The following is a 72,089-nucleotide window of genomic DNA, read 5'->3' as shown; positions in this document are numbered from 1 at the left end:
GTCACGTATGTTAGTGGTTTTCTTACTGCAGTAACCAACTGAGATGCAGCCTGAAAACTGTAAGCATGACACTCGTGTCCCTGCTTAGTTTTAATATAAACCTTCTGCCCTTTACATTGGCAGGTGAGGGCACATGTGCATGTGGCCACAGGTGCATTCCACAATAATTTTGGGTAATAATCAATCTCTGGTGTCCACCCAGTTATTCTTTTCCCTTGTTTGACTTTTACTTACATTTCCCATGAACTTGATTACATAGGAACTGTTAAGAAAAATATTTGTTCAGATAATAAAGGCTGTTTTGTTTTTTTTTTAACCCAAACCCCAAAAATCTGCTGAGTCTCTTGACCAGCAAGAAGACAGTAGTGGTAACCTTCTCTCCCCCTCTGAAAAGCATTGCATTGCCTGGGTTATTTATTTAAAGCGACACTGTGACGTCAAACTGGGACCTAAAGATAGTAACTGTAAACAGTTTTTTTTTTTTAACAAACCGAAGACTTGGGGAGATATTTCTATGTTTATCATTTCCAGTGGATACAGGGGATTTTGGTATATCTTTATTACAAATAAACATCTTCCACTTGGCCAATGCATCCCAGACAACTCAGCTTTATGCTTGTGTGTGGGAGTCAGGGAGAGAAAATTATGAGAAATTCATTACTTAAACTTGAAACGAATCAACCCATTTTTCTTGTCCAAGTTGGGAGAATGAGGAAATACAGAGAGGCAGTTAAATACTTGAAAAATGTTTATAAAGTCTCAAAAAATAAAGGTGGGAGGGTTAAGCACCCTAGTTAAAAACAGAGATGGAAGAACATTTGTCCTCAGGTGTGCCAGGTCTTTGCTATTGCGAGTTAAACAGAGTGGGGAAGGGCCTTTTACATCAATTTTTATTTCCTTGATTTCAACACAGAGGTCTGCTTGCATATGTGGACGCATAAAGATGCATCTTCTTCACATACGTGTGTAGAGAGGAACCAGAGGGCTTTGCGCACACAGAGCTGCAGTCTCCATCCGGGCACATTTCACGAGCAAGCTGGCATTATTCACCTTTGGGTGCTCACTTTGAGACATCCTGGAAGAATCTGCTTTTTGGGAGCACGCAGTCTGTGCTGTCTTGAGGTCACCTAATTCAGACACCTGAAGTGATGAGCACTTTGTTTCCAGCCTTACAGCGACTTCTGTCAAGCCCAAAGACAGAACTCCTCTGGGACATGCAAAACTGGACACGGGAACTCCCCGGGTGAGGGGTGAAGCCAGGAGAGGGAGGTGAGGATGCTGAGGCTGCTCTGCTCTTGCCTTGACCTCTTGTTGACCCTGGGTAAATCTCTTCATTTTCTTTAGCAAGCAAGCAAAAAGGAGACACTTACCCACTGAGGAAGGGATGATTACTAGGTAGTGAATGAGCAAACTGTGGAATGGGTAAACAGCACAGCCATGCTAATTATTCTTAGCAGCTTTTAGCCCTCCTCTCCTTTTAAACATGTTTTTTCGCCCTGTGGCAACACTCAGCTGCCTTCCCCTGGTCCTGCAGTGTGGCACAGTGCTGAGATTTGACTTACCACCATCTGGAGGTGAGATGGATGCAATACAAAACTTCTTTTTTTTGCTAAATGAGCAAACACAAACAGCCTTCTTTGGCCCTTTCCCATCCCTCTCCACCCTGAAAAGACCAACCAGAAAACGGAATAGGATGCATATAAAATATCCTGAAACCTGTGAGCATCTCCCGGTAGGTGGTGTTCAAATGACTTTTGAATGTTTCAGCATATCTTTAGTTCTCTTTGATTCTTCTGAGGTTATATGGGTGGTTACTGGCAGAATTATACAAATACAGTCTTCACAGCTCAGCAATCCTTGGATCCAGATTTGGAGTTCAATGTGGGTGGCATAGGAGTAAATGCCAATAAGAAGGCTAGGACAGGGTTGTTACAGAAACTAAATGACTCAGTATAGAGCCTTTGCAAGCTGCAATTTAAGAGCCAGAAGAATATTTTGTAACTACTACAGTGTAAGGGGAAAACCTCATTTTTTTGTAATGCTGTTTTATTTTCTCTCTTTAATGAATGTTTTAATCTTGCTTTAAAGCATATTTTTGTTAATCAACGTCAATCAGAGACAATCGGTATCTTTCAAGTCTTTTGCTGCTACAGGCTGTGGTGGGTTGACCCTGGCTGAGGGCCAGGTGCCCACCAGAGCCGCTCTATCACTCCCCTCCTTCATTAGACAGGGGAGAAAAAGTACAACGAAAAAAAAACTTACGGGTCAAGATAAGGACAGGGAGAGATCATTCTCTAATTATCATCATGAGCAAAACAGACCGAACTTAGAGAGGGAATTCATCTTATTTATTACTAAGCAAAACAAAGTAGAGGAATGAGAAATAAAACCAAATCTTAAAACACCTCCCCCCACCCCTCCCATCTTCCCGGGCTCAACTTCACTCCCGGCTTCAAAACCTCCGTCCCCGCCAGCGGCACAGGGGGACGGGGAATGGGGGTTACGGTCAGTTCATCACACGGTGTTTCTGCCGCTTCTTCATCCTCAGGGGGAGGACTCCTCTCATCGTTCCCTTGCTCCAGCGTGGGGTCCCTCTCACGGGAGACAGTCCTTCACGACCTTCTCCAACGTCCTTCCCACAGGTGGGCTACAGTCCTTCACCAACTGCTCCAGTGTGGGTCTCTTCCACGGGGTGCAGACCTTCAGGAGCAAACTGCTCCAGCGTGGGTCCCCCACGGGGTCACAAGTCCTGCCAGCAAACCTGCTCTGGCGTGGGCTCCTCTCTCCACGGATCCACAGGTCCTGCCAGGAGCTTGCTCCAGCGTGGGCTTCCCACAGGCCACAGCCTCCTTCAGGTGTCTCCACCTGCTCCGGCGTGGGGTCCTCCACGGGCTGCAGGTGGAATCTCTACACCCCCTCATCCTTCCTCCATGGGCTGCAGGGGGACAGCCTGCTTCACCATGGTCTTCACCATGGGCTGCAGGGGGATCTCTGCTCCGCTCCGGCGCCTGGAGCACCTCCTCCCCCTCCTTCTGCACTGACCTTGGTGTCTGCAGATGTTCTTACATCTTCTCACTCCTCTCTCTGGCTGCAGAAGCGCTCTCTAACTGTTTTTCTCTTTCTTAAATATGTTATCACAGAGGCGCTGATTGGCTCGGCCTTGGCCAGCGGCGGGTCCGTCTTGGAGCCGGCTGGCATTGGCTCTGTCAGACACAGGGGAAGCTTCTAGCAGCTTCTCACAGAATCCACCCCTGTAGCCCCCCCCGCTCTTGCCACGCAAACCCAACACAAGGCATTGCAACTCTGCTGCGGGAACATCTTTCAGTTCATTTTAGGGTTAAGACTTCAAACCTCAATAACTGCAGGTTCCCTTTGTTGAGAGAGACTCTACAGTGTATAGAGAAGGATTTTACTAAATTTCCCATAGACTTTACATTGGTTTTGTATGGGTAACATCACACAATGATGAGGTATTGTCCAAAAAGTTTTTAATAAAAGCTGTCACCTTGACAAAGTGTGGATTAACACAAAGTTGTGCAAACCTCAGAGATGATATGAGCTATTGGCTAAAGCACTGAATTGTGACCCAGGAAAGTCTTAAGTTATTGTACCGTCTCCGCCACTGTCTCACTGAATGCTAGGTTTGCAGGATGTCTCCGTTTCTCAAGTTTCCCATCTGTTGAATGGAGATGTAGTACTCACGGGCAATCCTGATGTAGCTGAAGGCACATTTTGAAATACAAGCATGCAAAGCAATCGGTGAGTGTCGAGTACACATGCGCAGGGTACAGTTTATATTGTGGGAAGTACTGGGATGAGTTACCAGAAACAAAAAAAAAAGTCCCCATATAAAAAACCTTAAAAGAATCTGATTACAAAGTAAAACAGGGAAATACAGTTTTGGTACATTGCTTCAGACCACTACAATAACAAAACAGTTTTGTGTGCGTTCGTGCATGTGTGTGTGCGTATGGGCATACATACGTGTGCTTGGAGGGGCGTGTGGGTGTGTGTATATGTATATAGATTTATATAAAAACAGGTATACGCATATATATATGGACGCACTACTGGTGTGGCATATCAGTGGTGTATCTTGTACAACAGCACATGTATCATACAGACAATAGCTGAGCAGGAATCAAAAGCATTTGCTAACAGCAAGAAAAATGATTTGTGTTCTAGAATGAGAAAAGCAATTTTTGACTTTTACTCTTTTTTCTAATCAATCAGTAGTGTTAAATATTTCTAAACTGGCTGTTGACCAAACCTCAGTAATGTCAGTTTGGTCAGCCGAAGAGCTGAGCTCAGGATCAGACCGTAACATATACATATTTCATGGGATTCATACCTTCAGATTTCCCTGAGCTGTTTATGAAAAAAACCAAGAACCAAAAATTGCTATAAGCACTTCCACAGGGAAGGAGGAATGACTCCAAATTTGCACTGTGAACTGTCTTGCAATCATTGTCATGGCTGAGTTTTCAAGACGATCATCATATCCTGGTGGATTTCAGAGCATATTAAGTGCAGTCCTCCCGGGAAGGTTGAAAAGAAGGGGTATTATCTGAAGACCTGCTAGACCAACTGACTTCAGACCTGCATGGGTAATGTTGCCTCTGGCTCTGATGAGGTATAACAATTTTCAAAACATGTCGGAGATGCCTGTGGATTTTAGAGCACTTTGAAATCCAGGTCTTAAATGAGAAGTTTTGCTCCCAGGGCATAACTTTGAAAACAGAGTGCAGGAAGATAGTAAATGAGTCACAGCAAAACCGTCTGGAAGCTGTGAAGAGCACAATTTTGATATATGAAGCTGAACAACAGAAGGGGTACAATTCTTGTCCTTTTGAAGAATTTCTGAAGTATTGATCCCCTCCAGTATAGCTGATGGTATGCTTGTGCTCCTCCACGCATAAAAAATAAAAACTGATCCCTCGAACGCAGTAAGACTTGCCAGATATTAATGCTGGGACATTTTTTAAAGGGTGGGCTTCATTTTGGGTATCCATTTCTTAAACAATCTGATATTTGACATACAGACTGTAGCCTACACCTGGACAGGATTCTCCAATTTCTCAGCATGACGCAGCAAACGTTTGAATTTTAGAGTTCACAGAAAAATCAGCTGTCCTACAGAATGCTCTTTTCACCGTAAGCTCCAGAAGTACATCACTGCAAACACTCTGCTTTCAAGACTCATTGCCAAGGATTTTAAAGTAGACATTATATTTTCTACCCTATTAATTCATATAAATGTTATAATTTACATATGGTGGGAAAAAAAAAACAAAATAGGAGAATAAATGACGCTATGGTACTTTGTAGTTGCTATCTCTCATCAGTCTCCAACTTTTTTCTTGTGAAGAGATTGTGACCATCCTACTAACACATTAGACTGAAACAGTTAATAATTTTTTCCCTCCAGCTTGCTTTTGCAATTGAAGGGCTTTGTGCTTTCTATAGCACCTGGAGCTGCTACTGCTCCATAGCATACAAGAACAAAATATCATTCAACATCTCAGTGTAAAATCAAAGAAGTAAAAAACCAAATGCCACTTTCACAAATCAGTGAGGAGTTTGTGATCGCTAACTTACTTGTTTTTCAGTCTAAAAATTATTCCTGTGGCACCTTGTAAATAACTTTTGTTTTGGTTAGTGCAAAGCCATAATTCACAAAGCAAACAGCAATAAACTCATTATTAAAAACCATATTTCACAGATGTGATCATTTCAATACTAAGAAATGCAGGATGTCTTTTGATCCTGCCTTCAGGTGGTTTGGGAAGGGGGCAGAGGGAGGAATTGATGAACAGTGATAGCGCTGTTGGATGAAACGGGTTTAAGGAACCTCGAGTATTTATGTTAAAACTACCTTTTTTTCATGTGGTATCCTATAGTTCCATCCTGAATCTCAACCATTAATACGTGATGTTATATCAAGAAACCACAAAGGAAAATCCTGACTACTGAGAAATGTAACCCCAAATATTACCAGATCCAGTGAATAATAAACCCAGGACAAGTAACCATCCAGATACCCCCCCAGCGTGCAGTGTGGTGCTGAATTTCAGGGTAGGGAACACAACAAACAGACACAAACAGTTACAGAGCTACACAGATTTGGGTTGGATTTGTTTTCCTGATTGATTACAACGTCAGAAACTGGATAGAGACAAGAGACGCCTATCCAGCGCTTCACAACAAAGGTGATGCCAAGTGTTTTAATGCAAGGCCAGTTAAGTATTCCAGTACTTGGCCAGTATGTTAAATTGTCCTGGACAGACTGGATGCATTCAGAGGGCTATCAGAGGGCTAGGAAGAGCCTGAGATGGGAAATGTGCTTTGCCGATAGCGTATTGTTTATGTCAAAATGATGAATGACGTTGGATTACGTGTGCTTCATTTTAAAGAGCAGACAATGATCTGGATTTGTGAAATGCTAACAGTTTTATAGCAACGCTTTGAACCTGAAAACCCGTAGCCTCTGAGGAAGGTAAAAGGAGAAATCCAAACACCCTCAAACGATGACAAAATTCATGTTTGGCTTCAAATATTGCGTCTCAGCTCTGATTTCCACTCTGAAGCTTGCAGCACAGTCTGGGCGCTTGCAGCGGCACCTCCCATGACCAGTGCAGTCAACTGCTTTGTTTCTCTCCCAGTGGGACAGTATGGGCTCTCACACCAGTATGACCCATGGGGCTCATGCTTCACTCGTGGCATATAGTCTGTCATCTATATATCTTAAAAAAAACCCGAGAAGGGATTTCCAATTGATCTGCGACTGGTTTACTCAATGGAGGGAGGGAGAAAGAGAAAGCATGGTCTTCTTCCCAGTCCCCTTTGCCACAGTACTGCTGCCAAAACTGAAGCAGCCACACAGAGAGTTGAGGAAACTTTTAAAACTTAATTAGGGAAGAAAGCAAACAAAATAATACTATAGTGTGTTTACTTAGAGCTGCAATGCTGCCAGAGAAACCACATAGCTTGCATTTGTAAGCTATGCTTTTCATATAAAACATATTTAATTAAAACAGGAGACAGGACAACAAGCTTTCTTCTAACTTCGTTTAAACACATGTTTATGTTGTGTTTTAAATTCCCCTTAGGTTAATGTGAAGCTGGGCTAAAAGCTTAGAAGTGATGTAGCCTAGCTAGTTTTATTCCCTGAGTTTAGACCTTGGGGCCCGACGGCATGTCATCTGGAGCTCCCAGGATCCATGGACGCCGTTGTTCAGAAGGAGTTCACTTGTGCTCTCCTCCTGATGCTCCGCGGCTGAGCCATGGTTTTGCATTCACACACATATGGTCTTTTCTCCAGCTTTTCAAAATATTTATTTATTTGCTTTGGCCATCTTCTCCCTTGTTCTGTTAAAACCACCTCCCTCTTTTACAACCATCAACATAACAATTTCTGTGTTCTTTTTGTGTTCTTCTGGAAGGAATTTTAATGGATTTGTGGAAGCATCTTTGCATGGCTTTCAGTTTTACAATGACTTACTAAGTAGACCAGGAAAACAAAGCTTTACCCATGAATGGTGCACACTTTGTATTGTATTTGAAATAACAAAACATGCTCTTTCAAAATGTACTTATGTGAATTAACAGGAGAATATTGCATCTTTTATAGATTTTAAATGTGGTTGAACAGAACAGCACATGTGGCAGAGTAACCAAGTGGATTAGTAGTATGTTTACCAAAAAGATTGTTCATAAAAGGAGAAGACACACAGAGGTTCCAAATATTGACATTTTCAATTTGTGTTTGAATTTTCAAAAGTAGAAAAATTGTTTTGTAATATAGACAATCTTTTGGGTGTTTTCTTTGAATGGTGGAAACATTCAAGCCTAAGGACAAAAAAGATTTCTAGCTCACAGTCTGATTTGGCCTATAAGTTAAGGTTTAGGATTTTTCCCCTAAAAATGTCTTACCTGTCATTACAAAGTTTTGATGTTCTTGAATCATTCACTGAGTTGAACTCTTTTAGAGAGTTTCAGCAGAATAGTAGATGTTTCTGAAAATGAGATTAAACCCTCACAGGTTCTTTGCGATCCTTCTCTCTTTCTTTCACAACTGCTTACCTGAGAAGTGCTGGTGCCTCTGTGATTCAAAATCTGGCGCTGGACTAGGGAGAGGAGAGTTGCAGAGAGGAAGATGGGGAGATGGCGAGCAGGATGGTCCACGTACGAGCCTGGCACTCCTCTGGCATGAAGCTGCCTACATTTGGCTGGCTGCAAAGCTCTGCTCACACATGTTCAAGCAGAAACTTGATAGAGTTTGGCAGCTAAATTCTCTGAAGATTTCCAATACACTTGGCATCTTTCAAGTCTGCAGGAGGCAAGCAGAGCTTCCTCAGGAATTGCTTTTTTTGACTGTCAAAAAAATGTGTTTTGGATGATACAGATCATATGCTTCAGATGAAAGAACAAGAAATCCTGCAACGAATGAGCAGCTTAAGCATAAACTGAACCAAAGCAGAACTTCCTTTTAATGTCCAAAAACTGTCAACGCACCAAGCATGCAATTGACTGAAATCCAGAAACAGCTGGCTGTCTCTCCCTTCCAAAATCATCATGTACTTTATTTATTTCCTAAGAAATACTTTCTATGATTTGGTTTCATCCTACTGTGAGATGCATACAGTAGTACCTGAAGCCATCTTGATGACTTACACCAAACAGCATTTATTATGGCATCTTTTTTCCTCACTGAAACGGAGCTTTTAAATGAAAACCATCTGTCCTGCTCTCACTGCTGTGCCCGGCTGACCAGTCTGGGGCACGCCAAGCACAGCCTGTGTGGAGAATCCCGGTTTCCCCTGGGCCAGACATGGTCAGGCAGTTGTCTCTGCAGCCAACAGCAAGCATGGCCGGTAACTTCATAGCCTGCATTTCCTCAAGCCCTGGGGAAAGAGCTGGTCCATGTTTTAACAGCATCCATGTATAACAGTTTGCACGGCCGACTTTTTGCTAGGACTGATCTTGCTCCAGGGACAAAATACTACTCCACTTCGACAGAGGCAGAATCATCCTGTGGATCTCCCAAATACCTGTAGCTTTTTCTAAAAGTCGTTTATGAAACTTCATTTTGCAGTTGTTTTTCACAAAGAAGGGATAATTCTGCGTCTTTTTACTTTACGAGGCACACTGCAAGATGCCGCAGAATATTTAGCAGGCAATTTGTGCCGTCATAACAGATCTTTGGCTTGGCTTCTGAATCAGAAAAGTCTGCCTTGGTCTGAAATAGTATGCAAAAAGGAACTATCTTGAATCTACATGAATATGTAGAAAGTTTATTAAAATCTTCATCGTTCTGAAGACATGCAGTTGTGTTGTGATCTGCACAATGCAAAAATAGGAAACATGGGGCAGGACTACACAGTCTCTTCTTTTTTTAATAGGAGGAAATTAGACTGTACTTAAACATTTCTCTACAGTTTGGAGAAGAAGATTGCAGATTATCCTGATTTTTTAACAGATGACAATACAATTTAGCTTTGTCAGGACTACCAAGGGTTCTGAAAAGGAGTATCATGTCATTGCATTCTATATTTAATCATTTATTTTGATTCACAAAAAGAACTCCTCTCAGGATGCTCTTGATAATTTAAAAAATTACAGCAATTATAACAGCTCAATAAATACTTCAGCTTCATCTTCTTTAGTCAACACATTACCGATTTTAAAAAAACAACAAAAAATCAGGAAAATATTCCTCCTGCCTTCCTACACTTGGAGTTAGGACTGTGGCAAACAACATGGTCACTCTGGCAGATTCACTGAGTCAAAATCTGTCTTCTACTTTTTACTGATTTGCTGCTAGCTCAGAAGGGTGGCTAAGCAACTAGAGCACTTTGCGGTGGATAAGGCATTGGCTGGATGGTCGCACTCAAAGAGTTGTGGTCAACGGCTCAACGTCCAAGTGGAGACCGGTGACGAGTGGTGTTCCTCAGGGGTCGGTACTGGGACCAGCACTGTTCAACATCTTTGTCGGCGACATGGACAATGGGATTGAGTGCACCCTCAGCAAGTTTGCCAATGACACCAAGCTGTGTGGTGTGGTTGACACGCTGGAGGGAAGGGATGCCATCCAGAGGGACCTTGACAGGATAGAGAGGTGGGCCCGTGCAAAGCGCATGAAGTTCAACAAGGCCAAGCGCAAGGTCCTGCACGTGGGTCAGCGCAATCCCAAGCACAGCTACAGGCTGGGTGAGGAATGGATTGAAAGCAGCCCTGAGGAGAAGGACTTGGGAGTATTGATTGATGGGAAGCTCAACATGAGCCAGCAGTGTGCGCTTGCAGCCCAGAAAGCCAACTGTATCCTGGGCTGCATCAAAAGAAGTGTGACCAGCAGGTTGAGGGAGGTGATCCTGCCCCTCTACTCTGCTCTTGTGAGACCCCACCTGGAGTACTGCATCCAGCTCTGGGGGCCCCAGTACAGGAGAGACATGGAGCTGTTGGAGCAAGTCCAGAGGAGGGCCACGAAGCTGATCAGAGGGCTGGAGCACCTCTCCTATGAGGACAGGCTGAGAGAGTTGGGGTTGTTCAGCCTGGAGAAAAGAAGGCTCCGGGGAGATCTAATTGCGGCTTACCAGTACCTGAAGGAAAGATGGGGAGGGACTGTTTATCAGGGAGTGTAGTGACAGGGCAAGGGGTAATGGGTTTAAGCTGGAGGAGGGTCGATTTAGATTAGATGTTAGAAATAAATTCTTTACTGTTAGAGTGGTGAGGTACTAGAACAGGTTGCCCAGAGAGGTTGTGGATGCCCCCTCCCTGGAAGTGTTTAAGGCCAGGTTGGATGGGGCTTTGGGCAATGTGGTCTAATGGAGGGTGTCCCTGCCCATGGCAGGGGGGTTGGAACTAGATGATCTTTAAGGTACCTTCCAGCCCAAACCATTCTATGATTCTATGATCTATACTTTACCACGGATTTCTCGTATATCCTTGGGAAAAGGCTGAGATGCTACTCAGAGAGTCCTAGCCACGTAAATAAAGATTTAGTATATTGGCTAAGCCACTCAGCCTGCCTTTCTGCTGTCCTATGGTGGAGCTGATACTGCCTCCCCAAATCCAAAAGCACTATGGAGTATGGCACAGAGATACTCCCGTATCTTTGTAGGATCCACTCTAATTTCAGCATAACTAACACCGAGCCAGTGCTCAAAAGCCCAGCTGGATACAGAAGAATCCTTTATGGGGTATCTAAATCACATATACCCCAGTGCATCCTTCTATTGACAGCTGAAAAGAAGTAGGGATGAATTGCCACCCTAAAAAGGGTGGGATGAATCCCCCTCCTGAGGCACCTGTTTCTTTGGTGCAAGCTAGGAAGCCCTCCCAGGCCGTGGAGCACTGGGGGCGGCAGCACAGATGCCCCAGCGCCCTGCACAGAAGCAGTGCTGCCTGGAAGCACAGGTAGGGGTCTGCAAGAGGCAAGCAGAGGAGTTGCACTCATGCGCGTTAGCTGAAACTGCGGCTGGACCCAAGCTGTGACAGATATTTTGGGTACTGATGACTGAGAGGTCATTATATGGAAATAATACTTCTAATATCTTACTATATCTTAATGAGTTCTGATGGTGAGTTCTTTTGTGCCCATACGGAAGGGAAATGGCATTCAACTGCCTCTGCAGCCTCTCCACATTCCCCAATAGTGCAGAGCCCTTCGAGGACTTTGGGATATAAAAATTGTTAATGGGCAAAGGCTGACAACTTAGCCTGTTATCAAACAGCTTGCTGAGCTCACAGCTCTATCTTCTGCCCCATGGGGAATTTACTGGCAAATTCCTTGCTCCTCTGGCAGTACCTAGGGAAGGTGCAAGGAGGAGGCTCAAGAGCCGCAGCTGAAGCAGCCCAGAAGTGCACAGATGCTGTGGGAATCTTCCTCTTCTGATGGGCAGGAACCACCTGCCCCAAATGATGGGCAAGATGGCTTTTGGTCTCTGTGGACGGAAGGACAAGGTGCAAAAAAACGTTGAAGGTCACAGATCTGGGTGATGCATCCTGGTTAGTATTTCAGCCACAAAGCAAGCACCCAGTAGAGGGCTTAAGCAGGCCACTAAAGGAAAAGGACTCTTAAAAACCACACAGGCTGGATGTAGCAAGGAGAAAGCCGTACGCGTGCAACATAAGTACGGTGGTCGTTATATAAAAAAAGACTTGAATTCTGTAAATGAATGCACCTTGGGATGATTCCATGGAATTGCATCACTGCAAATAAAACTGATACAGCAAATCAGTTTTTTAACCTCAATCTTTTAAAAATTTGAACATATTAAAGGACACAGGGGTAGACAAAATGCACTAACTCCAGAAATCCTTCCTTAAAGAAAGGTCTGCAGAAAATACAGTTTGAAAATATAGCAAAACAAATCAATTTGAGGATCAGGCCTCCCCTGCCAGGGCCTGCATGCCCACCCTGAGAGTATCACAGGCACAAAGAAAATTGGAAACTGCCAGTGAGAAAAAGTGAAACTATAACTTTTTCTTTTATTTCATTAACTTTTGTGTTACTGGAACTTCAGTTTTTCATCACCATAGTGCTTGGTAGAACAAATGAAATACTAGAGAGTGAAATAGTCTGAAGTTTGCTCTTTCCTCTCTTGCTCACATATAATGACTTGGGCTTTTGACCAGGAAGGACATTTCTATGACATTTCTGCATATCCTGGAAAAGCTTAATGCTCCCTGAGCCTATGGAAACCTTTCCTTTTTGTTTTGAAGTGATTTGCCTGGCTGGAAGGAGCTTGACAGGCACCCATGACGAGGCAGGACTTTCGCCACTGCTGCCACTGCCTGATTTTCAGGCTCTTTGCTTTTTTCAGAATACCCACGACTGTTGACATTTGCAGATTTTTCCATGTGGGTCGGTTGGATGTGATGTTAAACAGCTGAAAAAACTTTAAGGAGAGCCGAAGAGTCGCAGCTCGGGCTGTAGGTAACAGAAAGCAGGAGCACAAAGTCCTGAGCAGCCCCACGGAGGCAGTGAGGTTTCTTACATCTCCTCTCTTCTCTCACCAACACTTAAAAATGCAAATAAATAAAATTTAAGCTTATGAAGCTTGGGGTTAACGGACTAATTAATTTCAAAATTTACCCAGGTATAAAGTTCACAGCTCTTTATTTTCTGACATATAAAGCAGAACTTTATTTTCAAGACGCGCTTATACTCTGCAGTCGCTGAAGTCGGCATGCCGTACTTCCCTCCCGGTGGCAGACGAGCCCCCTTCTTGTCCGCCCCGTCCCGTCCCTTCCCGGCCCGGAGCTCGGCCCCCTCGCCCCGCCCCCGGTGCGGCCGGCTCAGGGCTCCGCCGGGCCCCGTTCCGCCGCCATGCCGGGCGGTGCTCGGGGTCTGTACCGGCGGATCCTGCTGCTGCACCGGGCGCTGCCCGCCGCCCTGCGGGCGCTGGGGGACCGCTACGTGAAGGAGGAGTTCAGGAAGCACAAGGCCGCCGGGCCCGCCGAGGCCCAGCGCTTCCTGCGGGAATGGGAGGCAAGTGCCCGCCGCCCCGCCGGGTCTGACGGGGGGGGGCCGCCTCCCGAGCCGCGGGCCCCTCGGGTGGCTCCCAGGCTCGTCCTCGCTGCCGGCGGGCGCCGCGTAGCCGCTGCGGGCCTTTCCCCGGCCGGAAGCGGCGGGGCCCGCCGGTGCGCTGGGGAGGCTCAGGCGCGGCCCAGGCGCCCGGCCCGGTAAGGGGGAGCGGCCTCTCACAGGCCGCCCGTTAGCCGGCGCCTCGCTCGGCCTCTCTGGCAGCCCTGCTGTTACGTGCCAGCTGCTGCTCGCTGGACATGGCGTTGTTAAAGGATGTGTGTCAGGGAAAGGGAGGTGGAAAATGCCTGTCGGCTCCTTCGCTGCTAATTACCACTGAGGTGTCGATTGCTGGTTCGTGTGCTTGGAGTGTGTTCCTCTGGCACACTCCCCTGCAGGGCAAACTCCTCACGGAGTTACAGAATTCCTTGTAATTCTGCAGGTTATCTTTTATAGTACTTACTTCCTTGCCTCATCTATGTGTGATTATAACTGTGCACACACAAGTATGTATAACAGAATGACAACAATTATATCATTAGTTATATATACATATATAAAAATATATACATAAAATTATCTGTCATTTATAATAATGCATTATATAAATGTGTATATATGTATTTATAACTACATACATAGCTAATTGTATAATTATAATTAGCTAAATACATAGGTATAAATAGCTTCCCTGTGAACTTGTATTTAATTTTTGAGTGACATTTTTTCAGAGTGTTTCCTGAGGAAACAACTATGTGAACATTGCTTCTCTGCTTACCACCCCCCCGCCTCTCCCCCTGAACTTAGTGGCTGGTTTCACCTAGGACAGAAAAGCAGGTCGCTCACGAGCAATGAGGACGTAGCAAGTTTCAGGAGTAGCAGAGGAGGGAGACTTGAGGTGCTTTCCTTACATGCCTGAATTCCAGCTGACACAGGCATATTCATAGACCCCAAAAAACCTACACAACAGGCAAATGTTAAAGACACTTCACAGAGGGAAAAACTTCAATTAAAGCATGAAATCAGCTGCAAGAGACAGATCTATAGACAAGCTTCCCAGTAATTTTCATTTTCATTGAGCTACTGCTTTGGTAGTATTTTTGAATCTCAAAACTGTTTTCCTTTCTGTGGAAGAAAATTGTATTCTGCTCTGCCCTGAAAGCTCGTTAGCTGGTAGCATCCAGTGCTTCCCAGTTTACTGACAGAAGGATAATGGGGGGAGATCTGACCCATCCCTTCTAACCACTGTAGCTGAAATTTTGGGGGTAAAGCAGCTCCATTGCCCTTGCACCGGGGCCTCAGGAACCAGCAGGGAGAACACTGCCTGGTATTCTCTTCAGAGGAAAGGAATAAGTGTATTTTAATTGTCTCTTGCCAACTGATAGATCCTGAAATCAGGAAAATTTTTATCTACCTCTCAAATACCTGATGATATTGTAATTCTCAATTGCTGTTCAGTTGATACTGCCAAAATGTTTCCACATCGCTGCTCCCTATTTTAACATGAGCTAAAAAGACAAGTTACAGGTTACTATTTTCAGTGCTAAAAATCTTCCTTAAAATAGTTTTAGAAAAGGAAGAAAATTTTTACATTGAAATATCTTTAGCCATTTCTGTGAAGTAAACAAATAGTGAAAATATTTCTCAGTTTTAAAATGTTTTAAAAGTAGATTATAGGGAAAACTGGAAAAAAAAATTAGACTACATGGAACAGAAGTCAAATTTTGAAACCTGACAGTTCTATTAGGTATGATATGTTCAAGGAAAGGAAACTAATAACTGTTTTGAGTGTGTGCGTATAAAGGACTTTGCAAATATGTCTTCTAACAAGATGTTGGGAGATATTAGCACATAGGTAATGTCCCTCTTCTCATCTTTAATTTTTGTTTTGTTCTGGGATTTTTTCTTCCCAAATAATAATCTGTTTCAAGGGTGGAATTTAAAGCAGACTTTCATGTTTTTGGCCTGTGGGACTTGCTCTGCATCTTACGCTGTGCTGTGGTTCCCAGCCCCTTGAAGACTTGAACTAGTACCTGAGGAAGGTGGACTGTGGACAGCTGGGGTTGGGTAACAGAGAAAGATGCTCTAATTCATGTTGGAGTCCTCTTTGCACCCTTCCTGGGCAGCAGGACACTCTTAATCACAAGTAGACTGGAGGGTCTAGAGTGATTCTTGCAAAACATACCAGCATACCTGCGAAGCGCCCAGTTCTTCAATGCCACAGTCAGCAATGCGCAAAGCTGTGATATGTTGCTTCATATACATGAACTGTAACTGTACTTCTTGCCTCTGTATCTATTTTTATTAAAAAACCAAAACCAAACCAAATGAAAAACCCCCAGACAAATCACTACAACATTAATACAAAATGATGTTTATGTTCCCTGTTAAGTGTTAGCCATTTTTAGGGGAAATACGCAAAGTTACATCTCTGTTAACAGTATTCTGGCATGTTGTACACGTCAAGCACTTTTCTTATCGATTTGCTTGTTCATTAAGGTCCGTCTATACCTTACTGTGTGCACTTTAGTGTTGTCAAAATTCAGCTCCCATCTGGAAAAGTTCTTACCTTGTGTCTTCTATTGCATGCAGGGTATCTGGTACAGCGTGGTGTGATGTCTCATATTACAGAAAAAGAGTACTCATAATTTTATATTAAAATAGTATATCTTAATGTATATTCACCAGAGGTTAAAGATTATGGATATGATGTTTCTTGACTTTGAATAAGGACTTCAATATGAAGTGTAATCTTAATAAGCTACCCCATCTGCTTTTTGAATGAAAATTTACAAGGATGACTTATTTTAACATGAGACTTTTGTTAAAACTCTTCAGGCTTTTTTGGATAGTCAGACCTTCTGTGTGTGCTTGAATATACTAGTGGTCTAGTAGTTCATAGTCTAGTTCATAGTCTGTGGTACGCTTTCGTGTCCTCCAGTTTGGTTTGTATTTGCTAATTGTTTAGTTAACAGGCCTGGCATTTTAATCGCATTATGGTTGTGCCAAATGAGGTTTTTTTCCCTTTGTATTTAAACCATGATGATTCGAGGGAACTGGGCACATTGATTGTTTATCAAAGAAAATAAGCTGAGCAAATTCCCTTTATTTCTTGTGAAACATGGTGAAAAACCTGTAGGATTTTACTGTTAAAATCTTTAAAAGAGCTCTTAAAGGAATCTTGATTTTACAGGGTGTTCAGGCAACTGTAGCTTCTAATATTTAATATTAGGTCCAATTCTGTGGCTTTTGGGAGGAACCCGAATATCAGTGCGGGACCTGAATACTCAGCCTAATTCTCAAAGAGGGCTACAGGCATTTTGAATATCCTTACCGTCCACAAAAGCACAAGTGGAACATTAAAGGGAGATTTCTAACATTAACTTTAAAAAGAAATGAGGAAAAAAAGAGGTAAAAAGGCTCCCAAATGATATTGTCTGAGTATGTGAATGATTCGTATTGTTTTCCTGTAAAGGAGATGAGAAGGGATCCCCTTGTTTGCTATGCACAGGAATTGAGGGCTTAAGTGTTAGAACGCGAATGTGTAGATGGCTAATGTCATTTTATGGGAAACCTCAACTGACCTCAGCATTTACAAAATAGGGAAACTATCCTTTGAATATTCTTGGAAGAGTTCTTAAGTGAGTAAGACTGATAGAAATAGCCTGCATGTACGCATACATTTATATAAAAGAAGAACAATAAATTTTGCATTTTTCCTATCATTGATTTTGGATCAATGCATCTTGAAACCTGCTGGAAAGTGTTAAAGAGGGGTTACAAAGAAAGCAAGCTTTGTTGTTCAGGAATCATGCTTGTTCAGGTAGATTCAAATTAAGTATATAAATTATTAATATATGTTCCTTTCTATTTTCTAAATATTTAATATTTTAATTAAAATAATTGGTACTCATTTACAGGAGATGGCTGATATAATTAGATTGATAGTGATTATTACCTTGGAATGCCATTGAATTAATGTTGACAGATATGATAGGTGAATTAGTTCAACAGTCTTCTAATATGGTAGCTGATGAGGATGCTTACTTAAGGGTAGATAACATAAAGATAATATTGATTACTTTATTCCAGTTCACAAATGATATAATGTAGAATATTCAGCTAAGTAATTTCAGTAATCATTTGTTTTACATAATTTAAATTAATTCTTCTTTTAATTTTGAAAATGACCATTTTGTATTTAGCTTGTTTAAAAAGCCTGACCCTGTAGATGGGAAGGTCTGGACTATCTTGAGATGAGCGGAATCATTCTGCAGAATTACATGACATTTTCTCACATTTAATAAATTGAATAAATTGCCTTTGAAATGCTGTGGCCACTCTTGACTCTGAAAGCCTTTTTATAAGCTTTCAAATGAACTGAGACTGATTTGGGAGCTGGCTGTTTTATACTTGGAAGAAAGGTGACATTTTTTTCATTCCTGATACCAAATCTAGGCATTATATTGGTAAAATTAAAGCAGAACTGTACCTCTCTGTCTGGGGAACCTAGTCACGTAGCCTCTCAAGAATAGTGAATTTTTTGAATCAGTATGATGTTTGATATGATACAAATAATTATCATTCATCAAATTTGTTTTCAGTTTCCCATGTCACTTGCAGTATTTAGTTTGCTGGAGTGATTGTGGGATGGTCTCATGATGTTTCCCAGGACATAGTTGTCCTGATAGATCTTTCAGCTCGTGAGCTGATAACGCTTACAGAATTTTTTGCTTCTTAATTCTTTGGGCTAGTATGACCTTCCTTACTTTTCTTGATTTATTTTTAAACTCCTGGCACTCAAAAATACATTGAGATGTTGAAAGGAGAATTTGAAGAGCAAATAGCCAAAGAAAGTTGTATGGGTGGAAGAGGAAGCTGTGGCCAGTACTGGAGTCAGATTGGGATGGGAATGGGACGTGGATTGCCCTTTGTACTGTCCGTCAGCAAATACGTAGGTTGCGTAAGTATAAAACTGCTGCTGACTTTCTGTATTCTGCTCTCAGTTTCAGTGAAGTACATTATATAAGTGATCTTTTCTTTGCTTGACAAAGAAAGACTTTTTTTTGGAAGTGAAATACGACTTTAAGGTTTTTGCCATTTTATGACTTTAATAAAAGTTGTGAAATAGGATTTAAGAGGAGTATTTCATTGTAACATTACCGGACACATTGGAATTTGCTTTTAGTGATTTTTATGGCTATCTGGATGAAACCCTTCTTATTAAGAGTAAATTCCTACTGAGACTTATGCATTTAGCCTCCACTTAGGGTGTTCACTGGGTATTAATTTGTAAGAACTAAATTGGAGACAATTTCCTCTATTTTCTTTGATATTTCTCAAAAGGCAGGAAAGAATTTCTCACTTTTCTGAGAGCTGCAGAGTTGTGGCTGATAAATTGAAGAGCATGTGGGATTCAGGTCTGATCAGCCACAGGAAATCAGCCTGCTGCTCTGACCTGGTGTTCCTGGTGGCCTGCTTTGCTGTAAGATTTGAAGTCTACCTGTGTAAGATGGCAATTTTGCCTTGGTGCACCCATGATTTGGTGAGTTTCCTGAACCAGCATTCACGTGCAATTATCTCTTTGACCAAGAAAATAAAGGCAAAGGTTGACCACATGGATCCCTATAGCACGGGATAAATGAATATATTATATTCTCAGTAATTAACATCCTTTTCATGCTGTGACATCACTTCCATCCTTTCAGTGCTCCTTCAAATTTGGGTTTAGAAGCAGGAGCTGGTGTCCACTCATCTTCCATGGAGAATCCAGGTGGTCTGGGAGGTTTCTCCTGCAGAGACACTTGGGGTAACCTGGTGGATACCTGCTGGCTTGTACATGGTGCACAGCCGTCACGGGAAGGGGCATCTGGTACTTCTCATCTGGAGAGCAGCGTCATTCTCTTTCAGATTCATCTGCCCGCTGCTAAAGCCAGTGATTTCTTGGGTTTTTTTTTTCTATATACATATTGGTGTGGGATAGCATTTAATTAACTTCTTTTGTTTAACTTTGTTATATGTAAATACACTGCATTTTTTTTCCCTATTTCAAAAATGGTGTGGTCTGGGGAATAAGACTGGAAAATAAGACTTAAAGGCAAATGTGGGATTTTGTTTTAAACCTTTACTGTATTTTCCAAATTCAAAATTTCATAAGCTGTGGCATCAGTACTCTCAGTGGCATAGTAGCATGACAGAAACTTTATATTATCATATCTATGAATGCATGTAGCTGGTCGGATGACTGTCCTGATAAGTGTGCCTGGCTGCTAGTTGAAGTTTGTATTTACAACTGTTTTTACACAGCAGGAAACAATATCTGAGTTGTTGGCATCATATCAGTTAGTAATGTCAGTCACTTGCGTGTGTCAGTCACCTCCGGTTATAATACATCACACAGTAAATTCCATTGAAGTGATGGAACTTTGTATAAATATGTGTGCAAATAGGTTTTTAAATTTCAGATGATTTGATCATTGCATGTATTGGTAAAGTATATAACATGCCTTTGATATTTAAAGTGTGGCATTAAATACATCCCAACTGAGATTTGTCGGGGTTGTACAGCAATTTTTGTTAATTATAACTTTGATTGAGAAGTTTAAATTGGCTGTAGAAATGGAGTAAATCTCTAATTTGCCTAAGAGTTTATCCCTTGTATTGAGTAGCACCGACTTGGGAAATGAGTAGTGCGTATTTATGTTCATACTCTCAGATTTGAAGACACTGTACAAGTTTCGTGTATGCCTGTTCATGGATACTTTCCTAATGTGTACAGGTTTGTGACAGCCAGTGTGTGATCAGATCTCTAAATCAGAAAATAGGAATGGTCAGACACAGTAGAAGCAGAACCAGCAATAGAGCATTTACAGAATTGTCAGTTTAAAAGGTAATTCAGGTTTCCATCTAGTGGTGGTATAAAATTCTGTCCAAGCCATAGGAGACACAGCATATGCGTAACCATGCTAGCCAACATACTGTAATACTGGTGTGTGTGTTTGAAACTTAGGAAACTGGAAGTCTTTATTAGGTATAAATTATATACATTATATATAAATTATATACATAACAACACGTAATTCTCAGGGCTTCCAGGTTTTTTTAAGTTAGAGCTGTAACGATCAGGAATCCATTATTTTGGCAGTGTGCATTCAGATCCCTGAGTACTCTTTGAATCTAACAATTTATCTTATTTGCTACAAATTAGCCTGATTCTGCTTTTTCAGTGTTCCTTAACAGCCATTTCAAAAAGTTTAAGTCTGTACAGGTTACAGAAAGAAAATTGATGTCTTAAAAAGTTGTCTTTAAGTTGTATGTGTGCAAGTATGAGTCTTGTTAGATTTCTTATTTCCTCTTAGATTTCAAAAAAAAAAAAAGGACAGGGGAGGAGATAGGAGATGACTATTCTGTTTGCTTTGCCCATATCTTGGTGTTCCAGCACTGTCTATTTTTATTATTTAAAATATTTTACAGTAGAATTTAGAGAACCTTACCAGGTTAGGTTTTCAGATGAAGGTAACATCGAGGTAACTAATTCACAAATCTTTTGAATTTTGTTGTATTTTAAGACAATGCAGTGGATCAAACAGACAAACTGAATATGAATTGGAATTGCAAATTTATAAGAATTTCTGCTTGTTTGTATTTTATTGACACCTTCCTTCTAGCATTTGTTTGGTACTTGTGTGAATATTGTCAGCTTGTAGTGTTTTGTAAGCATGGTAGGTTTTACTGTGTTTTCAGTGCATTTCCACTATCAACACTATAAACACTGCCAACTTTCCACAAGTGCTGTCAAGTACCATATTTTGTAATTACAGCAATAATATTATGAGTGCTGTAATTGCGCATACTGTATAGATGTGCTTTTCTGTCCTGTGTAGACACAAAATTGATATTTTCTGTGAGTTAAAATGGAATCTGGAGCACATCTGAATAATTGTTTTGGAATTTTTTTTTCTTCAGCATAATGTGAGGTGTCTACACAAGCAGTGCTATACAAATTGGAGGATTTTTTAAATCCCCAGATGTGTGTATTACATCTGAATATAGAACTGTACTTGGGACACACTGATGTGTTTGGACCCATTGAGGGATGGAGGCTTTTCTATATAGTTCACTAATAATAAAGTCAGTTAATCAAGTATGTTTTTTGCAAGAAGCTGAACCTCAGATTTCAATTTAATAGCATCTTTATCAATCTTCATGTTGTTTTAGCCACCTTTTCCTAATGCCAACAGCTTTGGCTGTTTTAAAGCTGAAGCTGACTGTATCTACAACCATACATCTTCTAGTTGATATCCTGCTGTTTATGCAGCTCATTCCTGCAAATACACTGAGCAGAAAATTTCTGCTGAAATATTTTTATTTCTGTGTGTCAAAGCTGCTAATTTCAAACTGCATTTTTTGAAAGATATGATTTGGAAAATGTGTTTAATCATAGTGTCTGATAAAATGTATGAATTTATAGGTTTTTAAAGGTCATTTCCAGAAGTGATGTTAATGAGATATTTCTAATGAAGTGTTCGTTATACTAGAAGTAAGTTAGAAGTGATACTAGAAGTAGCGTTACTGAGTGTTGGGTTTTAGGCTTAGTGATATGTGGGGAGCTTGACTCCTGTTAATGTGCTCATTTTTTGTTGTTTCAGGGTGTGGTGGGTTGACCCTGGCTGTAGGCCAGGTACACCCCAAAGCCGCTCTATCACTCCCCTTTCTCAACTGGACAGGAGAGAGAAAATGTAACAAAGAGGCTTGTGGGTCGAGATAAGGACAGGGAGAGATCATTCACCAATGACCATCATGGGTAAAACAGACTCAACTTAGAAAAAATTAATCTAATTTATTACCAAGCAAAACACAGTAGAGTAATAAGAAATAAAACCAAATCTTAAAACACCTCCCTCCACCCCTCCCTTCTTCCTGGGCTTAACTTCACTCCCGATTTCTCTACCTCCTCCCCCCTCAGCGGCACAGGGGGACGGGGAAAGGGGGTTGTGGTCAGTTCATCGCACATTGTCTCTGCTGCTCCTTCCTCCTCAGGGGGAGGACTCCTCACACTCTTCCCCTGCTCCATTGTGGGGTCCCTCCCCCGAGAGACAGTCCTCCATGAACTTCTCCAACGTGAGTCCTTCCCATGGGCTGCAGTTCTTCACCAAGTGCTCCAGCGTGGGTCCCTTCCACAGGGTGCAGTCCTTTAGGACCAGACTGCTCCAGCGTGGGTCCCCCACAGGGTCACAAGTCCTGCCAGCAAACCTGCTCTGGCGTGGGCTCCTCTCTCCAGGGGTCCACAGGTCCTGCCAGGAGCCTGCTCCAACGTGGGCTTCTCATGGGGTCACAGCCTCCTTCAGGTGTCTCCACCTTCTCCGGTGTGGGGTCCTCCATGGGCTGCAGGTGAAGTCTCAGCCCCCCATCATCTTCCATGGCCTGCAGGGGGACAGCCTGCCTCACCATGGTCTTTTCCATGGGCTGCAGGGGAATGTCTGCTCCAGTGCCTGGAGCGCCTCCTCCTCCTCCTCCTTCTTCACTGACCTTGGTGCCTGCAAAGTTGTTTCTCATGTCTTCTTACTCCTCTCTCTGGCTGCAAAAGCTGCTGCTCCTTTTTTTCCCCCCTTCTTAACTCTCTAATCCCAGAGGCGCTACCACCATCCCTGATGGGCTCGGCCTTGGCCAGCAGCGAGTCTGTCTTAGAGCCGGCTGGCATTGGATCTGTCGAACATGGGAGAACCTTCTAGCAGCTTCTCGCAGAAGCCACCCCTGTAGCTCCCCTGCTACCAAAACTTGCCACACAAACCCAAAACACAGGGATGTTAGTGAGCGACAGAGCAGGCTGAGGCAAAAGAGAGAATGATGCACTTCCTCTCCCCCCTGCAGTAACTAGTTAAATCTGTAGAATACCTTCTAAATTGATCTTGTACCCATCTTTCAAGACTGGCTAGGAACTAATCCTTAAAATGTAGATACATATTCCCTTGCTCCGTGGGAATTCCTGAATGATGTAAATTTGATACACTAATTTTATGCTATTTTAAACTGTTTTTTCTTCTTCCTGAGGTCACTGCAACATTCTTTTCTTTTTCTTTTTTTCTATGTCTGAAACTGAACCAGAAGCAGATGGGTGGAAGGGATTGAGCTTAAGTTTTCTGTCACTGTTGCTTCTTTGGACATGTCATGACTGGAGGCATTGAATTGTGTTGGTAGTATTGGTATCTGCATATAATGATGCAGAGCAATTGGTTTATTTTCTGTGGACCACCAAATACCATTTAACTCATAATCGCTTTCTTGCTTTTTATGATTGCGTAGCGGAAGCGTGCAGTCTTTGTAATTGAATTGAGTTTGTATGCTGTTTAATGTATATGCAATCTGTACTGAGGGAAGAATTCATATTACATTAGCAATCTTTGAAACTTCATCACCTTCTAACTGAAGTCTGTAATGCCCTCTTGTGTAGTCTGATAGCTGATTTTTGACTTGATAAATGAAAAGTATCCTTCATAAGATTGCAGTTTTTGAAGTGTACACATGATGGCAGCAAATACTTAAATTGAGAAGGCTTGTTCCTGTGCTAGAAACAAGTAGGTCATTGAATTTTCTAATATAAAGTAGAATTTTCACAAATTCAGTTCTTGTTAAATTGTTTATTAAAGTACGTCTTGAGATTTGTTAATGTACTGCTTTTTAATTCAGAAACTTTACAGTGATTTCCATCTGGTTTAGCCATAATGTTTCTATAATGTGCTTTCTCGTTTTGATTTGCGTTGGGGCAGTTTGCTACCCCAGTGGCGAAATGCAGCAGCTACCCCAGTAGTTTGCGGTGTTTAGCATGGCCACCCTTTGATACCTGAGCAAGAAGAAGGGATCTTGTATATTCCTCTTTCATGCTTCCTTTTTTAGAGTGCTGATTTCTCATTTTGTGATGATTTTTACTCAAATTGCTTTTCACAATTGGATTTGTAGACGAGTCAAACCTGCAATGGAGAACCAGCCTAAGATAAACACCTTGCACTAGCTTCCACAATATTTAAAAAATTAAAAAAAAAAAAGAGTCCTAATTGCATTCTAGGAACTTTATATGACTTTACATTTTTCAACAGATACTGGCATGGTAAAAGTCCCTTTTTTCCTGCAATTGGAAAGTTTTTGGAGTTTTTCAAAGTCTTTTTCTCACAGTCTTGTGATTAAACAATCCAACATGATAGGTTTGCTTCGTGCATTCCTCTTCAGGCTTTTCTCTGGCACATTTATCAGCTTAAATACTTTCTTCTTCCTGTACTCCGTAATAGATGTATATTTTTGACACACTGCATAGAATTTTATTCTTTATTTTTCCCATTGCAGTCTTTGTTTGCAAGTTCTCATCTTGTAATCTAGATCAGTAATGTAAATTTCCCAGCAAGTGTTCTTGGCCCAATGAACTACCCTTAGTACCTCCATCAGTGATCGTGTCTAGGCTATGTCTTGGACTCAGCACTGAGACACGCACAGCAGCTGTCCAGTTTCCATCTGTAGGCTTCTAATGTCTTGGACTGGAAAGGAGTTGGGATGCGCTGGGACCAGGTCCCCGGGGGGTGATGAGGACACCAATGCCGAGTCTTACTGAGAGCATTGTTTGTGTTTGCCAACGGCAGTCTCCCTTAATTTCTAAAAGTCTAACAAGTGGATGATTGTTGATGTTTCAGATCAACATTGGATAATGGTAGTTGGATAACCAGCTGGTTTTTTAGCTGCAGATCTGATGTCAGGTGTCGTATATTATAACATATATGACATAAGAGCACAGCGTTGCTTGCTTCTGTGGTATCAGGAAGCTTTCTGCTGTGGTTTCATCTGACTGACCTGGCAGCTGAGAAGAGTGGTTACAAAATTTTGATCAGCCACAGTAGCCCCCAGTAGAGTATGCCTGGAGGAGATGGAGCCTTGGCATGTAGACACAAAACTATTTTTTTAAAAAATTGTATTTTATTTTATTGTATTTTATTGTATTTAGAGATCTATTGAATTTTAAAGTGATTATATTTTTGAAAGTGTATAGTAATAGCCCAATATGCATATTTTTTTTCACCAAAAGAAAAACTTCATTGTTAGTAATGCCACATTTTAGATGCTGTTGCAAAGTACGTTGCTATTGCATGGTGCTGTTAAGAGTAGGAGGTTTTCTTTAAAATGAAAATATAGTATAAAACCACATTTATTCCTACTTTCATTCCTAGACATGGTTGAAACATTTAAATTGAATTTTTCTCCTTTTTTCTGTCCCTTCCAAAACAAATATGGCATGTGTCAGTCATCCACCATGATATTTTAAGCCAAAAAGCTATTGTCTGTGACAGTTACAGGAACTATGGCTTATAAGAATAGCACCTCGTGTAAAGTGTACATCAGCTTTAGGTACAACCAGGTTGCTCTAAAATTAAGGATATTCTGGTTCATGTTGAACTGACTTATTCTGTGTATGTACTTAATTTCCAGAAATTTAAATTTGATTTCATGCTTAGAATTAATTTTAAGGTGTGCAGCAAATCATAATATTCGGTTGTTTTCTGGGCTTCTTGAATTTTTACATTCAGTTGACTGTTTGCAGTGAAGCATGCTAGCAATCTTTTTAATATCCATTACAGTGAGTCATTGTAAGAACTTATTTGAGAGATGCATGATATGAAGAATTTTAATTAAATAACAAATGTGTATTATGTCCTTAGTGGTTTACAAAGATGAGATCTTGTATAGTTGTGGGTTTTTTTCTCTAGTTCTGCTGCTGATTGACTAGTGAAAGGAAATTTCATAGGCAGCGCTGGCCATGTTGTTCTGGTTCATGGGCAATTCAGGACCATCACCAGAACTGAAAGGAGTTACATTGTTAAGAGAAACATCATCCTGTCAGTCAAGAAGCAAGTGAAAGTTGCTTTGTGAATAACGTGAACTCTGATTTTCCTTTTTCTCTATTTTATTTTATTTTATTGGTGAATGTGATTTTTGTGGAGTGTCTGTCTGCCAGCAGATGCCACTCCTCAGCAGCAGACTAGTTTCCCAAACTTGACCAGATAGAGGAGAATAGTTGTGGTAGACCTTTGTTTTTAGAAACATTGATGGCAGTTTGCCTGGGATTGCCTTTGTTTTCCTTTATAAGAACAACTTATGTTATAAACAATTAAATATTTATCTTTTACAATGGTGCTGCTTAAAGTTTTCTTTCCTGCTTATGCATTAAACCCCAAGGCTGGAAAAAATGGCAGTAATAGAGTAAGATGCCTTTGTTCTTCAAAATTTTGTGTAGAGCAGTATTTTAGGATGACCCAGAAATCTTTTACAACTCTGGAAGGTTCATTATGGAAGGACTTGGAGTGGTGGAAAGGTGTCTGTATTGGGTTTGCTGAAGAAATGTAATGAGGAGGATGACAACTTAGAAGCCCAAGTCTCAGTGACTTGGAATAGGACAAGTCCTTACAGAACCTTTAGGCATATTGAAAAACAGCTGGCCAAGCTGTAAGTGCATCTGCCAAGAAAGAACTCAGAAGCTGTGCAGTGAATATAGACAAGAGAATTGTGGGCAAGAATATTCTGTTGTTTGTCCTTTCTAAATTTTGGAAAGATATTTTCCTAGGATTAGCTGTCCTGGGACGCCTTCTGTCTGTGCGGATCCAGTCTGCCCGTAATGGAAGGCTTCCTGGTGTGGCTAACCAATTGTGGATTTTTGTGTGTGTTGTTCTAAAGGGGTTAGTTTATGTTTGTGGTGAGAGAAGATCTGTTAACTATATATCTATATATATTCCCCCCACCACTTTAAAAATAACACCAGCAACTAATATCTAGTTGCTGGTGGGAAACCTGTGATGATTGGGGGATACCATTTGAACCCTGGAGATCTAACTGTGAAAAAAGCCATTTGTGCCAGTATCATTGCATTCCTGTGTGTTTCCTGGGAAAGGGCTCCTTTAAATTGTAGTTTGGGTTTTATAACTTGAATTTTGCTAGAAAGGCAGCCCGAGAACCTGCAGCATTGGAACACACCATGTGTCAGTTTAGATACAGCCCTTGCCCCTTCACTGCTGTCTGGTCCTTGCTGCTAGTTTTACAACACTGATGCCTTTTGGTTTTCTGGAAGAACCTAATTGCAAGATGAAAATATTTTGTCTTTCTCGGACACTTTCTGTGTCTGAGATGTTTAAAAACTAGGATGTTTTAATTGTCGTAAGTTTATGTTTTTCCAGTGGTAAAGATTAATTTCTGTGGTCATTTATATTCAATTTGTTCTGAATGGAAGAAAATAAAGGGATGCTTAAAATGTTTTAGTCCAGTGGAGAATAATGAAACAATTAAATTGGAAAGATTAAGGTGGAAGGTCAACATTGCCAACTACAGGTGCTTCTCCTGAGTGTATATTGTCCAATCCCAGATAAATAGGTATTAAGCGGTTTTGTAAGAAATGGGAAAATACGGAAATGGTATTTCTGAACTATTTTATGACTGATGTGTTCATCAAGCAGTAGAGGTTGGCTGTGTATCAAAACTTGCATCCGACAATAGGGTTTAACTAATTTAACTAATGAATGTCAAAACAGGAATGTCACCATTAACTTTCTAAAGTTGAATGAACTTATTATCATGGAGTGATTATTTTATGTGTGTCTAGCTTGAAAACTTATTTGAGAATTTTTGATCAGCATTTGTTTAATAATTACGTATTACTTTTTCTTAAAGGATAATACGGAGTTGTTCAGGTTTCTGGACCTTGCTTTTATATTCATCAGTTCTTCCTAGGAAATTTTATATTCTGCATTTTGTTTTATTTGCATCGTTTCATGGAAAAGTTTTTCTGATGTCATTTGATATTACAAAAAACTTGCTTCTGTTCTTAAGGTCGTTTTCTGTAGCGTTGATTAGAATTAACTCTCCGGTGTTAACAGGTGTTTCACAAACTGAATTTTCTAGATGTTAACTACTTCCAGCCCTTTAGGATAGTAGTTTTTTTCCTAACACAATATACATATATGGTGTATTTCAGGGGTTTGGTGCCATTTACTTCTTTGAGTATTTAATAGTTATGACCTGCAGCAAAGCATGTTGAAATTATAAGATGATTTCAGTGAGTTCTTCTGAAATTGCAGATGTGCCAGATGGTCTTCTCAATGGACAATAGCAATGTTGTGCTGCCTCCTATAGGCATGTGGTTCAGTCATGGCCACCTGATTGGTAGCATTGGTCACAAACAATGGGAACATGTTACCTTTTTTCCCTGAGTTTGGCAGAATTGTCTATCATTGAGAACGTTGATAAGTGCTTTAGGTTGGAAGGCGGCCAGTTTGTGGCGATGCCAGTAGAGGGGCAGTGAGTGAAATCTGAAGGAGCAAAAGGAAGCGTAACAAGATGTTGGCTGCCCCGATTGTGGAATAGTTCCCAAAGGAAACTGAGATCCGACTGAAGAGCTTTTTTTTAGAAGGAAAATAATCTTGAAATTGCTGTACTTTTAGTACAAAGTATGTTGGACAAAATAATCAACTTTCCAACATGCTGCAGTTTGTAACACTGTTGGTTGAAGTAGAGGTAGAAGCCTGCAGGGGGTCTGTTAAACGCTTTATAGTTTTCTTGCTGTTTTGTTTTGACTTTGCTAAATTAACACACATCAAACTTTCAAACTCTATTACTGAAATTGTGCTTGATTTTGCAGTGATTGGCCTTTTTGAAGACCACTGGGTACTTCTTGCAACATACTCTACGGAGAACAAACTTCAGGGATTTTATTGCCATATTGTCATTAATACTTGGAAGGTATTTCTTCTGTTAATGAACTAAACATGTACGACAGAATATGAGGAATACTTAGTATAGTACTAATTCTGGGTTTTGTTTTACTAAATGGAATTGAAAATTTGCAAATAGAAGACAAATTTGTATTTTGCTTAAGGAAGCATCAGTATCTGAAGGGGCCTACAAGAAATCTGGAGAGGGACTGTTTACAAGGGCATGTAGTGATAGGACAAGGGGTAATGGGTTTAAGCTGAAGGACGGTCGATTTAGATTAGATGTTAGAAAGAAATTCTTTACTGTTAGAGTGGTAAGGCACTGGAACAGGTTGCCCAGAGAGGTTGTGGATGACCCCTCCCTGGAAGTGTTCAAGGCCAGGTTGGATGGGGCTTTGGGCAACGTGGTCTAGTGGAGGGTGTCCCTGCCCGTGGCGGGGGTGTTGGAACTAGATGATCTTTAAGGTCCCTTCCAAGCCAAACCATTCTATGGAGTAAAATACGTTTTTTTGTTGTATTCAATACAGCACAGTTTTAAACAGTAACTTTTATTTAAGGCACACATAAGTATTGCTTAGGGATGAGACAGGAAACCAGATAGACAAGGAATGACAAGGAAAATAGAAAAAAGAAAACAGTGACTTTTTTTTTAACTGGAAGTAATTTGAGGCATTGCTGTACAACAGTAAGGAGGAAGATAGTAAGGATTAACGTGCCTACTGATCTCTCGCTATTGCTTGCTGTAGGTGAAGGAGATGTTTCAGCTCTTTTACTGAAGTATAAAGGTAAAGTCATTCATGTATCAGAGTATTTGGTTAAGGTAAAGGAGTCTGAATTTTGCAGATGAAGAACTTAAACATTTACATGTTTACATTGAAGCAAACCTTTGTATTAAATCTGCGTGATATTGCTAAATCCTGTCCCTTTCAGATGATGTACTCTGCCACCTGGAGTCTTTACAAGATGAGTGATAAGGTTTTGAAAAAAACTACCCCAATACAAAAACTGCATATCACAGAGGAGATTCTAAGCCAAAATCAAGCAGTGTGTGAATTAAGGATTTGACTTGGGAATACCCCTCTTGCAGAGCAGGGTGGGATCTGTTAGTTTGACTGTTAGGCCCTAGTAGTGCTGGGCTGAAGCTCTGTCTGTACTACTGAATCGGGTGTGCCTGGGGCTGCTTTGCAATGGAACAGCCCATGTCCATGCTGTGAAACTGTTACCCTCGAAAGGAGGGTGGCCCAATCCAAACTGCCTGCTGGGAGCAGTCCATGTCTATGCCAGCTCACCAGCCTGCGAGTTGTCTGGGAGAAAGCTAGTTATCCTTAATCAAAACCTGCGCCAGGGACTGTGGCACCCAGCTCCCAGGGTGGGTAGGTGAGGTCTGGTACCTTCTCAAAGTGTTCCCTGGCACTGTTGTACGTCGTTACTGCACACAGAGCTCTGGCTCCTCTGCTGTCAAGTGCCCGTGCTGTTTTTTTTGCTGGATTCTCTTTCTCTCTTGCACTACCAGATTCTCATCAATCATTAGATTTACCTAACCTTCTCCAGATCAAGAGTTGTTATCTCTAGAACCTGTGTGCAGGTCTGAGCTGTTCTAAGAAACAAATTCTGAACTGTTTAATGTTACTCTGTTTCTGGACTGGTAAAATAAGGGGAGAGTCTCTAGGCCTTTATGAAATAGCATCTATGTCTGTATAGCAGCAACTGTGCATGTTCTGCTATGAAGAGGTGGCAAATATGTTCCTGGAAGGAAAAGAAAGCAAAAAACCAAACCCTTGCTGTCTTTCTGGCCAGAAGGGATTGCCAGATGTGTCTTGTTACTCTGCATCCTAGATCTGAAAAATGTTATTTGAATTCTCTTATTTCTTTAAAATTTCATTTCTGCTTCAATTCAATGAGAGTGTTCACTTATATTAACCCTTTTAGTGTCCTCTTGAGAAAATACTTTCAGCTGTCGTTTATACGTGCCCTGTGCACTGATAAGCCAAGTAAGCCCACTTTCTCGTCGTTCCCTTTTCCTGACCCACTTCGTGGGCTGAGTTTAAGCTTTCCTAAGGCCACAGTGGCTGAGACTGTGACTTTGTGAAGTCTATTGTGTGCAGTGCCTGTAAGAGGGTGTTGTATGCGTGAAGAGTAGCCCAAAGAAGCCCAGTTAAACTTGCTTGGGTAATGATGGGGTTAGGGCAACTCCCCCGAGTTCTCTGGGAAAACCAGCGCTACTGTCATCTTACAAAATAATCTAAGGAGAAGCAGACAGAAAATACACTTTATTCCTCTTTGGGTAATGCCAGTATGTGGATTAGGGCATTTCTAATTTATGTTTTATTGTTGTTTTTTAGCCTAATTTGGTGAACTGGTATCTTTAAGATGTATTGCATGCAAGTTTTGATTGGATATTTTTCGATTGCTGTTGCATAATGTGTATTTGGTTTCAAGTGGAAAGGAGGTTTTGTTCTTCTTTTCACTTGCATATTGCACAACTAAACCTTCTGTGACTTAATTTAGTAAGGAAAACAAATGCAGTTTGTATTTCTTTTCTGGGAAGTAACTGCCAATGAAGTTTTGTGTTTGTTAGAGAAGAATAGGATGGAAATGAGCTTTTTCTGAATGCATGCATAAGCTAATATTCTTGATACAGTTTGAATAAATCAGCTAAATATTGACTGATGATAATATTCTGTCACTAATCTCTTAAGTATGTGAACTTGTCTGTCTTAAAGTGAAATTTGTAGTTGGTTTAGTTACTTTTAGACATTTGCCTTGGGGGGTGGTGGAAATAGCCATTTGTTATAGTACAGTATATTCAGTATTGGAACATTACCAGATTTTAATGTATTTTTTTAATCCTCAAAACATAATGTCAGATTTTATCTGCAGCCTGAGATTTGTATTTTAAATATTTTTTTTTTACTTAGGGATAGTCATTAAAATGTAACTTGGACTAATCTTGGCTTTTTAATGAATAGAGTATAATAAGGAGGTAGCCTGGAAGACCTTGGCTGGAAGGGAGCTCTGGAGGTCCGACCCGTGCTCAGAGCAAGGCCGTCTTAGATCAGGTCGCTCAGGACCTTGTCCAGTTCTTGTGTAGAGGATGTGGAGAAAAGATTTGATTTAGAGTATAGTTTTCAAATGCTAGCTGAGAAAATTTCCAAAGTTTCTGGTGTTCAAGCAAAACTAATTACAATGATAAAGGTCAGAAAGTCATAATTTAAGTCAGCATTCACAACCAAATGGTATTGAAGTAAAAGTGCTAACTGAGTATTCTGAAACTACGTGATCACTGACACACATTGATACCCTTTGTGGTACATCTCATCACTTGTTTTCAATCCAAGAGTAATATGTTCTGAAGAATTGAAAATCATAGTGTTGGGTTTTGCCTGATAATTTGTTTAGTTTATATATAACTGTAACTGTGTAGTTGTGATGTTGGCTATGTGTTTACGTTTAAACTATATGTTTAGTATGCTTTAGCTTATCTGATTTGTGAGACACAAGTCAGCCATAGAAATTAGATATGTGGCTTAAATGAGGGTTAATGTGCTAGACAGCGTAAGTGTGACTGTGATGGAAAGACTTCTACGGCAATTAGCAAGGGCTTGGAAACTAGTATTATACTGGGTGTATGCTGTCTACATGTATGCTGTCACTGTATGTGAATGCTGTCTACATAATTATTAAATTTTATTGTATTGGTTTTAATGGATTTTTTGTGCACTTACTTGCACAAGTATACACTTTTAGTGCACAGTAACAAGTATAGGTGAGAATAAAGTAAGTCTATGACTTCGTGCAGATTTTTATTTTGAAAATAAATTTCATTGTATCCAAAAGACTTAGTTCCAGTCTTTCATGGCATTACAATTTTAGGATGCATTAGCTAGATTGATATCTAACAGTGCTTCACTTGAATTTATTGAGTTGCCTAGAAAAAAGCATGCGACAGTGTGTAATGGATTTAATTGCAGTGTGAATGAGCACTTTGAATTTGTTTTATTTTGCTTTGTCTTTTTTTTTTCACCTTCAGATGTTCAGTTCTGTTGTGTGAGATGAAGTTCTCATGACCCCTTGTATTATTTAGTGTATCCCATTTGTTGATTAAAGCTTTTGGTACAGTGATAAATCTGTCTCTGGCACATGTTACCAAGTTACTTGCCAAAGGTTTCCTTTTTCCCGAGCAATGGAACTTTTTTTGTTTGTTTTTATTTGTGATTAGATTGCTTGCAGGCAGTGTTTTTGAGGGAAGATAGGATCCTAAAGATACTTCAAATAGGTATGATAATTTTGACAGCAATAGCGACAGAACTTTCCCAGGGAAATTCTCCACCCACTTGATGAAATAAAGCTTTACTAAGCTGGGTTCTGCAAAGGAAGACGTTTTGCAAAGCTGTTGTTTGTAAAAATCACCACTATAGTGGATATAGCAAGCACTTCAGTGAAGATGAAGAGATCTGTTGTATTTTTCTCATAAATAAATACAGTGGAATACAAATGATCCCATTGCTTCCCTCCTTGCCCCCCCCCCCCCCCCCCCCCCCCCGGTGTATGGTCTTGTTTTCAGTGCTCTCCTCTTTTAAGAAATTAAAAATTTATGTTAAAATGTTATGTTTTGACATAGGGAAGATAGGTTATGTTTTGTTCTGGTTTTCTAGGGCAGCAGTCAATAGTAAAGGCTAGTTCTGCACTATAACAGCAGGTGGACTTTACGGTTGAATTTACTGCAGTGCACGTGCCTGTGGGTCCACAGGGAGCCCTGCGGGGTGAGCTGGGAGGTGCAGGATGGTCAGGACACCAAAATGATGCCTGGCCACGGCCCTGGGAGCAGCCCATGCAGATACCTCAATGTCTAGCCCATAGGGCCAGTTCAGCAAGCAGCACATAAGTGAGTTTTGGTGTTAACAACTGTTTATTGTAGTCTACCCATTTTTTCTCTGATAGAAAGGGGGCACGTGCTGGGATGGTAGATGAACTCTCACAATCAGATGTCATCATATGCAGGGCCAGCACTCAGACCTGTGACCTGGTACATCTACGTGCTCTGCTTACCTGCTGCATCTTCATGATACTGGTGAGTGGGAGGAGTTCCCACCAAATGACTACATAGATTTAATTTGACTACTCTAAGCTGTCCCCTAGACTGGAGGCTTCACAAATGCAATGGAATTGATTTTACTTAGGGGATTACTATTAATTTTTTTTCCCTATTTAGCGAGCATGATTTTTTTCAGAGGCACATGAAACATTCTGCAGTACAGCAAAGGATGCTAACATTCATCCCTCCCTTAAGACTGCTCATGAAGACCCCATAATTTACCATCAGTGTAGTTCAAGGGTAAGCATCGCTGTGTGGTAGGTGATGTAAATGTTTTTTCAAGATTATTCTGCTGGTGTCTTCAGGCAACTTATTTGAGAGTTTTTTTCCTGTTTACTGTCTTGGCCTAACTCTGTAGTGAATCATGTGACTTAATTAAAAAGCGGAGTAGCTTAATTGGGAGTTTACCTTAAATAGGTAGCTCTAAAAGCCATCTTGCAGAGTGGAGAGTGAGACAAGAAGTCATTCTGATTCTCATGCAGCAGCCTACTATGGGGTACTCAAGACTTTCTTTTCCATATTTTTCTTGGGTAGCAAGCAGGACATATAAAAACTCAAAAAATAATTCAAGTTTTTATCGTTCATACAGCATTACATTGCTTTAAACAAGTTCAGAGTCATTTTAAAGCCATGTAAATGTAAGTTGAGGTAATTCCTTAACATTGGAAAGTCTTGAAACACAAATGAAACCTCTTGAATAGTTTTTAGTATTCTCTGACTGGTAAAAAACCTTGAGGCAATCTGTTTATTCACATCATCAATGGATGGCAGGCAGAGATTTTTCTAGAACTTATTATATAATCAGTTTGAAAACTCTTCCTGATCATATACAATAGAAAAATAACTTGTTTCTTAATACAATATAAACAAACAATGCAGCAGTTAGACATTGACACTAATGATAAAAGTATCATTGTGTTAGTGTGGAGAGAGCACCTGAGCGGATGTGCCATACCAAAATGATTAAATGGTACCACTTAACTCAGAGCAGAGATACTTTATCTCAGGGGCTTTTGACATACAAGTAGAACTAATATGCTACGCTTTCCATTCTCGATATCTTCTCTACAGGCAGGCTGCTTCTGCTCCAAATGTGAATGCTTTACACATAGCTGAAGACTGTGGTACTCGAGGCTGGCAGCCAGAGCACAGAGCTAAGCCGGCTTGACCAATCTTAACGTGGTGAATTTGCGTTTCCGAAATGTTGCCTTGATATTTTCCTGGCTCTGGTGTTTTTGCATTCTTTTAAAGATGCTTTCCTTTAAAATATTGAGGTAAATTATCTTCTGTTCCTGTTCAACATATATTTTTGCTTGGGAACGGACAGCCTGTGGTTGCACAGAGAAAAAGGAGAGGTTCTAGGTGGGTGAGATTTTTTTTTAGGAATAAGTAGGCAGTCTGGATTTTTGTTGTGAAAGCTTATGTTTTTGTACAACTCTAAGGTATTTGACCTGATTTCCATCCCTTTATTACTCCCTTGCTCTGTTTTCCCTGTCATTTGCTAGTTCAAAACAAGCCCCCTTTAATAGTTGGAAAACCTTCTGCAGTAGCAGAAAGAAAAAAGAAGGAATAGAACAAGATTTAGGTGAGTTAATTTTGAAGTATTTGTTGTATAGAGATTACAGGAGAACATGTTCAGGCTTGAATTTGATATGTATTTGATCTCCCCAAGAACAGTACAGAGTGTTTTGTGGAGTTTTTTCAGAAGTGCTTTGAAATTAGCTGTCTCTACTGAATTTTGAAACTTGTTCAGCAGATTGAATCTTCCTTTTTCCTTTTGTACTTAATCCCTCCACTCTTCTGTGACAGCCCAGCCCATACTTGCCATATTGTGACAGATGCTATAAAAATCCTCTTAAATGTTGGAGCCATTGGATTAAAGGGATAAATAGATAGTGACTTGCAGATAATGACAGAAGTTTTAGGGTTTTTCAGATTTGGGAGCTCTGATGTAGTCAGTAGAGATGCATGCTCCTTTACAGCGGCTCTTGAACATAGTGATAACATATTTGTTTTCTTCAGTTAGCTTCTGTGGCTACTTCTCATGCAGTTCAGAGATCGTATAAAAATCTGCAAGTTAAAAACCCCTGGTAAGATACATAGATTTGTAGGCTTTAGATTTTTTTGACCTTAAGAAACTGCTAAAAAAAATCAGTACAATTTTGGAATTATGTTTAGAATGGGAACTTTTAATTTTTCTGACCTTTTTTTTGTCTGCACCATTATATCAGAGGACTTTCTGGCTGCATATATGTTATATCACAATATTTTAGGAAAATAAAACAGGGTAAGGAGCCTCCTGTTGTAATTCTGCGAGCAATAAAACTAAAGAAGAAGGAAATGCTGTGATTTGTTCTATTGCTTGGAGGATATGGAAGATTTTTTAAAACAATTTACATTATTAATTTCATTTGACAGAGGTGTATACAAAGTGTATGTCTGGTCTAAAACTTGAACATCATTTAGCATCTTTTGCTGCAGCAACAAGAACTTTAAGTGTTCGCACTGGGTCTGGCACAGAGACTGATGAGTTAATCTTTTTTGCCTTTATTATGTACTATGAAGTAGGTGTTAATTGCAGCAGTAAGCTTTCTTTACCATAGAGTGCGTTTACAAATATATACCACTATGTTGTTAGTTGTCTTAAGGAAAATGTCAGTTACATCAATATGCATTTATTTCCATAGAGATGCCGTATGGCTGCTATTTAAAAGTAAGAAGGACTGAATTGTAACGAAATGTTGTCAAATACACTGAGTTATTTCTATAGAGTAGAATTTTCAAAAGTACCAGACTGAATGTCACACTTAGATAAGTAACACCCCTGTAAGAATTAACCTTTGTTTCCCAGTGGCAATATTTTTTTTTTATTTTTGAAAGCATATTAGTCCACCTATATGTAGGCTTTCTTTTATTGATGGCCAGCCTCCCAGGCAATGCTGTATGAAGAGCACACCCCAAAATGTTTGTGCCATGTTGAAGAAGCAGGCAGATGAGCCGTAATGACTACTTGCTTGTCTGTTTTAAATGCCTCCACAAGCACCCAGGTAGGGTTTGTCTCTCTCCCCTGTTACTAGAGGGACCGTGGTACAACTGGCCAAGAAAATCAGCCTTTGACTTAGTATTTTCTGTTGCCAAATTTGCTTTGCTACAACAAGGAACATAGAATGTGTTCACTTAAAACTGGGGAAGTTTTTATTTGTCCTAAGGGATGGATCTGACTTTTACACTAATGACCTTCTGGGCTGTTTATTAAATATTGCCCATGACTTTTTACTTAATTCATTCAAGCACATTATTCTTCTACGGGTCCGTTAAAGTAAAAAATTCAGTGTACCCTCAGCAGAAAGGTTATTTGTGGTGTCAGTGAAATCAATGCAAGATGCCTATTTGCAGATTAAATTTTTGTTTATACTTGAGGTTTTCTTCGTTACTGTATTAGTTTAAGGTTTTGGCTCTAATGGGCATATAGGAATACGAGTAATGGAAAAATAAGAATACTGAGTCTCTTTTGGATATGCTTTATGCTTAAAATACTTCATTGGGTATAAATTGAGTAGAAGAACATGCATGAAAAGTCTTTCAAGTGTCATCATCTGGGATATGTAATCTTTTGCATGTTCTTGGTTAGCATCTAGCAGTCTGGAAACTAATGTGGTTGTCTTGGAAACAGGCTTTATTTTTCTTTTGTGAATATCTATATATGAAATCATTGTCTTCCTTGAAAATCTGGAAGTAATACTTCTGAAGGAAATAACCACAAATTTAAGATATTTGTCCTCTGTTTAAAGAATTAACACAGGAGTCTGTAAGTGATGTTTGCATTATGTGCTTTAATTATAGTTGTGTGTTTATATTGCTAAAACAGTCTGTAGGTTTTTTTAAGGTAAAATGTCTGTACTTAGTGTTGATATTTGTCTGGGAATTATCTGCAGTGAAGCACTTTGCCAAGATTTCCTAGCTTAATATTTAAATAAAAATATTACAATACAACTGATGCATTGAGGAAATTAAGTTCCTAAAAAGGATCTGATACTTCCAGTCTTTTCCCTTTCCCTGCTTTAAATTAACAATATGTGATAAACCCTTGAATTTTCTGTGAGATTGTAGCATAGTATTTGCCAGACAAAACATCAGTAGAAAAGAGTACACAGGACAGCTTTTTATTAGGCAAAGAGCTGCCATGCACAGCATAACATGTCAAAGCAAAATAGAAACTGAGTCAAGAAATAACTGTCTTTCAAATTGCTGAGGATTTATTAGGATTTGTGTGAAAATATGAAACAATGTCCTTGAAGCAAGTTTAACTTTTCCAGTCTGCCTTATTTGTCCAGTCACAGCAGTCTTAGAGTTTGTTACTAGTAATAGTGTAATTTCATCATAATTTTTACAGATAAAGGTCCAAACTGAGTAATTTTCCACGTTTTGGTCTTAAATTGTTAACTATATTAAGTTCTAATGGGGGTTTTAATATATTTATCTTCCAAGTATTTTTGTCTCCAGTACCAATTTAAAAGCCTCTCGAACACTGATACTTACTTCAGAGAAGAATATTTTTGTTCTTTCTTTCATAAAAGAAATCTTGCTTTAGGTGGAGCTCATGCTTTGAATGATACAACCTGTCCAAGGGAAGAGGACCATCGCAGGACCTCGTTAAGCCATGGGTCCCATTTGCGTGACCATCTCTCTTGTTCTGCCCTGTTTCTTGTGCTGCATCTACATTTCAGATTGATCTCTCTTTTCAGGACTTAATTGGTAATTTTATTTTTTCTTAAATGATGTTTTTCCTTCAAGTATGTTCCTATTATTTTTCCTTTCTTCCCTAGAACGAGCTCAAGCTTTCTATTTGAGGCCCGAGACGAAGGTTATTAACATAAGTGGAGAGGATCTTAAAGAGTATGGTTGTTATCAGATGGTGCAAAAAGCTTTTAGTGACCTAGATTTTGGCCCTGATGTACAATACTGACGTAAGTATTGTGCATCCAGAAAGAAATAATTAATCACAGCTTGTTTTTCCACAAATGACAGTAAAGTCAGTGATGTACTGTAATGCTGTTGTGCTCCATTTTGGACTTAATAGCATTGATGTATGTTTACCTTGATGGTCAGGCCACAAACTTCCCACTTTCACCTCAAATTATGATCTCATAAGTCTTACATGAAAAAAGGACATTAAAAGAACATGTTATTTAAGCTATAAACAAGGCTGAGTTAGTCCTGGAGCTTTTTTCACATTCCTCTAAATAAATGTCATTTCTTCCAGTTTAACAATATTAGTAAACTGTGTTCAGAAAAAGTAGTCCATTTATACCTTCCTGATCAAATAATAATTCTCCATGCTGATTACTAAGTATTACATAATTATATTCCCTGGCTCCATTTTAGCTGAACAATTTTTCATTCTCTCCTCCCAAACTGCAAACAAGCAAACAACAAAAAACCAAACCCCTTATACACTTAACAGTTCTGTATAGTTGCAGTATGTGCATCATTATGTTACGGTGATCACTACCCTGAAATTTGGTCAATAATCACGTGTTATAGCATCCTTCATGAATCTCCTGGGAAAACATTATATTGTTAAAATTATTGTGGCTTTTTCCTTTCAGATTACCTTTAGAAAACTTGGAAGTTTTCTGGTTGTTCCCATGTTTTATGATCCAGTGACTTTGTCCTGCAGAAATCTGTTTTACCTCTGTGCATTGTAATTAGAAATGGTGACATGGTCTTTCATCCTCAGAAATTAAAATATACATAACTCAGAGTTTTCTAAGGATAAAAAGGAACTCCAGTTTTCTTTTTTTCCCCACCATATGTTTCACTTCAGGATGTTGCTGCATCTGACTTCAGCAGGGTTACCCAAAGAGAAAACAAACTCCAGGGGAGAGATTATAGATTCATTCAAGGAGAAATGGTGTTCTTGTTGCCTTTTGTAACTAAAAAAAACAGAAAACAACTAATGAACACTAGTGAACTCTTTTCGTTTTGCCATAAGAGAGGAAGTTGATTGAAGCCAGTCATCCACAGCCAGAGAAAGAAACACACGCAGTGATGAGACCCCCATCTCTGGAGGATGGTGTATCCAGTCATCGCATCATGATTAAGACAGGTTTTCTCTCTGACGCTCAGCACGAAGACAACCTATGCCTCTAGCTTCACTTAGACATGGAACATTTAGTTGTAGACAATCCCATTGCAAGTGTTAGGCCCTATCAGATGAGGATTTGTAAAGGCCATTTCAGGCCATCTAATAATGGACTGAAATACAAAATGGCTTATCCAAGCTGCCCTTCACACAACTTGTTTTTAGAGCTCCTCATTAATTACAATTGGATATATTTGTTAGAAAAGGGAGGATTTTATTTCACCTGCATTGTTTTTCTTTGGAGGTAGGAGATGTATCCTATAGGGAGATGGCTTCCCCACAGCTGTGGTCTTGAAGGGTATGTGAGGAACCAGTTTGACCTCTGGCAAACTGTGTAATTTTTGTACCTTTTGTGTTTTCCGTTTGTGCTTAAATGGATTCTGTCTGTGTGCTGCTCTGCTGTCCCTGTTTTTCCTTCCCATTCTTGGTGTGCCACTGTAGTGGCTGCCTTGGCAGAGGGGCAGGGACAGTGGCTGTGAGTTACCTGCTCTGGTTTAGCCCTGCTCTGGGATTTTTTTCCCTTTGGGAGTTTCTCAACTGCCCTGCTCAAGAGGTGGTGATGCACAGGGGAAGAACAGGGATCTTGTCCTGGGTGGAATGCAATTTGCACTGTTGCTGGATTAGAAAAAAATGCTTTAAAAAAATTGTTTTTGTTCTGTCACATAATCTGAATTTTTCAAAAAATTGTATGAAAATATGCTTTAATTTCTGAGAAGAGTGTTTCTTTTTAATATGGAGTAATGTTTCAGCTTTAACAAAAATAAAGTACTCTTTCTTGCTACCCTTTTGATTCTTATTTACATGTACTTAAACTTTCAACTCAGTTTCCTTATGACTGGTCATGTAAGCTACTCAGTCGTTTTTTAAGTCTTCGTGTTTTTATACATAGCAAACCTCTGAATAAAATGTACCTATTTAAGATGTTGCATCCTAACTTCTGCTTAACCGAACTCGTCTGAACTTAACAGAAAATATCAAGGATGGCTGAAACTTGAAATGTGAAAGAAATGGCAGGGGTTTTTTTAGCTCACTTAAGGCACCTTATTCTTTATGGCTAAGAGCTGTCAGAAGGTGGTAAACAGATCTCAGAACAACAACATTTATAACCAAATTGCTCTCATGAAATATAGATAAGTCATACAACAGAACAGCTAATTAAATCTGCTGCCTATAGCATAGTCACTGCTGCCCCATACATTAGCAACCCTGGTGCTTCACTCAAGCCAAACAGCTTGAGTTTACAACGTGTTTAATCTGAGCAACAGAGATTTGTGTGTGAATGCAAGGAGGATTAGAATATTATTTAAGCGGTACTTCAAGATAAGCTGTGGTCAACACAGGACTTGAAGAGCATTTGCTTACCTCCGTTGTTGGAGCCTTTGGTGGCTGCAGCACTGTCTCAGGTCTCTGACTTTGCAGCTATGGTTACCTTAGCCCAAACCACCCTGTTGAAGGGCTGTTCTATGGCTTTCTTTAACGTGTCCATGCTGGGAAAGTCTTCCTGGTTTTGAAACCAGAAAACTTTGCGTTACTTTGCACAACTTTGCGTTACTTTGCACAACTTTGCATCTCTTAGTAGCTGTTAAGCATTTTGTTGATGGATTCTATGCTATGGCATTGGTAATGAAGGAGATGCTAGAACAAGAAAACATGAGGAAAAATATTGCTTTCTATAATGAATAAGCTTGTTAGTTTTTTCTTGTATGTACTTGTTAAGCTTGCAGCTTAACCATATTTTTATGAAGATCAGTTTGTTGCCAATGCTTTATTTAACTGCAGCACAGTGCTGTTTTAGAGGCTGTACTTTTGCCTGAGAATAAGAGTGTTGGCTGCTGTCCTGGAGCTGAAGCACCTATGGATGAAACATTTGGCCTCATACCTTCTGGAGATTGGTGTTTTCCAGAGTCACATATAAAGTTCTATAGTGTTTTCAGAAAGATTAGAGAATAATTTTTGGTATTTCCCTCTTGTACTCACAGTAGAGTCAGTACTTTTTTTTTTTTTTTTTTTTTTTTTGCAAAGCCGCCCAGCAGTAACTGCTCGCCTTACATCAGTCATGCTTTCAGCAGGAGGCGAAACTGTTAAGCCAGTGCTCCGTGTTCATGTGAGTTCTCACTAGAGTTGCCTCTGGTTTGCTGTTACACATATGATGGATGCTGAAGTGATCTAAATTCCAGAAGAGAAAGTTGTTCTTTCATCTTCTGTCAAGACTTGTGCTACGAGCTGGACATCTTTATCCCCCAGAGTCCTCTGCTGTGCTGAGTACCTCGGAACAAGATTCCTATCTTCATTCTGTTGCCCTGTTCCCAGCAATTACTGTTTTAATTTTCCATGTAAGAAACTCTGATAATGCCAGCCATATGTCATTACCTGGTATCATTCAAATACCATTTGATGTGTATTTTCAAAAGCAGGAGAAAGACTTACTCCCTTATAGTATATTTACCCTTTGTAGTATATTGACAATTTTTTTGAAGTGATCATGGTGTGTCCTTTACACAAACAAAGGTGGTTTGAAATTGTCTGATAATACATTATTCTTGTTAGAGGATGTGTGACTTCACATGGCTGTTTATTTAGATTAGGTAATTTATTTGAGAGTAATTGTCTTTTACACAATTTTAAAAATGTTTATGGGATATTTTAAATGGTCTTACAAGGTGAAATGTAGGTTGTTATGGTTTAACATGTATGCAAGTGTATGAAAAATACGCACTGAAATTGTGTGTTAAGCTGAGCTTAAGCGTGATAGAATTTTCCTGGGTTTGTTATTACATTTCTAACTATACTTGCTCCTTCAGGTAAAATAAATGAAGATGCTCTGGAATTTCATGAGGTGTATGTCCCATTAAAAATTACTTCTATAAAGATTTTGTCTTTGTAGAATCATAGAATGGAAGGGACCTTAAATACCATCTAGTTCCAACCCCCCTGCCATGGGGAGGGACGAGGTTGCCCATTTGCTGATGCTCAATTAGTTTAACAAACAAAACAGTTTTGTAGTAAAAAATACTGTAAATCAGTTGCAGAATTCTGTCTGAACATGCATACCATAATGCATTCAGTGTACCTCTGCACAATAATCAGAACAGGTTATTCCTTGCTGCGCTGTTTGTTCACAGTCATTTCTTCATGTTACTGTTCTCGCAGCATGTGTTTGATTTTGCTCCTAGTAGTAGCAGAAGAATTTGAAATGCTGCAATTTGAAGTTAACTTCCAGGGAGCTATGAGGGTTGCCTGTCAGGCCATGTTTGTTTTTTTGATGTCACCCTGAGAAAATCAGTTTAAAATAATTTGATAACATTTTTCAGTGCCTGACTGTGCCCTCTTTGTTTAACGTGTCCCAGAGTAGCGGCTTCTGATCTCGCAGCAAAGTGAATCATACGGGTAGTTACTGTGGACAGACATATCCATTCTGACTTTTTCTGTCTACATGAATGACAATCTTTTAGAGATTTTTTTGAGTGATCATCTAAAATGTAAGGTTCTACATGTTAAGCCTACCTTTGAGGAGGACACCAAAGAAAATATAAATTATGATTACCATTCTTCCCAGTGAAAATGGGCAAATGGGCTCTTAACCCATTTAATCTTACGATTAAATCATAAATGTCTATCAGCATTTTGTATTCACATATGAGATAAATGTCTATCAGCATGCACCAGACCAGATAGAAGTCTATCCATGTGGCAGTCAGGGAATGGGGCTTTTGGTTGTGTGGTTTTTGCTTTTATTTTTGTATTTAATCCTTCTCAACTTTGAAAACAACAAGGCCGACACCTTTTCTGTAATGTGTGGTATTTTAAAACCTCAAATGTCACCCATCCCCTTGCCCTTTTGATGAATTTGTGCATTCTGTGAATGCTTATGAATCAGAGGGCAGAGGAAAACTCTGTATTTGCTTCAGTTAGTGAATTTAAATTAAAAACTTTGTGGTTATTGATTACAGCAAATACCCACTTTCTGTGTTTTTGTAGAAATCACTTAGAGGTTCAAGTATTTAATCATGTCATAGGATTTTAAGAGAGCCTAATGGCCAGGTTTCAGCTTGCACGCTGTAGGGGCCAACGTGAACTACGGGCAGAACCAGCATCTCCGAGGAGAGCATCAGAGCATTCAGGTGAGGAATCTGCCTCTCTGCATCGGCGGTACAGAGAGTTTTGGGGTGCCTGCCGTTGCTCATACTGTTGGCAATGCAGGGACATGGCCAGTCTGCCCCTCGGACTGTTACCCTCCTTTCAGACTGGGATGGATACGGGGAGGAGCGGAACTCTGAGGTGGCTGTGATATGGATGGCCAGCATGCTGGGATTGAATCCTGGATAAATCAGCTGGTTTTTGATCGTAAACTGTCAGGAGAGGTTGTCTTGACTTGGACTTGATTCTGATCCTCTTTCTGATGGCAGTCATATACAAGAGGCAAAGGCTTTTACCATTCAGCTGGTGGTCTGGCTTTTGTTTGTTTTGGTTTGTTTTTTTTTTTAATGTAGGTTCCCAGAAAATGTACGGCTGGTGCAGGCAGGGGATGACTGCAGTAAGAGCTACTTACAAAGAAACTACCAACCAACCTAAAAAATCCTAAGGTGCAGAGGCTGTCCCTCAGGCCTGCCACACTTGGCCATCCGTGCAAGGGAGGAGAGCATGTGTGTGCCTCTGCCATCCTCGTGTACACCGACCCTGGCTCTGCGAGGGTGCAGGTTTACTTGTCATCTTCCATTTTGTGTCTCCTGTCTCTGGTTCTGTGAGCAGAATGCGAACTGTAGTTGGAATAAGATGCCCTTGAAAAATCTGCCAGGCATTTGTGTCGTGATTGACAAAGGAGTTTTGTTATATTTAGAAGATGTAGTTATATGTAAAATAAAATGAAAGGCAGAAGTGAAGTAATTTTCCTTGTTTGGGAAAGTTAAGCAAGGGTTTGTTTCTGTTCTGCTGGTAGGGAAGATGACAGTCAGAAATAGTTCATTTCTGTAGGTATTAAGTTCTAATGAAAACTAGAGCATACACAAACATGCTGCTCCTCCTTATTGGCTGTGAGGGACTGTGATCATCATATTTTGTGACTGAAGGTATATAATTGAAAGAACAAATATTAGTTTTTTATTTTTTTTCCAATTTTTTTTTTTAATTTTATTATGCTTTTAAACCTATTACTGAACTTTGGAGTTCAACATACTAAAGTTCATGTGCAGTTAGCAAAATGGCGCATTTTCTGTATAGAAGCTGAATCTTAAATTACAGAACTATGTACCAGCAAATTATGTACTACCTTTCCACAAATCACTGGTCACATAACAACAGTATGAATTTCTGAAGGAACAGTAATGTGTTAAACACTTAAATATCCCAAGCTTTGTTCATTCCTCATCTGGCATCATAGGCAGTGAAAATGAGATACGCCATGTATTTGATCTTTTTCCATCGCTTTTGTAAAGGCTGAAACATATTTTCTTTGGTGCATCTCTGCCTTTTGGTAAAATGAGGTGAGAAAGTTCCATTTTCTGTCATGAACCAACTAAAACCCGGCATTCTTTCAGGGTCCAATTTGGAATTCTTGTTCACATTATAAATCAATGTGAAACGGCGACTGTTGAGGCTTTCTGGCATGTGCAGAACATTTGTTGAGCTAGAAAATGAGTGGGGGAAAAAGCCAGCTATGACACGTCCAGATGGGAGCATGTTACGGTGCTGCGAAGCAGAACACCTGACATCAAGGAATGGGCAGATACAGTCCATTGCTGCGTGTCTGGATGCAGGGCATCTGTGAGAGTGGGTGTTGCGGCTTTCTTGAGGACCATCGCTTCCGAAATCTGGTTTCTTTAACACAGATGCTTTGTGAAATGTGATGATTTGATGCTAGATTAAAAAAAAATAAATAAATTTGCAGACTACCATTAATTAATTTGATATTTTTGGAAACGATGATCTAGTCAACAAAGTTCGTAAAATTCTAAACAGTCTTTAAATGGGCATCAGTTATTTTTTGGTACCATAGCCCACGCCTACAGCAGTAGCCCCCGGCTGCTCCCAGGTGGTTGATCATGAGTGATGGGGAGAACTTTTCTCCCACTGTGTAACCTTCACTGGTGGGACATCGCGTGGAGGGGTTCTCAGGGTTTGTGCATTTACTCAGGCCTCTTGATAAGATGTGGAGAATTTCACATTGCTTACTTTCAGTATTGTTTCTGAATTATATGCTGTGAATGTTGTTGTTTGGTATAATGAGATTTTCTTTCTTTGGAGTCCAGAATCAATACTGATTGGATTGTTCTGTTTAGCAATTTGAAGGTACGATGAGGTGGAATATTTGATATGCAACGTGTTGGTGTGATACTGGTCTGCTGTTGGCTTCAGAGATCACATTTGTCCATCTGCCTTGATAAGAAATTCTGTAAATCACCAAGTTGAAGACATTTTAACCCATTATTCTTTTTGCTCTTGTTACTGTTTGATTGTTCAGTCATCAGGAAAAAAACTGTATTTAGTTACTCCTAAACCTAGGACCAACTCTGCCGTAAGGCAATACCACTGAGGTGTAGGATTACTACAGGGATTAACAGTATTGTCACTGTTCCTGAATATGTATTTAATGTAAAAAGGGGAGAGCTGATGTGGGGAAGAATCTTGGTATTATGAAACTTGTTATTTTTCTTATTAGGTACCTTTAATGCAAAATTCTGCTGCTACAGATCTCTCTACAAGAAATGAGGAATCAATTTAGTTCAGAGTCTGTATTAATATAAATTTACTTTTGTTTGCCCGGTTTGGTTTATCTATCTATTTGCTTTAAATAGCCATGAATTAAGCTTTGCAGCAGGGGTGGTAAGATCCTGCTGACTTTAGTGAGGCTTTATGTGGTCCATAAACAATGTAGTGTATTTATGTTAGTAAATGTAGTCATTTTGAAATTTATCACATGCTCATGAATAACATTCTTCCTTCTCACCCACCTCTCTGGAATTATTAGACACACAGCAGAAGTAGTGGCTTTAGTAACTTTGCTGGAAATTGGATTAACAGTTCAGTATTCCATAATGAGGCTTCTTCCAGCTGAAAATTTGAAATGAAAATAATGCTTATATCTTATTGCCAAAATCCCATGCTTTTGAATACCCCTGATATTTAATCCTTTATTTAAAAAAAAAAAAAAGTGTTACCATGTAACACAGCCATTATTCTTATTTATTCAGAATATAGTTTTTTTTAGTTCAATTTCTTATACTATTTCAGAGTTGCCATTGAAACTTTAAGGATACTTTAAAGGCCACCTTACTAAAATAAGAGAGAAGCCTATATTTTTTCCAATAAAAATTAGTTTTTGAAATTAATTTCTCAATTCTGGAGTTTGTTTTTAAGTTCCTCTTAAGAAAAATAAAAGTTTAGACTCCCTGCCAACCCAGTGTTTAAATGTGGGCTTAGCTTTTAAACATCCGAGTAGGTTCACCGACTTCAGTAAGTACACACGCTGTGAAGCTTTTGACAAATTCACTCACTACAACTTGTTTGAGAGCCGATGCAGTGAGGCTGGTCCTGGGCAGGGGACCAGGGAGTGCACGGGAGCTCCGCCGATGGGCTTTGAGCACAGCGGTGTCAGCGGTAGCTCTGCCAGCCAAATTAAGTTTGCAGAACTGCTGTTCTTGCAAAACCCTTGAGTATTGTAATTTAAAAGAGTCGTAATGGTCAAAGATTGCTCCAAAGTGGTGAGAAAGCAATTTTCCAACTATGCCACATTACTGGTGTAACCTGTTGGCCACTTCCATTTCTGACCTTGAGAAAGTTTTGCTTTTATAATGGCCTCAGCCAGGTATTGATGTAATACAGATCGACCGTCTTGCCTGTCCACTGACATAAATGCTGTTATTTAAGTAAATATGGTCCAAATGCTTTCTGTTACAACAGGATTGAAATTAAGTCTGAACAGACTTACTTATGTTCAAAACAGTACAGAAAAGTGGTTATCCTTTTTTTCCTTCAGGGCATGGGTATGCAATGTGGAGGTATCTGTCCCTATTCTCTCTGAACTTTTAATTTTTGGAACTAATTTCTTCCAAAGCTGACGGAGCGATAAAAGTCTCTCAGTTGCTGAATCCCTACCACCTTTGGAGCGGGCCAGGGCTTGGGGGAAATGACCTTATTAGTTCCCAGGAAAGCAGAGAGTGGTTAGGCAGAAAGGCTGTAGGACACTGTGGAATTATAGATTGCTTTTTCTAATACATATCTTCAAAAATAATACTTTTCCAGATGTTTAAGTTTACAAAGTGAATCCTATTGATATCCTGCTAGATAAAACCCCATATATTTTAACAGTTATAACTACATAAATATATTTGATCTATAATTAAATTTGGTTTTCTTTTCAGGAGTAGTATGTGATATGACAGAATTAAATTAATCTGTACATATACAATACACATTTTAAACTAGCTACTTAAAATTGACCGTAGATACTAGAAATGTCTTAATAACGTTCTCTTTCTTATAAAAAAGTGTATTTTTTTGTCATTTGGTGTTGATTAATAAACTGTTGTGGAAGGTTGAGTAAGAGTATGTTATTACGGTAAAATGGTATTAAAAAAAGTTGACCTGAATCCTGCATTTGTCATTTTGGTGACCATTATATTCCTTCCTCATTAGAACTACGCAGCACTGATACAGCAACAAATTAATGAGGACAAACAAAACTTGAGAGAAAAGACTGTATATGGAATCCAGCTCACAGAAGAAAAACTTAATGACTTCCGTGATGAACAGATTGGGCAGCTGAAGGAACTGATGGATGAGGCTACCAAACCTAATAAAAAAATCACCATTTCTAAAGACTCGGAACACAAAACCTAAAAGGGTTTAAAAATTGTTTTAATGCATACAGAAGCATTTTGAAACTTCCTTTTCCAGTTGGACTTTAACGTGGTTTCTGTGGAATAATGGGTGCTGCTGATGCCATAACTTGTCTGAAATGGATGTCTCTGGGTATTTGACTTTCTATGCAAGAATAAATGTTAAAATGGAATAATCACAACAATTTTATGTTAATTGCAATATTTGTTTTCCTAATGGAAGGTGGAGACTGAAAGAATTCAGTGAAAGTAAATACTGAAAGAATTCAGTGAAAGTAAATAGACATTTTTAAAATAGAAAGTTTTATTTTTTTTATCTTAGCACCCATAGGGAAAAACATCTTTCTGTTTGTATATTATCCTCTGCCTTAATGGAAAAGATGCAATTAACATTTGTTTTCTGATGTGGATTCAGTAGAGAATGAACAAAAGTATGGTACTAGAGTGGGCTTATTTCAATGGAAAGAAATGAGCAGTATTAGAAATGCATATTGCCGTTGAAAGTTGGTTTTCTTCTTGAGCTTTATTGTGAAATGTGCTTTAAAATAAAAGTTGTAGTTCATTATTAAATTGACCTTGAAGGAACCACTGGCTTGGAAGGAAAATTCTGCACTTTTTTCAAAGCTAGACTCAGATTATTATTAGTGTCTAAAAAAAAAAAAATCATGAGTTTGTTGTGCTGTAGTTAGAATTCAAAGGCTCTTTAAAAGCTCAGTATCTCATATTATTCAATATTTTATAGACACCAGAATTTATAAAGTCCTCAATCACAGAAATTATCATGTTGATAATACTGTATAACAAACATCTGTAATTTATAGGTAATGGGTTAAGTCTTCATCAGGACAATGTGTGCCTATTGCAATACTCATACTATTGAGACTAAAAAAAGTCCTGCTTTTTTTTTCTGCTAAGAAAAACCACCCCCTTTCTGTGCGAAAGACAACTTTCATTTCATATTCCAAACCTAGTCTTACATTATTAGTTGTGTTCTATTTCTGGACCTTTCCCTGTCTGTTACCCACAGCGTGTTCACGACAACATAATTTCTTTCCTCTTGGGGGATAACAGCTCTGACAAGTAAGCACTTTTCCATCTGTCTCAAGTTGTAACAACACGCTGTTTGCCAAAGTTACGCTCCTGGATCCTAGCTGGGGGCAATTCGGGGAGCAGCCTGCTTCTTTCTCCCTTAGCTCTCCTCACAATTCTTTGCTAGGATTTTAGGTTGCAGGTTGTTCTTTTCTATTAAAATGTCAATTGCCAGACTCTTGTGCGACTTAGAGTTGCTTTGCTACATCTTCCTCTGGTGCAAGCTCCGCTGCTTGCACAGTACGAACATCCTTTAGCCTAATCCAGACAGGGAGAGAAGGGTGGAGATGACATCCAGGCTGCAGGGCTGAGGTTCGTGGTGCCCCAAGGGCACGGTTGGAGAGAACAGCGGCTCCCTTCTGGCCCGCTGCGTACCTAACTCTTGCCCCAGCATCAAAGCGGGAAGCAGATTGGGTGTGCGTGCAGGCAGCTTGAAAATTGTCTCTGATATTGCCGTTCGCACATACCTAAAGCTTTTTTTCTTTTTAAACTTCAAAGGCTGTAAAAATATAACCCAGCTCCTAAGTTTTAGGGCATAGGGATGTATTCTTCTTGCATTTCCATCAGATGTACGGTCACCACTATTTTTTGTCACTAGATCTACTCAGTTTTAATGTCAAAACCAGTGTTTGACAACAGAGTTTGTTTCCACTCCTTGACTGGTAGTACGTGTGCCGACTTTCCAGTCGACATCCAAGTTTCTTCCAATTTAATTTCAAATACTGCAATTTAGAGCACAGTTATTTTTATCAACACGTTTAATGAAACTTGTTAGTTCAGTGAAACTAGTTGGAATACTTTGCTTTCCATCTGTCTACTCATGTATGTTCCTAGATAACGCACATTTCTAGAGACTAAATTAATTTATAATTACTATTTGGTATGAAAAATTTAAACTTATAATGAGACCTGAAGTGAGTTGGAGGTGAGGGTAAACATCTTTACATCCACAGCCCCTTTTCTGGTAAATCCGACTACTTTTTTTTTATTATTCCCAGTGATAGCTTGTATTTTGTACAATGTTTGGATTCTTGTTTAAAACAACTCTTTCAACAGCAAAAAATCCACAGTGGAAATGAAACATCTTTAAAGATAGCTGTCTGTAAGACAGGCGGTGCTAATGGCAAGGCATGCTCTGATCTGAGCAGTGCTTACGCGGGTGGCCGGCACGGGTGGCCCCACGGAAGCCTTGCAGCACCAACACTACCACGTGTCAGTGAAATTCTTTGATTTACAAGTGTGAATAATGACAGTTAAGCTGAGGATGACAATGGGCATCTCATCCTGTCCACAAAAAGGCTGAGTGACAAAGATGCTGTTTTAATTTTTTTTTTTTTTTTAAGGTATAGGTTACTTTTTTGGGGAATTTTACACAAGGTTTGAATAAAGGACAGCATCCGTCAACATTACTTCAAAACTGTAAGCAGCTTGCAATTTCAATGGCAAAACAGTTGCTTCGAAAAAAGATAATAATCGCTTTATAATGAAAAATAGCTATGATCACTTTAGAAATGAGTGCAAAGGTTTAAGCTGTGTTCTGTGAGTGTTGGTATGGATTGCTGTTGCACAACTAAACACCAAAAAGCTCCCGCCACCCTTAAAGGACCCTTCTCCCTTCAGCTTAACTGTTAAGAAAGATCCGTTTGATGATCTTAAATTCATTTGGCTCTCTAGAACTAAAAGAGTGATAAAATTCACTGGTTAGTTTGACTAAACCTTATCTCAGCCCATGAGTTTTACCTTTTTTTTCCCCCCCCGGTTCTCTCCCCCATCGCAGTGGGGGGGGTGGGAGCGAACGGCGGCATGGTTGTTTAAGCTGCCTGCCGGGTTAAACCGGACGGGTAGGAACATCCTCAGCAGTTTCAGTGGCCACAGCTCTATCCTGGGAACAGACTTGGCAGTGCTGAGTCCTTCCAGCTGTTTCAGTGGTTTGTGTCTACCAGTTAAGGCACATGAAGACCACAGAATTTAATTTTATTTGGATGCAACCATTATATAAGTATAATACAAAGTGTTCTTTGTTCATTGAAATCGAGAGCTATAAGTCAGTGTATAAATTCAATATATGAATTACCAAGAACTGAATGGTTTTGCCACTTACAGCAGTGTGTATTACAAGTAAATGTCAGGTGTTTCAACAAGCCCGTTCATGTGATATATGATCCTACGCAACGGATACTCGGGTCTGGGGAGTTCGGTGTTTAATCTGTGCTCTAACAATTTCAAAGTGAGTACTTGAGACTATAAACCAACAATCCCGTATTTAACAAAATGACCTTTAGTTACTGAATATCTATCAACTTGTTATAAATGCTGAGGAACATCGAGACAAGTGTGTATTAATACTGTAAAGACCTTAATAAGTAGTTTGTTGAAATACCATTTGCAACACCATTGCCAGCACAGATGAGCCTTCTGGTTTATGCCAGTTACATTCCTTGAGGGATGAAGTGAAATTTAAATCATCTGTTAAGTGAGCTAGCATATTTACCATTTTTTCCCAAAAGGTTCCTATTTCTGGTTTTGACTGGAAAAACAACTAGTACAGAATCTAAAATAGTGGTATATGTTTATCCTGAGAGATTAACAGCAAAACTAGTAAAATATGTAGAGGAAAGTAAGCTGGCGGTACTCTTGGGGTTGTACCAAAAGCAGGATATCACTTAGCTTTACTGTGGTGGAGTAATGTACAGAATCTATAGCATGGGAAGTCCGCCAGAGCAATGGAAAGTGGCCACGCTCTCCCCTTGTACAAGAGACGCACATCAGAACCAGGATGGTGCGGTCAGGAATCGGTGTGTGACCCAAGCAGGAGACGGACCGTGGTGGATCCTTCCGGCAGGCTCTGCCGACCAGACTGGGTTTAAACTGCGCGTGGCCCAACGCGAGGCGCGCTGTCTGCCAGCATCCATCCTGTGGGCCTCCACCACCCGTGTGGCCCTGCTGGGGTTGAAGACAGCTGCTAAAAGAGTCTGAATTTTCCCTTTTTGGGTGCTGTAGGGAGGCAGTGAGGAGCTGCGGACCGATTGAGCTGATCACAGTCCATGTTTCCTACTCACAGAGGGATTTCCTCCTAGTACATCCCCTCTACTACTCCAGTACAGGTTAACAATATCATGCTGTCATCAGTGAAGTCACCTTTGATTACGATCCAGTAAGTTAAAAGAACTTTTCAAAGGCGAAGAAAAATCCCTGTTAATCAAAGACCCAGTTAGAACTGATTTGAGAATTTCTATTTCATTCTATTTAATTTTATAACATGAGCACATGCTACTGGATGGTGGGAAAATGGACCTGACCTAAATATCTTAAAAGGACAGTTTCTTAGCCTCTTGGGCAAAATCTTGCAATCCTTTACCACTGGAAAACTTTAACTTAAAATGGTATTGTGCAGTGCTCCCAGAATATACCCTCAGGTACAGTAAAAAAGGAATGCTCATTTCGGGCTTTTCAAATGATGAAACTCAACTCTTCTGCTTTGTTTTTTCCTTTGAGTTAAATTACACCATTTCTGTCCAGTTCAGCTATTCCAAATTAATGGGAATTAATTCCAAATTAATTGTCAATGGGAAGATCAACTTAGAAAAGAAATTCAGCACATTTTTATGTGTATTGAGGTACAATAAGGTTTGTTCGGCTGTGTCTGTATTTCAGCCTGCTTTTGCTGTCCTTCTTGTTGTGCTGTTAATTGGTGACTTCATACAGTGGGACTTTGCTCAGGTTGTGAGACAGAGGGAATCGACACCTTTTATACCAACGACTCGGATGCCATAGTGACGTGTGGCTAACGCGCGTTGCTGCAGCAGCACGGGCAGGAGCATGGCGCATACAACTGCATGTCTGCAGCCCCTGCCCAGCAGGCTGGCAGGCAGGGAAGGAAAGAAGATTTAGGAAGAACTTGCTTTACAAAAAAATAGACAAGTCTTCCAAGCACCTCTTGGTACTTTCCTCTGGAGAGGCCTCTGGCCAGTGCTCATCCATCACGCAGAGCGCCAACGCCATGGCAGAGGTCTTGGTGCCAGAGGTTGACTGGGGCTGTGGAGTCCAGTCTTCCTCAGCCTTAAAATTCCCCAGTCCATACTGGGAAATTCATTTTGTCCATCACAGGTTCCGTGAATTTTTCTTGTGAGCGTTCAGCCATTTTAGCATTTCATGAACATGCAGAAAGTATCAAACCGCGTAGCTGCAGGAGATGGCGGTCGGTGATGGCTCTCAGCTTCCCCGAGCTGGGGGGCGCGGTGTGGCCTGCAGGCAGCCGGCAGTCTGCATAGCTGCGGCGGGTTCATAGCACTAACCTGTGACAAGGCCGTTGCTTTGCTTTTGGTGCAAATACAGCAACGCAGCCCCGTGTTCTCGGGGGAGTTAGTACAGTGTTGCCTTCCTGATCACACAGCAGCGGGATGGTCAGTCTGAGGAAGAATGGCGCTGTACAACGTTATGCTTGCTCTTCTCCATCACTTTGTTTGCTGTAGCTGCTTTGCGTTACTTCACCGCATGTGTGTGCTTTACTGCGTGCAAGTCCCACAGAGGTAAATACGTGATTTCCGCCTGCCCTTCCCAAGCCCCTGTCTCGCATCTCAGAGCTCAGGAAAGCTTTTCTGGTCTCACTTGGTCCGTGCTGCTCACCCCAGTAGCCTGCTTTTAAAAGTTGGCAATGAGCAAGCAAGTCAGGAAATGTTTTAACCTCTTGCCCCTCACCCAAGCCTCTGTTAAGACTATAGGATTGGAATTGTAAAACTGAGGAAGGAAAACACTTGTCATTGTTGCTATGGAGTCTGGAGTTTATATAGCAATGACTTGTTATGTTTCCCATCTCCTCGATCTTACACCAAAAAAAAAGAAACACAAAAAATCACTGACTGTCATCTCTGGTACATGAGATGACAATTGGAGTGATCTCTCAGCAGTATTGCAAAGGAAAACAAAAATGACTAATTGGGAAAAAAAGTCTTTGTGTCAAGACAGTCTCATTTTGCAGAGTAGGAACTAGGAAGTGGCTAGAGAAGGAACTAGGCCGTAATGGACACAAGCAACGGCCTGTTGCAGGTCCTTTGGAGGATCCAGGTTCCCCATCCAGAGCCACTGCTCCAGCCCCTTAGCTCGTGCACTCTGGTCACGATCAGATGCCCAGAGAACAGCATGACACTTTCCAACAATAAGACCTACCCACATTTTCTCTATAATCTGTGTCTTTGGACAACAGGGATATGGATTCTGGGACTTTACCTTCTCCTAAATGGCTGTGGATGAGGTCTTCCCTTGCTAGTCCACTACCCGAGGCAAACTGCTGCAGTAACTGTGTGGCTGTGTAGTAAGGCACAAACATGTACCTGCTCCTTGTGGGCACATGAGCAGTATGCGTACGATGACACCGCATGAAGTCTGTACCCTGCTCTACTGCAGATCAAAGCATGAAGTGTGCCTGATCACATTGCTACAATAAATAGATTATTGCAGGATTCACATAGGCATGGTTTTGAAAGCAGCTCTGAAACTTAAAAAAAATGACACATCTTAAGCATAATAGATTGCCCTTTAAAAAAATACCATATCCACACCAAAAAGTGAGACTCTGCCAGACTAAAGCTATTTTGATGTCATAGGATTGAAGACCTGGAGCAGAGGCACAAGGCATCCCTAACACAGTGGTCAAACAGGTTTCAGAGCATCATGGAGAGAGATCCCTTTTGGTTTGTGAGCACTGAAGTCCTGTGCTGAAGGATCAAAGGCGGCCGCCACATGGCCCCGTCCCTAACCATTCAGATCCATCAGCAGCCTCTTCTGGTTGTCATGGTTCAGGACATACCTGAATCATGGAGCTTTGCCACCGTCGTGTGTGTCTTAGTCCAAAACAAGCAGCCCACCGAGTGGAGATGCTCCAGGACAAGTAAATCCGCTGGAATTAGCTTCTCCATTTTCTCTTCTTTGTTCATATTGGCTCTGCAAAGCCAGAGCTGGCTCCCAAAGCCAGAGGTGCCTTCCTGGCTATTCATAAATGTCTACTATAGCCTCCATGCATAGAGAGCAACCAGGATGAGGGTGAGCAGACTGTTGTGCAGACTGGCAGTGATTTAAAGTCTGGCTAATGGCTTTCAGAATCAAAAAAACAGAAGTGAGATGCCAGGGGACACGTTATGGGAATTTACTCATTTGATCCCTAATCCCAAACTGTGGTAGAGATCTTACTAGATACCGCAATAGAAGCTCGCAAAAAGCTATACAGTGAGATAAAGCAAGCAAGGAATATGGACCTGGAATGCCAAGAGGATACTTGGAGTTAGAGGCAATCCTGTAAAAGCTATTTAGATGTTATTGACATCCTACAATGTGGATAGTTATTTTGAAACCAATATTCAGCAAGTTTATAGGCCAAAATATAATTCTGCCCATCTCAAAAACTGGATGAGCTCTAAAAGTCCATGTAAAAATCAATCTCGAAGGGGGAGTAAAGCAGCTCCTGAGAAAACATCTAGAGAACTGGAAGGGGGATCTGGGAGATGTGCAGGAGGTCCTTCAAACCCCAGAGTGTCTTCAAATGCCAAGGGCAAGTTAAGAAATCAGTACTCCCTTGAAGTCAGTTGTTCTGGCCTGTCGCAGTGAAGTACGGTGCTTTTCCTCTGTGGTGGGATCCAGGCAGAGCTGGTCACACACGGGCTGGAGCCGCTGTCTCTTCTGCGCCTACCTGCAACAAATCTTTCTAGCTCACAGATGGCCAGGGAGTCAAAGGGGCTTCTGAGAGCAAATCCCAAACTTTGCAGGACAAAACCTGCTTTGCCAACTTTCTGCGAATTGTGATAGTTAAGCTGTGGCATGAATTTCAAGGTAAGTACCTTCATCTTGACCCAGCTTGTTTCCTTGGTTATTCCTATCAGATTGGGGGGGGGTTAGGGTGGTTTCAATATTTTTTGTTTAATTCTACAAAGTTGAAATTACCCTCTGGTATGGGAATCCCAGATGATCAGCTTTGCTGTTCTTTGTATTTCATTCTGCTTAATTCAACTTTTTATTACCATAAGAACTACTTGATGAGTGAAAAAAGGTAACTACTTCTTTTCAAATTTGGGAGTAATTACAAAAACCGATGGCAAGGGTTCTTAAGACCACTATAAAAGTTCTTGTAAGTAACTAAGACAGTAGAAATCCAAAAATGCCGGGGCTATATTGCAGAAAAAAGAAAAAGATGTAGAAAATGAATAATGTTATTGTGTACTCCTGAACATAACATATGTAGCAAGATATGTGTGCAGCTCTTCGTGTTTGTCACATGAACCTTATGTGTGATTTATAATCACTTCTGAGTCTCATCATTACCACATAACCCCTTCTATTAAAACAAACTGATCACTATGTAATTAGTTATGGTGTAGTCATTTGTAAGAGCAGAACTCTGTTCCCTGCCTAACAGAAGCTGGAGAGAGCTATAAACATGAAATATCGGTGCTACCTGTGGGATTCAATCGCTGTTTTCCAATAGCCGTGATGATTAATGGCTCATTGCTGTAGCACGGATGTTTTGGGAACACGAGGCGTGATGCGGAGCCGTGATTAAAAACTAAACCACATGCTCTGCCTTTTATTTGGTGTCTTTCTAAATCAGGTATCACTGGATGTCGTACCCTTGCAGCATCCTCTGGGGCCCAAAGAAGTGCTTGTGCTGGGGGGAGCTGGGGAGCGTCCCCGCATGGGAGAGGGGGACCCATCCCCGGGACCATTCATTGTGATCCCTGCTCCCAGCACCTCCCTGGGCTGTGTCACCAGCATTCGGGGGGCTCAGGGCAGCCACCTCCATCCTCCGCTTGGCAGGGAAGGGCACTTCTGGTACGGCACAGAAAGCACTGAGGCAAATCCTAAGGTTATCCTGCAGGAATGTGCCCATTGCCCTCAGTGGGCTGAGATTTGGATTGCGAGGGATTCACTTCCCTGTGCAACACGCCAGCGTAGCATCTCCTGGCTGGGGTGGTGTGCCCATGGTCTGCCTTTACCTTTCCCTTGGGGAGAAAAAAAATGGAACTGAAAATTGCATCAAACCAAATCCAGTCCCAACTGTGTTTGCTCTGACTATGGTTTCTCCAGTCCCAAGGTGGCATTTCTTTACTGGAACTATTTGCTTTTCAGCTGAAAAAACTGAAAGACTGTCCAGGAAAAAAGACAGTCCTTAGCTCTGCCCTTTTGCAGGTAAGCAAACCTGATTAAGACTATTAAAATTGATGCAATTTTACAACAATATCCGAAGTTTCGGGAAACTGGGGACCCACTGCACTGGGCTCCACACAAAAGGTCCCCTCTGTCCAAATGAGCAGGGGCCTCCAGTGTCACTCCAAGGGATCTGTGTGGCTTTTCTGACTTATTTTAAAGTCACAGAAGGGATTTGAAAGGAAACTTTGTACCATCTGTCTGTCCTTGACTGCAAGTGAGCTTTTCTGGAATTTACTTGCACTCTTTGGTGTGGACAGGCTGCTCAGATGTTGGTTTCTTGTGAACTGTCCATCAACTTGGGACCCAATGTGCTATTGCTGCCTCTCCTCAGGCATTTACAGAGCACAGATCAAAGCATTTCCAGGTTGTGGTTTTTTTCAGCCTCAGGGCACTGCATAAGGCTTGTAACACCAACTTTTTAAAGAGAATGGCCTTAAAATGCCCTGTCCTTAAATAAAAAATGAACTTTTTAATGAACATTGGCAATAAGCCCTAAAAGAGGCTGGTTATTTTATTTTTTTTTAGAAACCATTCTCACTCCCTGTGCCAATGGAAAGATCTATTACTTGTCTCAGAGCAAGTATCAACATCTGCTGCATAAAAGGCACATCTGCTCAGCAGGGGGAGAGGGGGGAGGCACAGAGATTGCCCCTGGAGAGCATGGTAAAGAGTGGGGATGCTCTCGGGGCATCCTGCAGCACACACTGCTCCCCTGCCCTGTGCCATCCCTGGTTGGCCTCCTTCAGCAAGGAGGAGAAGGCTTCCCGAGCCCAAGGAATGGGGCTCCTCACTGGACTCATAGTCTCTGCTGTCAGTATGATGGGTTTCTCCTACTCTTTCCATGAGATTCTGCCCAGATTGTGTGCCATGAAAATTGAGAGCTGTTACAGAGCCTCGGGGTGGCGTGCTGGTGAATAGCTTGTCTGGTTTTAAGTGTATTTTCTTCCCCTTGCCAACAGATGGGACAGACAGCTCCTCCTGCTAGGCTTCGGACCACAGGCCTTGCAACGCCTTCGGTGTGCACCAGGCTCCGGTGGCAGTCAGGAGTGGCTGTATGAAAGAATTTATAGTACTTGGCATCTCTCTGTGAAATATTTATAGAGGTACTATATTCCGGTGAATTTTATTGCTGGCTCATGCAATTCAGATGATAAAAATGCCCTTTGTAATCTACGGAAAAGGAACCCATCAGCGCTGTAGAAATAAGATTTGCAACCGGCAGCGTCATCGACTAGCTGGAATCCAGGAAATGGGCAAGCACTATTCCTCCAATAAATCCCAGATACAGGGGAGAAGGTGGCAAAGTTCACCTGCGCCCATGAAGCCGGGCTGGTGCTGCTTGTGCCGGTGATGAGATGGGGCAGTGCCTCGGCCTGAGAGTGAACCTGGACTTCCAGTCAAAGCAGGGACAGATTGCGGCCAAGGAGCAGCATCGCTCACCCTCGCACAGCTGGTGTAGAAAAAACCCAAAAGCCGCAGACGAATAAATTCACTGTCTGAGGCTCCTCTGCTGGAAGATAGAAATTGCAAGGATCCATAATGTCTGCCTAGAGGCAGGAACAATATTTCATTTCGTTAAAGGGAACCTTCCTGTTCCCTGGGTGCACACATAAATGTTGGTGCAGAAAAAAACCCTAATGAATGAGTTTTCATCAAAAGCAGAAGCTGAGCTATGAAATTGTGTTCAATATAGCTGTGATTTTCTCTTTTCACTGCAGAACAGGACTCCAAGGGATGCAAGACAGAAAGTCTTCCCTTTCCATGGAGATTTTATTTTAATTCTTCCTCTGCGCCTTATTTTACTTCCTTGAACGTGTGTCGTCACGCTGAAGTCCCTGGCATGATGTGCCCTGACAGCCCCGATCCCGCAAGAAAATGAGGTGGCGGTGGGTCGGTCTCCCCCTTGCTGCTCAGCCCAGCCGTGCCCTGCTCTGGGGCAGAGCTAGCTTTGGGGGAGATGCTGGCTGCAGCCCCAGCTACGCCCCATGTCGGTCTGTGAGGTGTGGGGTGAGCTGCCTCCCTTTCGGAGACGGATCCCGGGGATCCTTGCGGGGATGCTGTGGTTGGAGATCCTCCGGTCAAAACTGCCCCAGGGAGCCAAGGATGTTTGTGCTCCTCAGTGCTCAGTTGGAAGCAGACCAAGCTCTTCCCACAGGTAGATTTGCTGCATTTGGAGGGTTTTTTTTGAAATATTTTTATGCAAACTGAAAATAAATCAGGTACTTGTAAAAAGTCTCAAATGGCTAAGTTTAGCTGGTCTCATCGTCCAGGTTAGAAACAAACGATCACCTGGAGGGGACGGGTGAGCCCAGCTCTGTCTGTGGGGATCTCTCAGTGGGGATTTTAGGTGAGGGGCTGGCAGGTGAGGTTGGGGTTTGGGAGTTTGGTAGGAAGGTCTAAGTATTGGTAATGCAGCACATGGTATGGGATGGTACAGCAGGAACCGAATGAGCACCTCCCGGAGTCGGGAGCCGTGAGCCTCCTGCACGCTTTCCAATTTGCCGTTAATTCACAGCAGCCGGCATCGGCTGGCCTGGCTTTAACAGCAGCTTTTGCTTCAGGGCAAAAGTGGAATAAGGGATTAGGTAAGGAGGAGCTGAATGAAGCGAGCTTTGGGTTAGGGGAGATGAAAGAAAAAAGGGCTGGAAAAACAAAACATGTGTTTGTCACGGGACTTCCCTTCCGTATGCACATGGAGGGCAGCACGCTGCTAGAGCCACCAGGGAGCATGGGGTACTCTGGGCAGCTGGGTTAGCAGGGAGTAAAGCTGTCTTGTTTTTGCAGGAAAGCCACCGCTGTCTTGTTTTTGTGGGAAAGACACCTCCTGTGTCGCAGTTTTCCTGCTTCAGGGTGTAAGTTCAGCCTTGGTGAAACGAAACATGCTCCATGCCCGAACTGGTTTTCTGCACCTTGAACTTGAATAGTTCTGAGATACTGGAAAACATCATCATTTCCTCCTCTCCACGCTCATCTGAGTTTTCTCAGCTGTTAGCAACATGAACTCATAAGTGACATTTCCTGTAATAAGGCTGTTTATAAACAGATGTGCAATAATTTCAGGGTCATCCTTCTTTAAGTGTTGCCTTACACAAATTTGTCTTTGAATCCTTTGGATAGCTAATTCCTCTTTGAATCCAGTATAAAAGCACATGGTGATTCATCGTTGAAATAATAATCACTATACTGGCTGCACATAGTTTAATCTTTTAGCAAATAGGGAAGTGATTGAAACTTGCTATTATCAAACCAGACCAAGTTTGTTTCAGAAGAAAATAATTCTGTTATTTTTGTACAAATTGATATAATGAGCTGTCTCTGTGCTGTTATCTCTGAGCATTAACTGGCTGTGTTATGCAGCATAATACTCAGAATAATTATTACTTATCTGCATGTACGTACATTGAGTAATAAAATAATTAGACCTTTTAAAACAGGATAGAAAAGATTCCATTTACTGTAATTCTAACTTTCTGATGGTAAGGTTGGAATAAATAATGTGGTATTTTATCAGTGTGCCAAGTCGGTAAATGCTGGATTTATAGATATCAGTGCAGGCTGTGTGTAAGGTATGTATTTTGTCACACTCTAGAATGAGCAGAGATTTACATAAGGCTGTGAAGGATCTGGGCTGTTGAAATTCAGAGGTGGATGAAGGCTGCTGAGAACAGCATGGCATGCTCTTTCTAAGAACAACACGCTCCTGCTGCATGCAACTGCATTTTGGCGCAGGGGCTTGCAGCACGCGTCCCGTGGCAGCCTGTGCGTACGCAGAGTGGGATGCACGGGGCTCTTGCAGAGGTGGACGCTCATCTCTTCTCTGGGTGAAGGGCTGGTCCCTTTGCTCCTGGTTGGTTGAACTCCTCCTGCAGTGGAGCGAACGCAGCCTGCCCGACGGCTCGGGCTGACTTCTCATGCAGGGTTAGCCCAGCCATTGCATCTCAAAAAAGATATCTGGGCTCTTGGATGCTACCGGCACACTGAATTCTCCGGAAAGAATGCACTTCTGTGGAAGCTGGTTACCTAGGGAGCCTTTGCGCTTTGACTTTGGGCTCTGCCTCAGTCTCCCATATGTATGATGGGGCAGCTGCTGTCTTCTGCTTCATATCAGTACTGGGAGGACAAAAATGGTGAGAGTGTTAAAAATGGTGATAATCACTGTACAGGAAAGTAAAGAACTCCAGACCTGGTATCCTGGCAAAGCCCCACATACTGTCCTTCAGACATGCCCAGAGACCTCCCTGCTGTCCACAGGAGAGGGGTGGATGTGACCCCCATGGCTGTCAGAACCTGGGGGGGGGGCATGGGGCAGGCCTCTCTGTCCCCAGAGGGCTCTTCATAGCTGGGAACCAAATCACACATATGGGTTAGGGATTCTCTTTTAACACAACTGCAAAAGCAGAGAGACCCTGGGGATCATCAAAACCTCCTCACTGTAGCAGTCCAAACGCAGTCGAATCGATGGGACATGGATACTGCAGAGGACAATATCAAAATGCTGAGGTGGGGAGGTGAGCGGCGCTTTGAGCTTCACCGTTTCCGCTGTTGCTCATTATTTCCAAGAACTGCATTTATATATGTCATACTCTGAATGCTCTTTCCTTCTCTCACACGTCTTCATGAGCAGGCTGGCCTGAGCCCGCTGGTCATACGTTTCTTCTTGGCCTGGGATTGATTTTGCTTCATTTGTTGTCTCTGGAGCGTGACCTTCCGACTTGCATATACACTGCGCGACGGTCCTGAGGTGTGGCAGTGGGTGTTATCCATTGCTCAATGGACAATGATTGTAAGGGGGGGGTGGTTTTTTAAAGACACCTCAGGAATAACTGAACAATGTCAGATAATGAAGAGAAACCAATTAATCTCATGCTCTCTTGCAAATCCCAGACACTGGGTTAATCGCACAAATGATTAGCAACTCGAGGCAGACTGGTGGAAGATTTTAATTCTGTTTGTTGAGAGCTGTAAACATAATTGATTTACATTTTTCTCCAATAAGTTAATTTGAGAGAGTGTTCCCATTGTGAATAATATCAGATCCAAGGCTTACAAATCTCAATGACTCCACTGGAGAAAATACAGATCACTCCTTGCTGCAAAAGGATGAAAAGGATAAAGACTAATGACTGGTAAATGTTGGCTTCCTGTAAACAGAAAATTACCAAATCTGACAAATGCTATACATTAGCACTGTAACACAAGAAGCAACATGCTCTCCATTATCCCTGATAAGTTAATGGATCAGTGCTGAAATTAAAAAAAAATAATTAAAGAAAATCTTCTTTGGAAGCAAAGTCTCCAGCTTCATTCAGAACAGTTTTGGATCTAAAAAACTCTGTTTCCTAGAAATATTACAATTAACTGAAGGTTTGGTGTATGAAACATTTTTCCATCACAAAATATAGATTGGCTGAAGATAAAGATCCCTGCAGAAGGACATCCCTTTAGATAAAATATTTTGCTTTAATTTTGGTGGGGCCAGAGGGAGGGAGGGCGAGAGCTGGAGACCTGAGGACTGAAATGCAGCAGACCCAGATTCAAACTCCTGCTGATGCTGCATATCTTAATCTTCACTGGCTTGTCCCTGATATGTCGTCTTTTTTTTTTTTTTTTCTTTCCAGAAAAAATCTCTGTCTTTTCTCCATGGAACCAGATCATGTGTGATTTTTTTTTTTAAAAAGAATTCTTGTTTTCTGGCCAGCCATCAGTTCCCCCCCGAGAAGGCAGACGCTGTGAAAGATCCCTTGCATGCCATTGTTACCTACCGTTTGTACGGCAGAGTGAAACAATCCAGAGACTAGAAAGGCTCAGAATTCAGTTTCATCGAAAAATGCTAAAAATTCCATAAGTAGCAAAAAACCCCCACCAAGCCTCACAAAGACTGGTGGGACAAAAGCACCCTTGTCAGCATGATACAGACAATTGGGTGAAAAGAGCAAGAGAGAGAGGACCTTATTCGTAGTCAAAAGAAGTTTAATTAAATAATGCTTTAAAGCATTTCAGCAAATATTAATAATTGCAAACGTGGAAAAAGTTTCCTTCTGACACAGCCTAATCATGGTGACAGGCCAAATACTCCCCCTTCTTAATGTGATTAATGCGGGTCAGGGTTTGCCATGTGCCTTTGCAGGCATGGCTTGCATTAATCACACGGAAGTCACGAACATCTCTGCCCTTGCCGTCGCTCCTGCTCACAGCTCCCCTGGGTGCTGCACGGCTCCCCCCGCAGCAGCGAGCAGCCGGGCTGGAGTGCTCAGCCCTGCTCAGCCGGCCAGGTGAGCTCCGTCGGTGCAGGACGCTTGGGGTTCCAAGCCTGTCTTCTTTTGCTGGTGAAAACATATGAGGAATGCTCCTTTTAGCAGCAAAATTTGAAGATATTTCTAATTACCTTTGATCGTTAGCATCTTGTCAGTGTTACAAAAGCAGCTCACCCCATAGTACCTTTTAAATATCCCTAGTAATTCTAACCCTTTAAGAGTCCAAATTTACATGCAAATCCCTTACATCTTTGCTAGTTACTGAACCATAAAATGATTTTTATGAGGTTATTATGAAGGTGCAATTAGCTACCACTGTAAATCTGATTCTTTCTGGACAAAGTGCCTAAAAAGGAGAAAATAGTAATTTTGAAATACATCTAAAAATTCTGCTGCTTTGCTAGAAAAGACGGGCTGGATATTTTCTACTTTATCCAGTGAATTTTAGGCATGCCACTGTGGATGCCACCTTGCCGGTAGGATGTGCTGGATGGAAGCCGTGTGGATGGTGCTGGGGTAGGTGCATGGGGGCGGGTGGGTGGTCTTAGCTCCTTCTCCTCTGCCGAAGATGCAGTGTGAAGGATGCCAAGTTCTCCAAACTTCATCTTTCCAGGCATGGAAAATACTTATGACTTCTTAGCTCAAGGATCCTGACCAGGACACCCAGAAACAACACGGTGTGGACTGTCATGAGAAGTGGATGAATATTACAAATGTTGCTGTGAAATGCAGACTAACATTAATGAAATGTTAACATTTTGTTGAGTTATGAAAGAAACAGAAAAGGACCTTGCACTGTGAAATTGTACCTAAAGTTGGTGCTGACTGAGTGCTGATCACAGAGTTAGGTAGGGTGCAGGTATTGATTGATAACCAAGGACTTGCCCAATACTGCTGGCCTGAGACAGACACAGGCCCCGTCCTTTCCCGTTTCCTAGCGATCTCCAGTGATTTCTTTCTAAGCTTTACTTTCTCAGACACATGAGAATAATTACCCCACCCCATAATGGTTTTTTAGGGTCCTGTCTAGATCAGATTAGACAGAGAAGGTTCTCCAAATGTGCAGCCATCTTTGCAACATAACATAAACAGAATATGTTTCATCCTGTTTTTCTTGCTGTGAGTTTGATGGCACCCAATCTGTAAAAAACATACCCCAGTCTTTAAAAGCGTTGTGTTTTTCCCATTTTGGTCTACTTTTCAAAATCTGTTTTACTCATGAAATGTATGACAATGGCATATGTATTCTGAATATGTCCCCGGTAGCCAGATATCAGCTCTGCTTAAAATGAGGAATGCGGATCTGACATAATTTCTATTGTGAAACCTCGTCATGACCTTGGAAAACATGATCCTGATTTTGTATTGATTAGCTCATTTAGAAACAAGTTTATAGCCCTTTGCTTTGTTTTACAGCCACAAGTTCCTGATGTTTTTTTCTTATATGAACACATTTTTGTGGCACCTGATGATTCTGATGACTCTTGCAGCACACTGCACAGGGAGCTGGTGGCTTGGCTCTTCTGAAGCCATGCCAGCCGGAGGCTGCTCTGTGTGCTTGTCTGGATCAAAGTGCTTCAGAAGTGACCTGGTTCACAGATCGGCTTGCTAAGCCTCACGTTGTGTTCCCTGGGAAAAGGCAGATTCATCTTGCTGCAGAGATGGGTCATACCCAGCATAACTCATTCATCAGCGCTTTCTGACAGGACAATGTTTCATTGACAGAAAAGAAAAACATTTTTAAAACTGTCCTTCACAGGATGAGCTGTTGCCTGAGGCTATTCATCATAGTGATTAATTGCAGCTTCTTTTCTTTCAGGAAGTATTCTCACTGCTGCTCTAGACCACTATGTACCAGTATTTGTCAGGTGGGGTGGGCCGGCTTGCTCCACGGGGAACCCAGCATTGGTAGGATACTGAGATGTATAAAACCGTGGAATTATTGATTACTTTACTACTCAGATGAGTTTGTTCAAGCAGATGAATGTGCACAGCATGCCTTGTTAATCAGTTTCTTATAAGTGTACTAGTTTTTCATGGCTGAAAGTACTGTGTTTGCTCGTGCTTGGTCCAAGAGCAGCTCTGGAGCACGCCAGCTCTCGTAACACTTCAATTTGCACCTATGCCTCAGAAATTCTGGAAATCTGCTAGTTAAGTAGGTGTCATATTTGTGCTTTCTATAGCCCTTCAATATCCATCAGTATACGCCCTTATGAGTCTTGCACTGCTTTTTACCCAAAGTTTTACTGATCATTTGAGACAGTGGAACAGAAGCTCTGGAAACAAGAGCTGGGAAATGTCGTGGCTCTCTGCATGGCCCTTTATAGCTTCACCAGCTGTAAACCTCAGAAAGGGCTTAGAAAAAAATTCTGAAATACCTGCACTGCCATCCCCTCCTCTAGTCTTGCATCATTTGCTTACCCCTTATAAAGTCAACCTTGAAGTTTAACTCTCACGGAGAAGTGCTGAGGGGCGGCCGAATCCCAGGACTGAAGAGGTGCCAGCTAAGCTGCTGGGAGGACCGGCACGGGTGCCCAGAGCTGGGCTTAAGCCTTTGAGGGAAGAAGGAAGAAGTCCCATCTCCAAGCTCACTCCACCACCGCTTCTGCGGCTCAGCCGGTTCCTCTGCGCGGTGCCCGGGAGGGGAAGGGGGGAGCCCTTGGCCACTGGAGCTTTCGCTGCTGAAAGTCATTTATATTCCCACTGGTGCACAGACTTTCCTCGGTGCACCGCAGCTGTTCATGTCTTGTAGTTAGCTTTGGTCTGCAAATTGATTTTCATTCTGAACTGAACTGATGTCTATGTTTTGAACATACACATGAGAAAATAAAGGAGTGTGGAAGAGACAAAATAATGCCCAGTGCTATTTGAATTTCTCATAGGAAAAAGATTTCATCTACTGTTCTGATGGTTTACTTGCACAGCAGCTCCTTTGAAGGAACAACTATTTGAAGTTTTCTTTGTCTAATTAATTTTGGTGGCTTTATAGATAAATAAAACATACTCATTTCATAATTAATTTAACTTAAAATTTTTAAGGTAATCCTTCCCGAGAATTAAACAGGCCACTTCATTTTTGGGTCAAACAAAATATCTGCATATTAGATTACCCAAAACTTGCTTGGTTTTGTTTTTTTTTTTGCATTTCAGTCAGTGTTCTAAAACTTGTACAGGACATACTGGGGATGTTTAACAAGCTTTATCAAACTTGTCTGTTTCTGGTAATGACAGACGGGGTAAAAGTCTGCAAGCTAATGTCTGATTTTAAGTATCATTTTTTATGGGAAGTCTGTTCTAACTTATTCAAGAGACACAAGGCAATAGCAAGGGGCAACATTATAGAAATTTGTCTGGTTAACCCCAGTAGATATACTCATGCAGCAGGTAGTGTGTGTCCGTGCTGAGATGAGATTTTTAATGGGTTGTGTTATCAATTCATAAAAACAAATGCAATTTACTTAATTTCATTAACCAATTGCATTATTTTTATCAGAATCTATAAAATAATATTTCACAGGTAATTTAACACCACACAGGGACACTAGCATTGCAGATATAAATGTTGACTTAAGGACAATTAGAAATAAATCTACAGGTGCTAGCTAATAGATTACATGAGGATTAATAAGCTAAACCAATCAGTTTTGGCTGGATAGCTTAATTCCATGTCCAAAGAAGAGCAATGAAGCTGGTGAAGGGTCTAGAGCACAAGTCTTATGAGGAGCAGCTGAGGGAACTGGGGTTATTTACTCTGGAGAAAAGGAAGCTGAGGCGAGAACTTACCGCTCTCTACAACTACCTCAAAGAAGGTTGTAGTGAGGTTGGTGTTGGTCTCTTCTCCCAAGCAGCAAGCGATAGGATGAGAGGAAACGGCCTCAAGTTGCACCAGAGGAGATTTAGATTTCTTCTAAAATTTCTTCACTGAAAGGGTTATCAATCATTGGAACAGGCTGCCCAGGGAAGTGGTTGAGTCACCATCCCTGGAGGTATTTAGAAGACATGTAGACATAGTGCTTAGGGACATAGTTTACAGGCTGAGAGAGTTGGGGTTGTTCAGCCTGGAGAAGAGAAGGCTCTGGGGACACCTTATAGCAGCCTTCCAGTACCTAGAGGGGGCCTACAGGAAAGCTGGAGAGGGACTGTTGACAAGGGTGTGTAGTGATAGGACAAGGGGTAATGGCTTTAAGCTGAAGGAGGGTAGATTCAGATTAGATATTAGGAAGAAATTCTTCATGATGAGGGTGGTGAAGCACTGGAAGAGGTTGCCCAAAGAAGCTGTGGATGCCCTATCCCTGGAAGGCCAGGTTGGATGGGGCTTTGGGCAACCTGGTCTAGTGGAGGATGTCCCTGCCCATGGCAGGGGGGGTTGGAACTAGATGATCTTTGAGGTCCCATCCAACCCAAACTGTTCTATGATTGTAGGATTCTATGGTTTAGTGGTGGACTTGACAATGTATGTGGTTAGACTCGATGATCTTAAAGGTCTTTTCCAACCTAAATGATTGTATGATTCTCTTCTATGATTGTCACGCCTCACATTTGCAAAAAGATTACTCTATCAGATAACAAAAACCATGGCATTCAAATGTGTAGTTTTTCTCTCATGTATAAAGTACATACTTACATGGTCATCTGCAGTGACCAGAGGTGTCCTGAGAGGAGTGTGCAATTCATGCTCCTGGCACACTTCTCCCGTCTGCTGGTCAGGAGGAAACCAGGATCGGACTGGCTCACATGTGTTGTCTGCAGAGTCCTTTTATCACCTCTGGTGTGCCTCTTTCTCTCATGGACCAAACACATCAAGGCTCTGGGCTTGCCATGCTGGATTTTATGGCCGAGTATATAAATGAGAGGAAGGGACGAGTCTGCTGAGCATTCAGACTGATGCAGAGACAATGAGGTGAGAGGTACCATGACGTACATTGGTCTGGATGAAATGGTTACGGTTACTCTAAAATCAATAACATGAAATAAAGCTGCGAGATAAATATACAGAGTGGAACTTGCTCATAGCAAGTCTGATACAGGGGGACCTCGTCTGCCATTGATAAATGACTTCACTAAATTGGAGTTTTACAGGAACAGGTATTTCAGGAAATTTATCACTGGCATAAGAGTGAAAAACTTATCCCAGTGAGGAAACTACTTGTAACATTTGGAGGCATGTAATGATCTTTGGAAAATGGGTGTGCAGAGTCAGGCATCAGATACCAGAATGCAGCCGCTCAAGAACAGCCTTGCTCTGATCTAGAGAGATGTGCCAACTACCTGCAGTCTTAAATATCGATCATATAAGCAATATCTAAAAATCCTTACTCAGTTTTGCTGAAGACAGACATCCACTGAATCACAGTTTGACCCAGATTTTTTTCAGTCTTGTTTTTTTATTTTCTTTAATAAAACAGGAATAAGAAGCCCAAAATACCAAAGCCCTTGCAATGTGACCATTCATGCCCAGCGCCCAAAGGTGTACTTAAACAGAAACTTTTAGCTACAGTTGTTTACTTGCTTAAAGTCAGTAAGCGAAGTCAAGCTGCCATCAGTTTTTCAGGTGATTATCTCTGGGCAGTTCTGTTTTGAAGAACCTGAAATTAATTCTGTTTTCCAGCACAATGACAATGGTTATGTCCTCCAAAAATGTATATATGTATCAATTTTTTTTTAAGATAATTGCATTTCTCGCTAATCATGAGCTGAAGTAAGTATCCTGCAGGATGCAAGCTATGCTGTATATTTAATAAAGTCTGAAGGAATAAATAATAGACCCTTTATGAGAGGTTACTCTTGAGTAAAGAAGAGATATTAAAATGATTTCTTTATCCAATTTCTAAACAAATGGTAGCTATTGAAAACGGAACACATCCTTTTAACCTAATGCACTTTGATACTTTACAAGCAGAAGAGTATTATGTTTTCTACTGCCAGACAGCCCTATATAATGGACTTAAAACAACAAGAAAAAAGGCTTAATAAAAAAATCTTTGAAATATTGTGAGTCTTAGTTACAAAATCTTTCTGGTATTTTGTTGTTGTTCCTGCACCCAGCCTCTTCCACTCGAGTTTTCCATGGGAAATGGTGCTTTATGCCATCATGAGGAACAATATTATCTTCTTCTTTAATAAACAGCTACGTTTGAGATGGCTCCAGGCAAGATTTACAGACATGGACAGGAGGCTGCTATATATTAGGATCATTGATTGCACCTGCTTAAGCTGATATCAGTAAGCACTGGATATCAATCACTGGAAACTACCAATTTCTAAGTGCAAGATCTCATTCAGACCCACTGAATTAAGTGGGACTAAAATCTGTGCTTGATGTAAAACATGCATTTACATCTGAATAGGGATGGATTGCAGCCCATCCTTAGGTACCTCCCTTGAGTATGACTGGAGTACTGATGCGTAATTTTGGTTCTTGCTGGAAGCAGTCCTCCCAACTCTGTCATCCTAATTTATTTTAATATCAGGTGATTCCTTGGTATTCATTAGTCTTGTTTCTGAAACAGTCTTTTGTTGTTTCTTCTTATATGGAAGAATTAATAGTATTAATATCTTGCATAAATGGGGAAAAAGATGATGAGAAAAAGTACCTCGTCAGGTACGAATTTTGTGGTTAAACTGAAAGTAAACCCAGCATATCCTGAATCTCAGTCGTATGTATGAGCCTGCTTTCACTTTTCCTGTCTCATACTTGCTTACTTCAAATCAGGTGCAGATTTTGCTAGTGTCATTGCCACAGATTCAGCTCTTTCCCCCCACCCCCCGCCTCTCCTGAGGTATCAGCTCTGTGTGAGCAAATCCAGTGAAAAAGCAAAACTAGGGAAGAACCTCCATCATTGTGCAATTTTTAAGAATTAGGAGTGAAAAGCAATCCCTTCAATCCAATGTGTTATATAGTTTGAATATGAGCATAATGAAATAACTTGGGAGACCTGTGACCCTGTTTGTACGTGCCACAGGAAGTGTGACAACACACTGGTGTATTTCACACCAAAGAAGTCCAAAGTGCACTTGGAGATCCTTTCTCTCTGCTATGAACGAGCGTATTGCCTTCCTTTCACCAGCCTGGCCAGCATCTGTTTCACCAATATGCATGGAGGGAGTGGGTCTGAACCAGCAATTTTCCAGATCATTAGACACTGACCAAGCATCAGCTTGAGTCTTTCAGAAGATTTATTTTTAACGATTTTTCAAAGCAGCAAGTTCAACTG

General features: G+C 41.0%; 1 protein-coding gene and 1 long non-coding RNA gene across 2 annotated transcripts; both read left to right on the top strand.

Moving 5' to 3' along the window:
- Positions 1 to 13,278: 13,278 nt before the first annotated feature.
- Positions 13,279 to 52,715, top strand: SDHAF3 (succinate dehydrogenase complex assembly factor 3). The gene is made up of 2 exons (XM_075746130.1): positions 13,279 to 13,492; positions 49,134 to 52,715. The coding sequence occupies exons 1-2, from the start codon at positions 13,331 to 13,333 to the stop codon at positions 49,335 to 49,337; spliced, it is 366 nt and encodes a 121-aa protein (XP_075602245.1). The 5' UTR covers positions 13,279 to 13,330; the 3' UTR covers positions 49,338 to 52,715.
- Positions 52,716 to 62,560: 9,845 nt separating this feature from the next.
- On the top strand, positions 62,561 to 68,089 carry LOC142600580 (uncharacterized). Its single transcript, XR_012834137.1, has 3 exons — positions 62,561 to 63,362; positions 64,240 to 65,391; positions 65,489 to 68,089. It is a non-coding gene; the product is annotated as an uncharacterized LOC142600580 (long non-coding RNA).
- The last annotated feature ends 4,000 nt before the right edge of the window (positions 68,090 to 72,089 follow it).

The sequence above is a fragment of the Balearica regulorum genome, chromosome 2 (genome assembly GCF_011004875.1).
Source record: "Balearica regulorum gibbericeps isolate bBalReg1 chromosome 2, bBalReg1.pri, whole genome shotgun sequence".
Taxonomy (NCBI): Eukaryota; Metazoa; Chordata; class Aves; order Gruiformes; family Gruidae; genus Balearica; species Balearica regulorum.
This window is presented reverse-complemented; position numbering and strand designations above follow the sequence as displayed.

Bases quoted from the DNA above. Each gene is read 5' to 3' on its own strand.
- SDHAF3 (XM_075746130.1), top strand. From the start codon at position 13,331: ATGCCGGGCGGTGCTCGGGGTCTGTACCGGCGGATCCTGCTGCTGCAC. The intron at 13,493-49,133 runs GCAAGTGCCCGC...CTTCCTCATTAG, and splicing joins GCTTCCTGCGGGAATGGGAG to AACTACGCAGCACTGATACA.